General features: G+C 40.1%; 3 protein-coding genes across 3 annotated transcripts; 2 read left to right on the top strand and 1 right to left on the bottom strand.

Annotated features, from left to right (window-relative positions):
- The first annotated feature begins 16,318 nt into the window (after positions 1–16,318).
- Positions 16,319–22,785, top strand: LOC109983646 (proteasome subunit alpha type-6). The gene is made up of 7 exons (XM_020633441.2): positions 16,319–16,498; positions 17,138–17,232; positions 19,959–20,040; positions 20,667–20,822; positions 20,931–21,109; positions 21,292–21,386; positions 22,578–22,785. The coding sequence occupies exons 1-7, from the start codon at positions 16,423–16,425 to the stop codon at positions 22,633–22,635; spliced, it is 741 nt and encodes a 246-aa protein (XP_020489097.1). The 5' UTR covers positions 16,319–16,422; the 3' UTR covers positions 22,636–22,785.
- Positions 22,786–25,272: 2,487 nt separating this feature from the next.
- On the bottom strand, positions 25,273–27,684 carry LOC109983659 (NF-kappa-B inhibitor alpha). Its single transcript, XM_020633464.3, has 6 exons — positions 27,378–27,684; positions 26,739–26,844; positions 26,416–26,623; positions 26,213–26,301; positions 25,832–26,092; positions 25,273–25,716 (listed from the first exon to the last, which is right to left on the bottom strand). The coding sequence occupies exons 1-6, from the start codon at positions 27,608–27,610 to the stop codon at positions 25,687–25,689; spliced, it is 927 nt and encodes a 308-aa protein (XP_020489120.1). The 5' UTR covers positions 27,611–27,684; the 3' UTR covers positions 25,273–25,686.
- A 12,351-nt stretch (positions 27,685–40,035) lies between these two features.
- On the top strand, positions 40,036–47,719 carry brms1lb (BRMS1 like transcriptional repressor b). Its single transcript, XM_020633477.3, has 10 exons — positions 40,036–40,309; positions 40,535–40,625; positions 41,693–41,820; positions 41,993–42,072; positions 42,770–42,866; positions 43,228–43,317; positions 43,465–43,529; positions 43,615–43,654; positions 43,855–43,984; positions 45,821–47,719. The coding sequence occupies exons 1-10, from the start codon at positions 40,174–40,176 to the stop codon at positions 45,936–45,938; spliced, it is 975 nt and encodes a 324-aa protein (XP_020489133.1). The 5' UTR covers positions 40,036–40,173; the 3' UTR covers positions 45,939–47,719.
- The last annotated feature ends 24,370 nt before the right edge of the window (positions 47,720–72,089 follow it).

The raw sequence follows: 72,089 nt of genomic DNA, 5'->3' as shown, positions 1-72,089 counted from the left end.
CAGGGTTTTGCTTTTTAGTGATAAGACTGTTCTATTACCACATTGTAATTGGGGGTAAAGTGGGGTAGAGTACGGCCATGATGCTGGTGTGAGTGCTGCATCGCTGTGAGGCATGAAGTTCCTTTTTCCTTGAAGTTAACATACTAAATGATGCTGGCATTATGTTGCATTGCATCAAAAGTGTATATGGTTTGCATGCAAAGAACTTTCAATTTTAGGGATCAAAATGATTTTATTTTCCTTTTTACAAACAAAGATTCATTTATTAATTTTATTAATTTTATTTCTATGCATAAAAGCCTTCTTTATACATGCTCATAATTTCTACTACGATGCAGCAAAAGCTCCTCTGCATGTCTTCCAACGCTTAATGCAATTCACACACACACAGTGTCCTACACACACCCAAACACACATGCACACATCCAAATGAAATGTGCACTTGACTGTCAAAAAGAACTTGATACACACACACGCTCGCCTGCGTGCGTGCGAGCACACACTCGGTTGTGGAAAGTCCCTGGCACTTGCTGCGCGTATCTCAGCTACAAGTCTGCTGGTACAGGTGGCTAATACAATGACAACAATGCTATAACCACATAACCTTTCAACCTGCTGTTTCTACAGCGTACCAGCTGCTCATGCGTCGGTTGATCTGCTGTTGTTTGAAAAAGAACGGAGAAAATAAAAAGATGAATTGTATGTGTTGAAAACAGGGCTTTCAGAGCTTAGCTAGCTCTGGCTGTTAAGGGTTGGGTTCTATAATATATTTTGCAAGGTTTTTCCCAAGAGTACAAAGCAAAAGAAAAACGTCTTTGCATCAATAATCTGACCTTAGTCTTGATGCACTTGTAAAACGTTTCTATTTTTGCATCTAACCTCATTGCAGAGCCTCACTGTGGTGAAGAATTATAAAATATCTTTAGTAGAAATCCCCTTTTTACAAAAAAAGATATTCTTCTGAATGATATTTCTGAATTAACACGGACAGGTTTCCTGTCAAAAATTGTCGTTTCAATTACTTCATTGAAGATTTTTTCTTCTGTTTTTTATTTCTTTGTTGTAGTTAATTTTTTCTCTCACTGAGGGTCGAGATGAAACCTGTCGCCCTGAATACCTCAGTTTCAAAGCAAGGATGAATAAATAACTGCATCAAATATTACACCGTCTCTAAAAAAGACACATTGCATTTGGACTTGGTTTGTTACCGTCATTCAATTTAAGCATTTTATACTTTCTGCTGAAGTTGTGCCTTTTATTTGCAACTTAAGGGATAAATATCTTTCAGAAAAAAAAGCATGCCTGGAATGTGAGTGCAGGTATGAGTAAGTTCAGTCCCTTGACCTGTATAAGCATCTGTATCTGACAGAATCTGTGCCTTATCAGATTTCTTTTTTTACATGTTATGACTCAGGCTCCCATCATCTATCAGTCACTGGATGCTACTACATGTGTCCGTGATCATAATCTCCATCTTTGTCCTCATCTCTCCACACAATGATGGATATCGTAAAAATGTCCCCCAGCAGAGTGAAAAGTTACTTGGTCATTTTTTGAAGTATCAAAGCTGGATAATACAACAGTAACAACAATTCATGATAATTAAAATGTCTGACAACCTCAGAAAAAGATGGAGTGACTACAACATGAAGAATCAAAACGATCAAAGGCATAAAAAGACGCAAAACAAATCAGAAGAAGCATTGATCGACTGAGACCATTTGTGTCTCTCCCAGTACGTTTTGAAACAACGATCTGACAACACTCACTCTCGTTGCTCTGCTGATTGTTGCATGCATTATCGCATGCGAGAAAAGGGAGAGAAAAAATAAACAGGAAAAAGAGGACGAGCAGTAAGCGTCGGGACATTGGCAGACACAATGGTGATGAACGCTGGTTGGAGGGCCCCCCAACTGATTTTTGCCCAGGGCCCCAACAGAATCGCCGCTGGACGTATTCGTTCTAAATATGTGCTACCTCCATACATACACTGCTGTGCATTTGCAGATATTTCTGTGCTGCTGCATGACATACTGAAGGGCTCCTTTAATGTTGAATGGGTCCATTTTAAGTTGTGTGTTAATTTGTGAATGGCATTTATACTGGTTTATACTGGTTTTACTTCACATTTTATTATAGGTCTTCTTTTAATTTGTGTAAGGGTTGCCATATTCATTGCATGTCCTTTCTATTTTCAAGCTGCTACTGGATGCCTGAATTCCCCTCAGATCAATATAGTATTTACTTTTTTAGATTGCTTTTTGGTCTTTTGCCCTTATTTGATCAGATTGCTTTTGAGAGAGAGGAAATGATGTTGAGAGAGAGTGGGGGGTGACATACACCACACAGCACCAGGACTGGGAAGCGGACCTATTACCAGAGCAATGAAGGCTGTACCTGCTCTACCACATGAGCTAAACCAGCACTCCAACCTAAACCTACTTTTTATGCTGTTTGGTGGTTTTATCTGAAACATTACTTAACATTATAAGATCATCATATTTTGTATCATACCTGTCACAGACCTGGTAACCACATATCAGATCACAAATTTAAAAACTCGTAAATATGAAGTAAGTTCCATATTGCTTCTAAGATGTAGTTGAGTAAAAGTATAAAGTTGCATAACAGACTCAAGTGAAAGACAAGCGATTCAAATTTCTACTTATGTACAATATATTTGGAAAAATGTACTTGTGTTTTTCCAAACTGTCATAATGCAGTTCAAGCTTAAAAAAGACTATAAAATGGTCATAATTTTTTTTTTATTCAATAAGGCAATAGCTAAATGTTTGCTGACATAAAGGATCCACCTTTGACATTCTGAATTACTACTTTAATTTGATTTCCTCTTGGAACAAGTAGCAGTCAGCCTCATTATCTTGGCCTTTAGACTTGACTGGTCAGTGGGTGTTTTCGTTTTGCAGGGTGGAGGCCTGCTCCCTTCTTATGTAACTACTGGTCAGAGCAATCTGGTAGTGAAACATCCTCTGCAGAATAATGAGCCTGAATGGGTGGAGAGTGTTGTTTCACACTGAGGTCCACATGTACACTTCGGGTACTTTCCTCTCTAAAGAGCAGGACCCCCCCCCCCCCCCCCCGCTGTCTGTCACTTATGTTTTAGATGTGCAGTTCAGTGAGTGGTGTGAACAGAGGCCTGAAACATGGAAGCAGTAAACATGTCGATAAGCTCGGCTTGTGGTTTTCTCATGTTGTTCATATAAATAACAGAGTAAAAGCTTCTGGAAAAAGATGATCATTCACAGCAGAACAAATAGCTTTTTCTTATATACAGGGGAAACCTTTGAGCTGGTTATGTTGACAGCTTTTGCATTGCATTTATGTATCCATTGAAGCATTCATTTACTTGCACGAAACAGTTTAGAGAATATCACAAATGCATGTAAATCAAAAAGCTGCATCTTTGCTAATAAAAGAGCGCACACAAAACTGTTTTCTCTTCTCCTTTATTGGTTTGAATGGCGCTTCAATATAATTCATCCACTTAAAATCGAAATTTTCAAATAAGTTTACAAGATCTTTTGAAGTCATAAACAGACCTTTGTTGAGCTAAAAAAAAAGTTTGTTAAAGGGTGAGGGTAAAAACCTTATCTGATCAAATTTTATTAAGTTAATTACCTATCCAATTGCCTCTTAGTATACAACTGTCTTTTCATTTACACTACAGTGTGGTCACTTAAAGCAACAATAAGTAGGAATTTCGGTTTGGTGCCCACTGCAGGTCTTTGAGTGCAACTTCACCTTTGTAAGACGCATAGTGCTGTTATGCCTACCCCTCTTAGAGAATGCACATGAATTTACAAGCAGAGGGTGTGAAGCCCACAAAGATGTTCTGAGAAACTAAACAACCATGTCGACTGACGAGGTTCAGTAATATTACCAGATTATGTGCAAACATGAATCTGCAAGCATCCTCAGCCCGTTGTTTGCAATGTGTTTGCATGTGGATCATTCATAACATGCCCTTTGAGATAAGTTTGCAAGTTTCCAACCTCATAAAGCTCAGATCAACAAGGAAAGAGATGTCATAATCTGTTATTCCAAGAGGAATAACCCATTCTCCCTGTAAAAAGAAGTGCTTTTAAATTAACCATTGAAACTTCTTGTTTAAGATGGAAACGTCACATATTGTTGCTTTAAAGCATCATTTATGCATTTTGTTTTGGCCAATTTTGCACAGCCAGACAAGCTAAAACTTGACATTTAGCCTGTGGCAGAAATGATAGTGAACAGTTGCCTTTTCACACAACCATCAAACATGCAACAATTGTGTCCATTTCAAATATCAAATATTCACTCTTATTTCTGATTTCTAGGAACTGAAAAAGTTATATCTGCCTTCTTTTTTTTACTGCTAGCTTAATGATTATATATATGTTTAGCTAGGTGCTATATGTATCTTTGCTGTTTGTTGCTATTCAGGAAGTGTGCCAATTTTTTGTTGCCGAAAATTGCTACAGTATATCTGCTGATAGGAGTGCCATGGCTGAACTAAGAGTCTAGGGTTAAAGGCTTAAAAAAAGAATATTGTACTAAAAGATGCTAACCACCATGGAGCTATAGTAGACTGAAAGGTTTGTAGGCCTATGTAATTCTCTGTTGCTTCATATAGCCACCACGGTATTCTGGACTTTTATTAGTAGACTATAACATATTGATTTACAACACTTTGAACACATTGCAGACATAATGCTGAAACCAGGAGTTAAACATTAAGCAACAGGCCATAGATCCTGTCCAATCTGTCCCTAATGTATACACCTTCAGTTATTTGACTCAAGCTAAATACACAGAACAAAAATCCCGGAGCTTTTACATTAGTTAGAGTTACACCAAATGTGGAAAGGAGAACTTGGATCCTCATCTGTATAAACCGTTCTCTGTCTGTTATCAACATGCCAAAGGCCCCAGTTGTCCCGCTGCTTAAAAGACTGCATTAATGTGTTAAAGCCCCCAACAGACCCCTGGGTATGTTCAGTCACCTACAACCTGCAAAAATGAGTGTCTAAAGTTCAGCTCGGGTAAAATTTGAATGTGTGAATCTTCAGGGAGTGTTTGAGTTATGAGGAAACAACACCCACATTAACACATAACCCACAGCCTAAACAGAACTTGATTTGACAAAAAGAATAATGCAGGCAGAGTAATGAGAGACTTTGTCCCCGGAGTAGGTCATAGATTGATTTGATGAATGTCAATCAGTACATCATGTCCTGAATCTTAAAATGCAAACACGCGGAAATCTCCCGACATCCTGGTACAGAGGAAACTCCCTGCTTTTGTTGTTCCCTGGCAAACCCACATAGCGGCAAAACAATAGATATATTTAGCCTTTTGTTATATATAATCCAATTACAGCACTTAAACTTAAATTGCTATTTACATTTTTGGAGGCTCTTTATGTAAGCCGAAGTCTATCTTGTACTTGTTGTTTTGATAAAGCACCTGTGGCTGAAATCTTTGTCATGGGTATGTGTGGTGACATGTATTCAAAGACCACGGTACCAGCCTCATGCCGAAGTGCTTGTTTTGTCTGTTCGTATATTTACAGAAAGACCTGGCTCTTTTTATCAGTCTTCAAACGTCCCATAAATAAAAGATCCCACGCCTTCTCAAGTGGCTACCAGACCGACCTGTTAGTCTGTCTGTGGGGGAAACAGTTCAGACACTCAGAGGGAAATACGAGAGGAAGAACAGAAGGAGTTAGTCAGGCAACTTATTGTCCTGAGATGAGGATTCAGCACGACAAAAAAAAAAAAAAAACACAGTGTAGAGAGGAATTCCCCAAGTAGGTTCAAACGGTTGCAGATGTGCGCCTGGTTGACTGCTACTGCACACATCTGGGCCAGAAAGCTTCCCCACACACCTCCTCCAGCCTGCCGTGTCCCGTCTATATAACAATGCCCTCTGCTCTTCCCTGGAAAAGCCATTAGGTAGAACACATGGCCGATGTAAGCTGCTCCTTGCCAGGAAGGCAGCCGGTTTACCAGCTGCGGCGGATCCACAGCAGAGTGTGGATCATGGGAGGCCTGAAAAGACCATTATCTTGGCAGCCTGGAGAAAGGATTTGGCGGAGGGGAAAGTTTGGGGGATTTCAGAAGGGAGAGAAGCAGAATCTAACTGTGAAAGTGCTACTGGAGGTCAGCAGTAGTCCGCCACTTCTGCAAAAGTGCACTTTTAACTTAAAGCACAACTGCAGGTTTTGCTCACAGCTTCTTCCTTTCATTTCTTGAAATTGCATCTAGAAGTGAAGCAGCTTTTAACCATGCATGTGCAGGTTTATACTGAAATGCACAAAGCCTGTTGTAGTAACTAACCCAGTTAAAAGAGAATTAGAAAAGAGGTTGGAATGAGTTGACATGTTTGACAGCATGTTGTTAAATTCAGAGGACAGTATGTTCTTTTAAACTCGGATCATTTTCAATTTAAATAATTGATCTCAAAATAGCTCTGGCACGAAGAAGAGCCATCCTTGGCACTTGTGTCTTGGCACAGACATGTTTTTTTGCATCTTTAAAAAGAGACATGCACCTGAGTCCTTGTGACTTGTTTAGACGCACTCAGAGACAAAAGGCGCTCCTCCTTGGCCGCATACACACTCTGTACGCATGTGCAAACACACAGCAGTGGGAAATTCCCAGCAAAAATTCCACTCTAACAATCCTCTGTGAGCACATTCCTGCGTTTTTCAAAACATCTCGCTGCTGAAATGAAAGTGGAGTTCGCAGTTATGGGGCGGTTTGAAGATCCAACGTACCCTCAAGCGAGCAATAAATCTTACTAGACTGAGGATATTGCGTGGAAGCTCATATGCCGGCTAGATTTCCTGGATGCTGTTCACTTTGGGAATGTTGGGAGCATGAAAGCACAGGCAGAAGACGGGAGGAGGACATCAAATGCATTCTGAAGCTCCTCAAAATGTTTAGATTATATGGCAGATAAATCAGTCTGGGTCCATCTCTACATTGAGTCTGTGCTGTAGTATCATAAATAACCTTATTTTATGGCAGGGTCATATCAGCTCCTAACTTCTTTGGGAAACATTTTCTTACACCAAATTCCCCTAACGTTCCCCAAAGTGACTTCATCCTTGAGTGTTCATATTTATAATCTTCTTTGACTATCTAAAATAACCAAATAAGATCGATGAGAGCATGTTATTCCATTTATGGACAATGGGGATACTCACTTCATGAATACATATGTGTGTGAAAGGGGGGGATTTTTATAGGCGTACAGTAGTGTGCAGACATGAGTCACGCTTTTTTTTTGTAACTTGGACCTTTCACAGTCTATGCCACAAGCCTGTCCATCAAGTGTCTTGCTCAAACATCAGCCAATCTTAAGTATTACAACAGTATTATTGTTCGTGTTGGTATTTCACAGTCTGGTTTCATGTGTTTTTGATGTATCTCTTTCAGGATCAAGTTTGTCATGGCCCAGTGAACACATGGTTTGGCCACTAGTTTCTGTAGTGCAGTAGTTGGCATTTCTGCAGTGCAGCAGGGTGTTTTCTCTTTTCTTAAGCCATCAGGAGATTACTGACTTCACTCTGTTATTACTGAAGCCACCAGGAACTACTAGCTTCCAAAATGACTCTTTACATTGGTTTTCCAGGTTTTGCATCAGCCAAATCTGTACCTGGAAATCTCTTTAGTTTCCACTTGTAGGATTTTACTTCATTTTGGAGAGGAAGAAGTGCCACGTTGATGTAGCGTCTGCCCTTTTTACACAACAGTTCTGTCTTTACAGTGCTGTAAAGAAGCTTTGCTGTCTCTATGCCTTTGTTATTTTTACCCTTAGCCATACAGCAGCTTAATTCTGATCCCAAAGAGTATTTTTACCCCCCATTGCAGCTTGTAAAAATACTCATGAGTTCCCCACATTCAGACAGATCCACTCAAACACATAACGCGAAAGGTCTTTGCGCTACCAATCCACATTTGTGTGTTTTACATTAAAGATGAGGCTTATGCACAACAGTCACGCTTTGAACAGGTAACGTCTGTGCTGTTGTTAATATTATAAAGTTAGCATTTGCAATGAAGACAGTCTTAAAAAATGGACAAGGGGGCAGCTAACCTTGCTGTATATAAGTGTCAATCACATCTATGAAGATCAACAGGCTACATACCTATAAGATAAGGCTGGATGCTTATGTAATGCTCATTCTAATTAATTACATAACTGAAAGTTAGCCCACCTTCATTATATGAATTATTACACAGAAAATGTATTTCAGAGTTTTCTTTCCTTGCTATTAAATGTTGGCTAACAATAGCTTGTGTTAGCTGTTTTATAGTTACCGTATAACATTACAGTTCTTCAAGTTAGCAAGTGTGAGCAAGCCACCACGATGGCCGTCCATAAGAAGGAAAGGCACAAAAAAGTCAAGGTTAGCATGTTTCTTTTTTCAGTTAAGTTACATTTAGGGCTCACTATGTAAGCAACTATATCAAAATAAGTGAAGAATTTAGAAGCTTCAATGTTGTATTTTAGCCTTAAAATACCAGAGCTAAAAGGAAAGTGAAAACAGGCCTTTATGAATAATTAGAAACAATAGCAACTGCAACTTATTGGTGTTTAAAAAGGCAACAGTTAGCATGTTTGTCATGTCAACTTGACCTACAGATGATAATATGTCAGTGTTGTTATCCAGAAACAAAATGACCAATAATCAGTCAGTGCTGTAATAATTGATGTACTTAGTAAATGTGTAGTGTAACTGAAATGTATTATAGTTATGAGGATTTTATTAAATTAATCCACAGAATAAAATCATAGCTAATAAATTGGCTGATTTCTGGGTGTGTTAATCCTAAACTGTTGCACTAACTTTTGTGTTTTCTGGTTTAATTTCAACAAAATGAAGTAGAGGGTTTCAAAGCCTGAGGGCGAGGAGTACGGTTGCACTTTCTGTCAGTGCGTGAGTAAAACCCTGCATGTCTGGTTTGCACTCCGCTATCATATGATGGGCATTAAAGGGACACATAATGAGATAGCCCGGCATGAGGCATAATTGACTGTAGAGGCTGATACAGTGAGCTGGGTATGAGACACGGCTCACCAGTAGAACCTGATAGTTAAGGCCTGTCTGAATACGCCTGCGGAGAGACACTGTGCAGGTTTCTTTGCCTCAAAACACTGAGAGACTTTGAAAAAGGAGAAGAAGAGGTTTTGGGTTTCCTGCTGCCCTGTGGCACAGTGTGAGACATGTTTACTTCCTCAAACAGATGGCTTACACAACGTTAAGGTTGTTGTTGTCTGAAGGCGCTATTATGGTTTTTCTTCAGGTCTAGTTTGGTCAGTCTGTTTAGCATGCCTCCATTTACTTCTATGCACTTGTTTTTTAATGTGCATAGCAGGCCCTCTCCTTTAGAGCTTAAATGAATCTACTCCTCCTGCAGAACAGATTTGTGGTTATATTCAGGAACAAGAGACGTATGTGGGAGTACGCTGGCTCTATTATTAATCTCTCCCACCACTCTGACATTCCGCCATGTGGCTTTCTTTTCATATTTATATCCCATTTATATTTCTTTATTACTTCTCAGATTGTGTGCATACAGTGAATACATTTTAATTTGAATTACAGTCCCTACTACAGTGTCTGTGAATACATTTAGTGTAGTGCCTATCTGGGATGCCATGTGTCGGTTATTTTAGGCTTTATTTTGTATGTGTGACATTTAAAGAATGATATGTGGGTTAAAACCACAGATATCCCCCCTTCCATATGGGCCTATTGTTACCACAGACACATGTTCTTATATTGTTCACTCAGATCCTAAACAGCTCTTACTCACTCCTCTCACTTGTAGACACGTTTTTTTTTTGTGATTAAAGGTATGGTAATGGCACAGGAGGGGTGAAACTGGTTTCAAACAACATTCTGAGAGAACAAGACGATGGCCCCAATTTTTAGCAGCCCGTTGTAGGTTCAATTGAAAACTGTTCGAGGTCATTGAACTTTCATGTTTTTGATCCTCATATTATTAACTTGAATGTAAGACTTGGCTGTGTGAATAAAACAATAGAGAGAAGAAACCTTTTGGAGGATTTATTTGACTAATTTAGAATCTCTGGACAATAGTCATGTGACAACTTTCCATAAAACTCTGTATCTGTCCATGACAAATTTGTCAAAGAGCAAAAAATACATGTCAAAGCATGTGTTGTAATTGTGCAATCAGTATAACTTATGCAACTGGCAAGCTGCTTGCAGCCAGCTGTAGGCTTAAACTGAAGTAAACTGCAGAGTAAATCACCGCATGCAAAGTTTTCTAAAAATGCTGCATTGTGTACATGTTAACCTTTTGTACAATAGTTGTACTTAAGAAACCATTTTCAAAACTCCAGCAAGGTACTGAATATCCCTCTAAAATATTAAATTCCTAAAATCTATTTTACCCCAGATTGAGCTCCGCCTGGGGAATGTTATCCAACCCACAGCTCTTTGCATGAATAACCTAATATTAACAGATGGCCAAACTGATGGACCTGTCAACAAACATGATTTCAAATTAAGAAAATAAATAAAAAAATTAGCGTCACATACAGCTTTTGAAAGAGAAGATTTGCTAGCTCCAGCTACTATTTGTACTATTTGTCAGGCATCTTGCACTGTGGCAGGATGTTTTTTTGTTTGTTTGTATAGATTCCAACTTTATAGACAAGTTTCTGTTTTTATTCTAAGTCCTTAGAGCAGCAAGCGATTCCAGACTGCGCCCTTCATTGCAGGTCATCCCCTATCTCTGCCTCTCCCTTCTCTTTCCCCACGTCATTAAAGCTGCACTGTGGGACATACTTTTGGCAGATTTTGGTCCCCAATGTAAACAAAGAAACACATTATTATCTCTATGCCAAGGTTGTCTTGTTCATGCGGAAGTTGATAAAAAATGTCATCCTGCTGTCTTTAACACTCAAGCATAAAACTCACCCTGAATCTTTGCTGTGGAAAACGTAAACAGAGGCTGTTTCTGCAGCTGATCACGTATTCTGACACTGACATTACAATACATAGAAACAGTCTTGTGAACAATCTTATTTCAGGTGCTCTTATAAGCTCTTGTCGGTCATATACTCTAGAGGCCTCAGCATTCATTTCATAACCAGCTTAAAACTCCTCACTGTAGCTTCAAATACAACAAGGCCCTAATGCTGAATCAACACTTAAAAGAAAGAATACGGCCACACTGCAGTTTGCACTTACACCGCATTAAGAACTGATCAGAATACAAAGCTATTCCCCTCCAGATGTAGTCAGGACAATCTGATCTCACTGCATCTGGATGCATTCATATCTTAATTTGCTATTGATGGCAAGTAATTAAATGTGACCCTGCCAACTGCAGGCAGATGTAAGGTAAGTTAATAACTTAGGAAGTAACTGGTAACACACTTTTCAATGTTACGAAACAATAAAATATTAAAAAGTTAAAACAGAGAGACTGGAGACTTATTTTTTAGATAACGTAGTTTATCATTGAAGTCGAGCTTTGCTTTGGCATTTGTTATATGTTATGTTATCAAGTGATTGCAATTGAGATGTGTTTTCCTTTCTGTTAAAAGTAAATGAAAGTAAGTTTTGTTTTCTCTTCTCTCCCATCTCGGAGCACATCCAATCTTTAGCTGTGGAAAAAAAATCACATCAGTGCTGATTGGATTTTGGGTCATAAAAACCACAATATTTCCTAAATAGAACATGAATTGAGGTTGGTCAAGATATGCCAAAAGAAATACAAGCCAACAGCAACATTTCCTGGCAAGAAGCTCAAAGAGATTTATTCAATTAGAGTGGAATTGGTTGGTATCACTAACTGATTGCAGCCTTCGGTCAGGAGGAGCTGACACAACACACATTTAGAGGAGTGGAGGACAAGCATGTTCCTACATAGTTTGTGTGTCTGGATTATTTTTAAACAGGTAGAGGGGGAGAGTCACTAACCAGTCATTTTGGACATAGTATCAGGGTTATGGGTTGCGTAACAATAAAATAAACAGGTGTGATTTCATTGTACAAGTCTGTCATCTGTTCTGCAGAGTAAAGCTGTCTACTACAGCAACAACAACAACAACAACAACAACACTCATTGAATATGAAATACAAAGAACCTGGGTGGTTCACTGTTAAACCCCAATGTTGCTACACCCTAAAGATGGAGAAGTCTGCTGTCTCAATGTTATGCAGCCAATCCTGAATGACAAGATTCTTTGGTGGGTTTTCCAACTCATACCTTAAGTAATCCCTTAAGCGTAATTTGAGGGCGCCACTAAATGCAGCTCACCTCCAGGCTAATGTGCAACCACTGATGTATGTCCGTGTGTGACAAACCACGAGACAAGGTCCAGCATGCAAATTCTGAAGAGGGTGTGTGTTGTAAAAGGAAGAAAGCACGCAACATTGTTATCACACACATGCACTGTAGACTTGTATCACTTTAGCATCTTTCTGCATTCCACCTCACTAGCGATAAGCTGTTCCAAGAAGCTGCTCAGAGCATGCACGTTCTAAGAAACTGTCGGCTTTGTGATGCAATAAATGTTTTGTGTTTGCTTTATATTTTCATGCTTTCTTATGAGAATAAAATAGTGGTTTAGTTTGCATGTTCAACAGACAGTCAAAGAGGAATGTATTTGGAAAATTGTCATAGTCATAAAAATGTCTCTTGTTACGGGAAAATATGATGTTAAAATGTTTACTACAGAATGAGTCCAAACTGCTCATGTTTCATTTCAAGTTATGAGGGGGTTTAATGTTTCCTATATTGCCTAACATCTAAACTTCTGTGCTTGGAAAACATTAACCAGATTGGGGCTTTGCGAAGTAAAAAAAAAAGAAGAAAAGAACAGCATTTTCATAGATGGTGGAGATCCCCCTGCACTCCACAATTTAGTCCCACGCCTCTTCTCTGAGACATGAAGGTGGGGGTCTTTTTTTGGTTTCAGATGTGAATACAGTGTGCAAATGCAGCTCTGGGACTGTATGAATGAGCTGTGCTTTTGTAGCGTAAGAACAGAACCAGGGGGCGTGAAAGAGATAGAGAGAGAGAGAGCGGAGGTGGGGAAGAGGACAGGAAAGGGGGAGGTAAGTAAGAGGTATCAGGGTAGAGGGGTATTAGTATGGGTGGGGAGGTTTGCTGTCTAGGTGCAGATGCACCAACCTAACCTAGAAGCATTGTATTACCTTTGAATAATTTAGATAGATAGATAGATAGAGAGATAGATAGATAGATAGATAGATAGATAGATAGATAGATAGATAGATAGATAGACTTTATTGTCTGTCCCAACAGAGACACAAATTCTCCTTTGACAAAGCTCGAACAATAAACACAACTTACATTAAAAACAGAAAGTGCAGTACATTAAAAGAGGACTTAAAAAAACATTTTCTAAAAAGGGGGATCTATTTGATTTGGTTCAGAATAGTTATTGCAGAGGGAATGAAGAATTTTTTGTAGATGTTTTTCCGGGCCAGGGGGACTTTGTAGGAAGGAGTGGTGGAGGGGGTGAGAGGGGTCCTCTGTGATCAGAGTGGCTCTCCTGATCTCAGAGCGATTGTACAGTTCGGCAACAATTTCAAGGCCCTGAGAATATATCTCCAAAAAATATATGGTATAATATGAATGTCATCTAAATTCCTCAACTTTTATAATGATTTTTTTTTTTTTTTTTTTTTTTGATAGATGCATGTTTAGGAGTTGCAAAATCTACTTTGGAAACTCTTGTCTTCATCATTCTGCTGCTTTATTTACTAAGAATAAATACTGCTTGAGCAGGAGTGGAAACGTTTTGCAATACTGGAGTTTGCATTAATATTTATATGATGATGATGATGATGATGATGATGACAAGGAAGGGGGTGATGATGATCTTTTGTTATAAAAAAAACACATTATTGCGTAAATCTTGTGTGATTGAGTCATATCTGAGCAAAGTGGTTTAGCACTTGAATAAAAATACTCCCACGTAGGTCATCAGTAGTCGTATCACAATCTGTGTAGTTTTAAAATAGGCCAATGACAAGGATTGGAATTTTTCACAATAACCATATTGCAAGGTACTACAAGGTAACTCCTGATGGCATTGCCAATCCTCAAACTAAGTTCCTGCTTATCAACAATCATGATACCGCACTGAGTGTACAATGTATGAGTCACTATCTAAAGGTGCAGGTGACCCACAAAGAGGAAGGAAACATTCTGTATGCAGCTGTGTTAGATTTGGCGATCAAGGGAAAATCCATGATGACACATGCACACTTGCAGTTCTTTTTTTTCAGGAAAAAGGATGTAATCTGTTGGTGATTTTGTTAAACGATTAATAAGACCGCTTACTCAGGTTACATTCTCAAGTTCACTCTGCTTGTTATATGATAACAAAATTAAACATGTGGTGTCACAAGAGAGTCTGTTTTTATGTCTCAGTACTAGACATATATAGTTACCATTGTAGCCTCTCTGTGCAGGTTATTCCAAGATCATGTTGTTGCTGAAGCAGGCAAACACACTCCACACACTCACTCATTTAACAGCTAATGTAGAAATATGAAGAGTCATATAACAAAGTGCAAGCAGAAGCTGACAATAACAAGGAGATACTTCATGCTCAAATTTACAAATGTACATTAACAACAGTTTTGCTTAACTTGGGTATCAATTCATGTGTGTAACAGCAGGCGGATTGTGTGATGGTTCTGTATTCAATTGCATTATTGTGAGATGCATGACATGGTTAAAGACACAAGTTAAATACTTTACCCACAAGGAAATATAGACATTTCTACCTGGCAAACATTTGACTTAGCAGAAAAGGCCCCGGTGTTACTGATAACACTGATAATAGCATACAAGTTCCAGTATGCAATGACAATCGTTTTTTCCTGGAAGGAATTTTAGAATTGTAATTGTAGGTAACACGTGGGTGCCAATAATTCCTGGTACTGCGCAAGCGGGCTTCAAGTCACAATGGCAAAGTGGAACAATGACAGAGCCATTGTTTTGGTCATAATGGAACACCTTTGCTTTCTCCTACGTGATTGAGACAAGTAGTTTAATACAGTATAGCCTATTTCCATAAATGTGAATGTTAATTGTAGGCTATATATAAAAACTACAGGCCACAATGTATTATTAGCTTTGATTTGCAGTTTATGAAACACTAACACTCTCACTTGTACACTAATGGGAACTGACACATCCTCTTTGTTTTGGTTTTTACCCCACTGCTGTAGTTATGTGTCAAATCCCAATGATTTTCAGAAAAGGTTTTTTTATTCTCCTATTCGAAATGATTACAGGGTGCACTCATAACGTTTTATTTTCTCCAAAGACATCATTATTATTAGAACCAAACCTGTAGGCCGACATATGATATTGAAAGTGCTTGAGTACAGTGAAGAGATGTCCATTTCAGTGTAATTTATCAACAATAGCATTGGATCACTTTCAACAGGGGTTCCAACACTTTCAAGCTTGCAATCCCGAAAATAAGGGTGCCATAGACTGGGGACCCCCACTGCCCCACTGTTAAGGCATATAATGTAAAGCACACAGCCACTCACTCGTCCTAATAGGTCTATCCAAACACTGACGACAAAACGCAAAAAAAATACAACAGCCTAAAACCAATAAAAGTATTTTATAAAGTAATTTACTGTTAAAGACAATCCTAAGCAGAATACATTTTTCATGTAGGCCTATAGACTTTGAACTGAGTGGACATATAAAACTTGTTTAAAAAAAACACAGAGGTGTGTTCATTATCTTACCTTATCTGTAAACATCAGCAGACACATAGGCTACATTGTTGTTGTCATGTGAAAACTTACATGTTAGTTATTTTTTACATGTTGATTAGGCCTATATTTTCATTTTGGCTACAATCCGATACATTAGGCTACAACATAATGGGCCTATGGCTATCTCGCATTAGGAATTTGTAGTCACATCAAAATGACTTAATAATGTGGGTTTTATTGCAAATTTTACCAGTTTTTTGAGTCTTGTGTATTTCTTTTTTTTTTTTTTTTTTTTTTTTACAATATCTGGTTAAAAATATAATTTCATTTAATTGACATTATTATTAGTTTTTGGGAAGTGTTCTTCCGACCCCCCCCCCCCCCCCCCCCCACCCCCTTTTTTTTGTGTCTTGTGTATTTATTTTTTTACAATATCTGGTTAGAAATATAATTTTAATTTAATTGACATTATTATTAGCTTTTGGCTTCTTGCTCCAACATTTGAATGTCTTATCACCATGGAAACGCGGCAGGTCTTTGACACCGGAAGTAGTTGGGAGGCCGTGAGTTACACTACCGGATGGAAATATTGTGCATGAAGTAAATTCAGATTGCAAATTCATTTGGTAGGAACTTCTCGGCCAACATAACCTTGTACAATGTCCCGAGGCTCGAGTGCAGGGTTTGATCGACACATCACCATCTTTTCTCCAGAAGGAAGACTCTATCAAGTCGGTCAGTGTTCACAACAGATCAAACAAAAGCCGGCTCGGAGGCTAACTTGTTTGCTATCTAGCTAAATGCTCTGTCATGGTTTGCGTAGCTGGGCTTCTATGTGATAAATTACACTCACCTAAAACGAAAGAAGAATCATAAGTAAAAATGCAAGTTGTGAGTGTGCTGTCCTGGTGTTAATTTTCCTGTTTATACTTTACTGAAGCTTCAATTCATCCAAATATAGCGACTCAAAGTGGCTAGCTAGTTAGCACAGTTAGCTTCGCAGATAAGCAAGCTGATTCATTGATTATGTAAACTTGTTATTCGGTCAAATATGACAGTGTTGTGAAGTTAGTTTACTGTTTCTTTAGCTGAAATTATCTTTACCATCCTAGTAAGTCACCTCGTTACAGGAATATGTGTTTATTTCACCTGGTTAGACTTAAAGGGACAATTCACGGTGAATAACAATGTAAACATGTCTGTGTTAAAGTTGAACTGAACATGGACAGACCAATTTGTTATCTGATAAACAAAATGCAAGAAACGACCCCAGAAGTTAAACACGTCTAGTTAAATGTATTATTTAAATAAACCCCTACAAGTGGCTTTGATTTGGGATCAACATTTCTTGTCCTTGTCTTTCTTGTTTTGCAGAATATGCTTTCAAGGCCATTAACCAAGGTGGACTAACATCTGTAGCAGTCAGGGGGAAGGACTGTGCTGTTGTTGTCACACAGAAAAAAGTACCGGTGAGTTGGCATCATGAGCCCTTTTTTTACACATAGATTCCTCTACTGTATGATAACAAATCTCCACTTTTACACTGAACCACACAGTGTCTTAATATTGGTGTACCCTTGGGTTATTTCACAGTGCAGCAAAGGAAAAGGGCCGTTACTTGTTAACATAAACCCTTTTCACACATACGGAAATCTCCTGAAAAACTCCGGAGGTTTCCAGGAGGAGCTCCATGTGTGAACGCAACAGCCAAATTTTTTACTCCGATATTACCCGGAGTTTATCCGGCCAGACCCCTAGTATTTTTTCCGCAGATAATCCGGAGGAGCTGATGTCTGAACGCGGCCGAATGCACTCCGGAGATTTTTAATTTAAGCCAATGAAAAGAGAATGACGTTTATATACAGTGACCGGCTAAAGTGTCTGCACGCGACTTCTACGATCTCTGTGCACGTAATTAAACTGCTGCTTTATGTTTTCTGTTCGTCAGTCTGTTGTTCTCCTCTCTTTTGTGGATGTTGTCATTCCATTGGATTACACATAACATTGATATAAAGGCAAATATTCTCTTTATAACGTCGTGTAGCGGACTCTGTTGCTTCGGCCGCTACTTCCGTGTTGTTTATTTACGTCACGTCTTACCTTGGGAAATCCCCCGCGTGCCAGTTTACAGTGCAAGCTTCACTTACAAACATCCGATGTTCTTCCATCCTGTTGGCATCATTGTTAAAAATGTCCTTTTCATTTAGCCAGTTTAATGTGATGTATTTAGACCCCTGTAATGTCTACCCTTCAATATTTAATGTCCGGAGGCGTGATGGTGGGATCAAGTCATTCCACCTCTGTGCCAGCATTAGATGTAGGAACAGAGGCATTACAGGGACGAGATATGAGCCATCAGGGAAGAACAGTGCTGTGTGTGTGCGCATATCTGAGTGTGGTTATGTGGAGTCCCCACTGTGTCTTTTCGAGATGCATCAATTTTTGGCAACCGGAATCATCCAATTTTCCGCCTGTTTGTCCGTGATCAGTGACTGCCTGGTCCTCACAAATATATAAATGACTCTACGCTGATTTCAGATTAACACACATGAGCCGCACATTTCATGCACACAGTGATAAAGACACGTATGCAACAACTACCCACACACACTAGCTAACCTTTTGGGCAGTGTGGATGTGAGGTGTCCATCAGCAGAGGAGAAAAGTATTGATCTCCCTCTTTATATGCATAACACGTGCTGTTTGTAGGCCATCCTCATCATCTACGTTTTTGTTTCTGCAGAGAGAGGATCCGTGATCAATCAATCAATAAGCGCACAGTGTCGGCTGTATGTTCCCTCCATCTCCTGTTTACTGTTACAGACATACACACACTGGGCTGAAAAGCACTCTTAATACATCCCTTTTGTAAATGCACAAGTTATTTTCTAGACCTCTTCTGTCAAATGTAAGCTTTTGACATTGTTTAGGAAATGGAGCTTTTTGTACCCGATGTAATTTAGTAACTTTACATTAGATTTGATCATTTTGATACGCCATATTATGAACATCAAGCTTGTTTTTAACGCAATTCAGTTTCTGTACAAAACAAGTTATGTTTTAAGGTGATTTAATGAACATACTGCTGATAAATTAAGTCAGCAGTTCAAAAGAAACAGAATAAGGGAGGGGCAGGCTGGTCTGTGTATGAAGAGAGGGAGAGATGTGTTTGTGAGCACAAAGTCAGCTGGTCATGTAACCTGGTGCAAAGATTTTTTTAAATAAATCGTTTATTAACAGTCAGTGTTTTATCATGAACTTGAAATTGTATTTTTATATTTTTTAACTGTCAATTAAAGTCCTTTAAAGAAAGAAAATGTGAATCGGCAGGTCAGACTTTAAAAGAAATAAAAGAATCAGAATCGTCCAAAAATGTGCAATGGGTGCATCTCCAGTTTGTTTACACGTTTTGCTTCTGCAGCAGCGTAATGTGACGTCACACACTCGGACATCAATAATGTTGTGGAATCAATATGAAAATACAAAGGCCTTGGGATGGTGGAGAATTGTTACACAGCTGTTACAGAATCATAATCTGGAAAGGGCTACAGACACTGTTCACCTCTGTTAGCTCTCTAATACTACATACACTGCTGGCTCAGAGGTGGAATGACTTTGTCCCACCATTCCGGCCTTGTGACTTACACAGACGGTGAGGCGTAACAGAGGCCTCACAGTCTTGACTTGAACAGGCTGTGTAAGGGAGCTACTGTGATCTTCATCCTGCACTTATAAGACTTGTTCCTGGCAGCAGCCATGCTGACTGTCAGATATATTTAAATTATTTACATGAGTAATACGTCTGTATTTATTTTAACTTTACTTGGCTCATTCACAATTTGGAATTGACTTTCTCAGAAAAAGGTATCAAACTCACCATAGTGTCTTTCTACTTCTCTATATAATGGGAAATTTGTCACAGTTGAGAGGTTTACTTGTGTTTTAAAAAAAGTAATGTTCTTTAAGAGTCACAAGTAATGTTTTAGTTTGGAGTTGTTAACTTGAACTATCCAGCAGTGAAAAGACAAAAAAGAGAAACTGTTCAAGGAGCGAAGGGGTTGAATATTTGTGTGAACGTTGGATTTGATTTGATTCGATCCATATGGAACGTGTAAATGAGAATTGTCAGGTTTATCTTTTGCTACATTGATTCATCCCTTAGTTTTCTATTAAACCTTCTCCTCTCTCGAAACAGGACAAGCTTTTGGATTCCGCCACAGTGACCCACCTTTTCAGAATAACAGATAATATTGGATGCGTAATGTCTGGGATGACAGGTAAGGGGAAGACTTTTCAATATGAATGATAACTAGTATACTGTTTGATAAGAGCAATGAATTAAGCACATACTGTTAGCATAGTCTTTTATTGTCATTGTCTGATTTGATAAAAAATAGTCCAGGGATTTTTCTGTTTATTATTTAAGAAAATACAATTTCCAGGTTGCAGTTTTTCCATTTGTTTATTTTATTTTTCGTCTTTGTGCATTCAACAAAATGTCCCTTCCTTCTGTCCCTTTCCCGAGGATTGCTTTTTTATAAACGTTCCACTTTCCTCTAAACTATGTTGGCCTCTGTTAGCAGGACCCTCAGTGGTTTTTCAGTACTTGGAAACAAAAATAAGGGGAAAAAAAGGTTCTTGAATAGAAAAATACCAAGTATTTTCTGTGAATATTTAGAAAAAGTTGAAAGGGTTGGGTGTTAATGATCACCTCTGTTCTCTGTAGCTTACTGTTCCTCTACCCTAACAACTGTTAATTTTACCAAGCGAGCCGCTTTCTGTCTTTTCTTTCAAACATTTCACTTCATCTTATCAATATGGCTGCTTTACAGTTAAATTGATGCTTTGGATAAAATCTGTCACTTTTCCCTCCTTCTCACTGTCTGTGTCTGATGTCTTCCAGCTGACAGCCGGTCCCAAGTCCAGCGAGCTCGCTACGAGGCAGCCAACTGGCAGTACAAGTACGGTTATGAGATCCCAGTGGATATGCTGTGTAAGAGAATGGCTGACATCTCGCAAGTGTACACGCAGAACGCTGAGATGAGACCACTGGGCTGCTGTGAGTGTATTTCTTCATTTACTGTCGAGTTTGATGGTTAAATCATGTCTGTACAGTTTAAAGCACTGTTTCCAAATGTGTCTCTCATTGCTACTCTGTTGCTTGCAGGTATGATCGTGATCGGCGTAGACGAGGAGTTGGGACCCCAGGTGTACAAATGCGACCCAGCAGGCTACTACTGTGGCTTTAAGGCCACTGCTGCTGGAGTGAAACAGACAGAAGCCACCAGCTTCCTGGAGAAGAAAGTAAAAAAGAAACTGGACTGGACTTTTGAACAAACTATTGAGGTACAAATGAAATCTCTTTACAGGCAGGGAACTCAGGTGGAGGAACATGAAAGTAAAAGTAACCATACAGGTGGTTTCCAGCTGTATGGTTTATTATTTTATTACCATAATTATGATGTCCCGTAAATTATCCGTGTAATAGAGAAACAAATACGATAAACACCCTCTAAACTTCCTTTCAGACGGCGATCTCTTGTCTGTCAACTGTTCTCTCCATTGACTTCAAGCCCTCTGAACTGGAGGTGGGCGTGGTCACAACACAGGAGCCCAAGTTCAGGTAAGAGAACATCTGCAGTCCTAAATGTGACTCTGATCTTCGATTCTTAGGCATAACACGATTCATCAATAGGGCATTTCTGCTTGCAACCAGTGTCATGTTTTAATAGATTTTAAGAGAGACTGTTCTGTCAAATACAAATAGGCCTCTATATATGTTTACCTTGAAGACATAACATGTCAGTTCATGGAACTGAAGCTGATTTTTCTCTCATAAACTGGGGTTAGGCTGCAACAGCAAATACATTTCATCATCATTTGATCTGCATATTTTCTTGCTTTATCACTGAAGCATTTTGTCTATAAATGTCTCAAACTGTCCAAATACCTGTCAGTTTCCCAAGAAATATATTGAAATATATTCAATGTTCTTCAGCTTCTTTTATTGAACCAACAGTCTGAATGTTCAGTTCCTTTCCTTTGAATGATGATGAATTTTTTTTGAATTAATCAATACAAACTATATTTTATATTAAACACAGGTTACTGTGGGCCATTGACAAAACAAGAAAGTTGCAGAGTCTCTGTCCGTCTGTCATTCATTGTGCAGAAATGTCATCCCGTCTTTCTTATTCTGTCCACATTGATATTCCAAAAAATCCAGTAAAAGACTGAATGAAAAACACATTACATCCATAAAGATCCATCGATTGATTCAAAAATTCAGCTGTTCATGCACTATGACCTTTTAGCAGACACCTCATTTGACCAATCAGGACCTTCTGTTCACTAGAGCTTGAGTAGATACGGGACTTTCTTTCTCTACCCTCCGTCGCTGCAGCACACATGATGTAGATGTGCGGGTTGAAGAAATAGATAGCAAAAACGTCTGTAGTCTAAATTCAAGTAACAAATATAACGTTAACGGAAACCAAATTTAATGGAAGTTAAATGTTTCGTTAATCACTATTCTAAGAAACATCCAGGTTAGAAATGAATGAAGTAATGAATGTTGATAATTAATGTTTAACATATTAACGGACTTGTGCCCAGCTCTCAAAGTATGAAATAATCCAATTTGAGAAGCTGGAAGCAGCTCATGCGGAGGATTTTTTTTACTTGTAAAAAAACCTAATTTATTATTTTCAGTCAGTATGAAAAAATGTACGTCGATGACTCTTTATTTAGGGTTCCCTTGTATTTGATGTATCTTTTGGATACAGTACTCATGAGCCCTGTCTGCTTTCTCCAGGATTCTGGCAGAGACTGAAGTGGACACCCACCTGATGGCCCTGGCAGAGCGAGACTGAGCGAGCAGAGCCCTGTCACCTGATGGATGGTTAGAGCATGATGGGATATGCAGTTCCCAGAAGGAGACTGATGTTATCTTTGTTTGCTGTACATTTACCCCCACTGTTTCATTCAACAATAAAAAAAAAAAAGTTTTTGGAGTAAAATAACCCCTTGTGTTTATATCTGTTTTCTTTTTATTGTGAAGTTTGTTTTTGTGAAGCGGTTCGAACATATTTAAATGACATGAAGATGCATAGAAGCCTTTGCATGCGAGCCCTGTTCTGTCAGCTGTGTTTTCATTTGTTGGTTGAATTTAGCAGCAGAAAGAAACGTTTCTGGGAACACAAGCGAGTGCAGAGTTCTTCCTCTGAGCTTCCTGTTGTGGCTCAGAGTACTCTACAATCACACGACACAGAGGTGCTGTGGAGAGGTAGTTTTTACTACACAGTGATGTAGACCAGATTTGACCTCGTTCTCTTAACATTTTGGCACATTGAGAATGTCAGAAATAGACGACTTCAACCCACCGGAAACATCCTACTACATGATGAGTTTCTCTTAGCAAAAGGGGAAACTTGACCCCCTGTGTGTGTGTGTGTGTGTGTGTGTGTGTGTGTGTGTGTGTGTGTGTGTGTGTGTGTGTGTGTGTGTGTGTGTGTGTGTGTGTGTGTGTGTGTGTGTGTGTGTGTGTGTGTGTGTGTGTGTGTGTGTGTGTGTGTGTGTGTGTGTGTGTGTGTGTGTGTGTGTGTGTGTGTGTGTGTGTGTGTGTGTGTGTGTGTGTGTGTGTGTGTGTGTGTTGACAATTCTCTTCAATGACCCTGTTTAGTTCCACCATAACAAAGACTTCATCATCACCACATGATCTGAAATAATGTGCCGTCATCAGCTACTCACTCTTCAGTTTATTTAAGACCATTTCCCATCCGTCCTGTTGAATCACTCATATTCCTTTCCTTCTCTTTTGCGTCTTTTTGCAGATGTTACAGACTCAGAAATCCAGCTATAATATTCTTCTTCATCTTAAATGCAGAAATGGTCTTCTGAGGACTATCTGCTCGGATGAATGTTTAAAACCTCGGCCTCTGTAACCTCCACTATCATTAAGAAGTAACAGCTTTGTCCTTAGAAAATTCCCCCTGCAGTCCTGTACAGGTAAACAACCCTGTTAATGTTTACCGCCCCATGGAGGATTATAGGGAGACACAGTGATACAATCTGTTATTAAAGCTTATCGTGCAGGGACATTTTCCTGATTACAGATTGGTAATCAGAGCATGGTGTGTTGAGTATTTCAGGGGATTCCTTCTCACCAGTGCTGGAGTTACAATCTGATCCGTGCAAAATGTATTTATGAAGCACATTGAAAAAAAAAAAACAAATGACCAAAGAGCTGTACAATCATAATGCGGATAAAATTAACTAAGTTAAAGGAACTAATATAAAGGAAGGGCTGTAAAAGAATTCTGTTTGAAGATGGTTCAGGTGTGCAGGCCAGATCCAAAAGCAGATTATATGAAGTACACATTTAAGTATAATTTTTTGTTAATTTCATTTTCTTATCCTCAAATACATTCATCGTGACGCCTTGCGTCACTTGTTACTATGACTTGATATGTTTTGTTTAAAATGAAACGGCAAACTATGTGTACATCACACTATCGACCGCAGAAAAACCTTTATGGATACATGAATGTTTTTGGGTTTGATAAAACATAACAATGAATTTCTGTATTTGTGATATAATATATCATACAAGAATGCCCCGTGTCTTAGGTTTCCATCTTCTAAATTTTTTTATATTTGTTGCTTTCTCTTAATGATTCAATTTAAATATTTGTTTTATTTTGAAACTCTGCTCAAGTTTGGACTCTTACTTTGAAAAAGTCATCATTGTGAATGTGTGACTTTGGTATTTCTCATTATTTCACAGTTTTTTTTAAAGCTAAATGAGTTGATTTAATGGAGTGAACAATAAGTCACATAACCAGATTGTGAAAATAATCATTACTGTCCAATTATGAAGAAGTTAACAATTAGCTCACACTCAACCAAAATGTTTTAAATGCATGAGTAATACTCTTCTATTCTATTATTAAGTTAAAAGACACATGTTGATGTATAACAGCATTTAAAGACATTTTCTGCTTTAACTTCAGTGCATCATACTACATGATTCAGAGTATTACACAGTGCATTATGATCAATAGTTCTTCCAGCACCACAGCTGGAGTGCTGCTCAGTTTCCTTGTCACTGTGACACAGACTAATCTCTTTCTGCTTCAGTTTCCCGTATTAAGACATTTCCTCCCTCCACTTCTTTGGTGTTTCCAGTGAATACTACTTCCTTGTTGCTTTTGAGCATTCGGACCAGAGCAGGGTGGAATATTTAAGTACAATATGTTCCTCTTAAGTTAAGGGACTTTCAGCACGGTGACTCAGAGACCCTGTGACCTCGCCCCAACAAGGAAATCCCAGACTGTTCCAAGAGGCAGAGTGTCATTTCTTTTTTGTCTGCGTTTCTTTCACAAGTCTGACTGATGACTCAGTCTCGTCACTCTGTTAGCGAGAGATGATCTACAACGTGGAAAGGCCGTGAAACAGTCATCAAGTAGAAGAAACATGGCCCTCTGGCTGAATAAAGAAACAGTCAAGTGTTTATATTCAATAAACTTATTTTTTATTCTCAAACATTGTGTGTTAATAGTGTTTAAAATTCACACATTTGTACAGGTAAAAAAAAATAATATCTCTGTATTTACAATATTTTACAACAGTCACATATATTTACACATCTTTATCAATTTGTCAGCACTTTACAGAACATGGAGGTCGTTGTCTCGCTGTATTATGGTTTCAGATCGTCTCATGATCTGGACTGGACTTGACCATGGTTTACGCCGTCTTCATTCATGTCTGTGAGATCCCAGGACCAGCTCTTTGGACCTGGACCTGGACCTGGGCCTGGACGGGGGACGTGGACTGATGTGTCCCTCGTTGCGGGGCTGATTCTGGGCAACCCTGTAGCAGCTTGAGTGTGGTTCACACCACCAGACGGGGGACAGTTCGGTTTATTTTCCAAACTTTATGTCGTCGTACAGCTGTGGGAAATAACATAAACAAGGTTAGGGACCAAAACTAGAAAGTTGTTTTTAAAAAAAAAAAAAAAAAACCTTAAGATGATATCACTATAACATGTTTATCTGAAATACTGACCTCATCTTCCGACCCGTCCACGTCCTCCATATCACTCTCGTCTGAATCACTCTCAGGCAGCGCCCTCAGTTCTTGGGCCGTCCTCTCGTACAGCTGGCAGCGGATCTCTTCGTTATGGCGCCCGTAGGTGAGGTGGTATGGCGTGAAGCCGCCATAGTTAAAGCAGTTTACATCAGCACCGAGTTCAAGGAGGCGACGGACAAGTGTGGGGTTCTGGAGATCCACGGCTAGATGGAGTGACGTCCGTCCACTGCACTGTTCCTACAGGAAAACACCCACAGGAATAATGTTAGATTCCTCCTGCACTTTTCATCTCCAAGGATCCTCTTTCAAATCATTGAGTTTATAACAGGTTTCATTTGGAGTTCATTTGACACCTACCTGTGCATTGATGTCTGCACCAAGCTGAACAAGAGTTTCAACCAATGAGATGTAGCCGTTAATGGACGCCAAGTGGAGACAGTTCTGTCCTGTAGAGAGAAATCAGGAGAGGCTCAGTTAAAAAACCACATCAAAGAACAGCTTCAGTGAAACAGGATTTTGTGGGAGTCTTTTTAGAGAAGCTATTTTATACAAATGCTTACCATTATAGTTGGGGAAGGACAGGATGGAGGAAAGGTGGCGTTGGCAGTTCTGGGTGATGACGCCAAAGCAGGAGAGAGAGCCCTTCTTGCAGGCGATGTGGAGAGCTGTGTTCCCACTGTCGTCTGACAACCGCGGGTCACAGCCGGCCTTCAGGAGCTTCTCCACCAGCTGAGGCTGCTCTGTGATTACTGCCAGGTGGAGCGCAGTCTGAGGAGGAACAAATGTACAAAATGTTTAATTATAATTTGGACTTTACAGTTAAATTGGATGAATAATGAGCTTTAAATTGAATAATGAGCTTTAAATTGTGTTTGAGTTTTACCTGTCTCTGGTGGTTCTGCACATTGAGGAAGGAGTGATTCTGGGACAGTTTGATCATCTGAAAGGTATGGTCTGTGGCTTCATGAATGATGGCCAAGTGTAGAAGTCTGTGGGATGGAAAAAAAAAAAGAGAGAGAGATTTGTTAAAATTGTGTTTAAAAAAAAAAAAACTACGCAGAGGAAATGGTTCCAACCAAATAAAAAAGAACAAAGCCTCAGCAGTCGAGCGTTTCGCAAGAATGGAGTTTTGTCGGGTTATTTCCACCAGTTGTGGCTTGACACATCTGATGCTTTATCAGTTCCTGGCAGTGGGCCAGGGACTTTCCTGAACTCGCAGAGCGGACTTTAGCACCGCCCAGACTGCGCGCTCAGCCAAAGTACACACACACGCACGCATTTGGTGCGCGCTGTGCTGCACACACACTCAAACAAACTTTAAAAGGCCTTTTGTTTTCATGCTACTTTCGACAATCTCATGTTTTTTTTGGTGGTTTTTTTTGCATTTCAAAATATAAATATTTTCAATGTGTTGATTTGTCGTTTAGTTGCTGCGCTCTGGTGCAAAACCTTTCTGCATTTTTCGCCGACGCATTAAATCTGCAAACGCCAAATTGCATAAATGTACAAAAATCGAACTTACGTGTCACCATCTTCAGTCACTGCAGTCCTCCAAGGCTCGTATTCCTGTGTGAGCTCCTCGCTCGGTTTCACGCTCATGTCCTCAAACTCGTTCACCAACTCGTCCTCCTTCAAGGATTCCAGGCCGGAATCAAAACGGTCATCGTGGCAAGGCAACATTTTCCCGTGTTTGGGCTCCATGTTGTCGAAGTTATAATCCATTTGGTTGTGGTGAGAAACTCTTTGCACGTCCATGTTGACTTTGCGACTGTCACAAGACACAGTTCTGTCTCTATCCAAGGGTCAGGGCTGTCTAGTGCAGTGAAGGGAGGCGCGCTGGGTTTTGTGCGCTCGGCTGGGCGGGGCCTTAGTGGGGAATTCCACTTGACTTGAATAAGCATAGGGAAATCACACAGGGCTGTGCTTTTGTTAGAAACCCCCCATCCTCAACACAGTCAGAAAGAAAACTGGTAGTTTCCTATTAGACACCTATTTTCACCTGTGATGTATTACAGGGGTCATGACTTTATTTCTTTCAATGAATGAGACTGTATGGGCATGAATGAGAGGGAGACAGTCCCTACCAGGCTCTTCAAGAATTCCCTTCTGCAGGGGGAAATTATGTCTCTCAAGTCGCTAACCAAAGACACTTTACATATTTTCCATTTATTTCCCACTTTAAGTCTGACAGGGGCCCAAACCTCAACTCACTCAAAAAGAGAAATCCAGTTTATAAACTGATGTCCAGAATTTAAACTGAACTATGGAGCATATAGCTCACACCTACACTATGACAACCACATTGTCTAATCTTATAACAGTTTTTTTATTTGTGTCATAACCACAAAATAGATCCAAAATAATTTTATATGTCTGCCTCAACTGAATATCAGATACATTCACCTACACATGTAAACGTTACACACATTATGATATACATTTTATTTCACTAAAATGTTGTGTTGGTCTGGTTTATTCGGTTTATTAAGGGTTTTTAAAAAAGCATTATTTTACTGACTAACGACAAGAGGCTTGGGTAAAAACATATAGACATGAATGCACACTCTGCTAGTGTGAGTGTTTTTTAAAATTTTATAGTCACATGTTTTTCATTGGTTTTTCATGTAGGCCTGCGTATGAGTTTGCCACATCTGTTCCTTTATTATGGCAAATAAATTCAAGGAAAAGATCTTGCTGTTGTAGGCTGATGATTAAAAATAGTGAATGAATGATGCATGCTTGAAAACAGTGATGTATTGTGAAAACACATCAAATTAACGTGCAACATATCAGGGGTTTATGCAGAAAGGAAAATATCAGCATTGCTACACTACAAAAGTGAACGCCTGCAGTGCACAGCGTGCTGAAGAGGGGAAACATTCTAAAGTTTCCTGCTGGAGACTCCCTTGTGAAACCAACATGCTCCACAGTATGATCTGTGCTTACCTGTCCAGTATTGCACATGCTGTGAACACCCCAGGAGGTTACATTTTTTTTATTTCATTCCAGAAAGTTGTACAGAAAATGCAAACTGTCAGCATGACTTCCTGTAGGGATGTTTTCCTTGTCTGTGTTGTGACTTTGCTTGTGATATTTTTCCTTCTTCTTTTTTTTCTTTTTAAGTATTTCTGTCTTTTTTTTTTTTCAGGAAATTCCTCTCTGTTACACAACATGGTGGTTTATGTGCGTGATACAGCTACCTGTCTCTGCTTCTCTGACATCTGAGATAAAATTCCCAGGATGACTTTGTTTACATTGTGAAAGGTAGGCTTGGCCAAAACATAGCAACAGTATCCAAGTGCAGTGATGCCTTCATACCTCTACGGGGCGATACTCCGTGGACATTACACTATTCAAACTGAACACACACTGGGAAGGGCTGTGATATCACAAAAATGCAGTGTCTTGTATCACTGGTTGTCTGTGAGTGTGCGTCATATCAAACAAATGTCCCCACTGAAGGCACATGGCATGCCCTCTTGAGTTCCACACGTTTTAATCTCTGCTTACAAATGAGCCATCTGAGGACAAACTGTTCTTGCAGCCATGTGTTTTTTCTGCTGTTGCTTAGATTGCATGTTTTTGTGTTTATAGTCAGCTATTCAGCCATATGGGAAATACTGGAACTTCCACTTAACGTCAAGATTTTTTTTAAGCTGTGCTCTTGCTCTTGTCTTGTCTCTACTTGCCTTTCATTTACCACTGGTTGCTATTGACAACAACCGCTGAGAAAGCATTGACGCCAGTTTATTGTCAAGTGCATCACATTGCCCTCTGGCTGTGCTTCTGGTAAGGCACCTATTATCTGAGTCAGCAGAGCACCTAAGGGGGCATCACACCCTTTCACTGTGAAGTCATGAAACTCTCTCATTTTCTCGATTGACCAAATTACATCAGACACACTAAGCATTCAAAAAAAAAGTAGGCCTATGTCACACTGGGAAGATGGTTGATAGTTAATACCCAAGTTGGGACTAATGCAGTCTGATGCAGCAGCTCTGCAGATTATCGTTGATTCAACTCAACATCTTCCATCACTGTCGAGACTGCAGTTTAGCTGCCGTTAAAATGGGTGTTAAGTGAAAATATAAACAGCACTGAATGCTATTAATAACACAAACAAAATGTCTTTAGCACCTCACCTTTTTAAAATTGGAATTGTTTTATATAGGAGGCACTGTGGATCAGAGTGGGGTAGTTTACCAATCTGAATGTTGCATGTTCGATTCCTGGCTCCTGCAGCCAACATATTAAATTGTCCTTGGGTCTTAAGGGCACCATTTTAGTGTATGGTGAATGGACTCGACCTTGTATAGAACTTTTCTTGTCTCATGACTTAAAGTGCTTTTTACAATGCAAGTCACAATTACCCATTCACATTGCCAGGGACACATCAACCAGCAGGAAGTGGGGATTGAACCTCTGACCTTTAGGTTGGGGGACGACCAGCTCTACCACTGAGCCGGTAGAAAAGTAAAGTAACTTTACGTGTATGCCTATAAGTCATGACTGAATAACACCTGGTTAAAGAAAACAAAACAAACCAGAACTACCATTAGCCTACCAAATGTATTGTAGATAAAAATTATATTGTGTAAATCAGAATGCAAAATCATAATGCTTAATTAAAGGAAAGTATTTAACAGTAATATAGTCATGTCAGCACAGGGTTAAACTGTCAGTTTACTAGTAGCCTACTGAAATCACAGCAAGGCTAATTATATGAAACCAAAAGGTGTCATTGGCAGAAATCCATTACTATTTGCAATTAAGGGAGCAGTTTGATCTTTTTGGACCTATTTGTGTGGCTTTCCTTCAGAGAGTTAGATAAAAAGATAAAAACTGCCTTTCATATAGTCATTGGAGAGCTAGAACTGGTAGCTTAGCTTAGCATAAGAACAGAAAACACAGTGACAGCACTGTCAAAATAAAGTTTGAATGCGTGGACTAAAATAACATTTCATTCATTAGTTTTATTTAATTTTTACACATAAAAATTTGATAATTAGGGGTGCCGGTAGTGTAGTGGTCAGTGTGCGCGCCCCATAGATAGTGGGGTAGTCTTCAATGCAGGCAGCCTGAGCTTGAATATTGTCTATAGCTCCTTTCCCACTCATTCCCGATTCTCTCTCTCCCCAAATGTCTGTCTCTATCCCTCTGACTCTGTCCTATTTTTACAATGAAGGCACAAAAAGCCCCAGAATAAACCTTAAAAAAGGAATGAGATTACTTAATAGCTAACATTAGGGGTGTAGGCAGGCATGTAGCTTGAAGAGAGATAGTTTAGTCTGCCTGCTTCCAGTAAACCTAGCTAAGATAATTACATCCTGGATCTCCATAATAAGCTTTTAGACAAGCCTGTATAGGCCTATACTTGTATCAGTGAGTGTCAATCAAAATAGCAGTTTTAGGGAAAACATGTGCTTGGCTTTATGTATTTTTTTATTTGCAGAGGGCTATAGCTAGCTGTTTTTGCCTGCTTCCAGTCTCTAAGCTAACAGCCTTCTAGCTCTGGCTACATAGTTAGCTTACAGAGATGTGCACAGCTAGGCTACTTTAATCATTGTCTTAAAAGTAATTTAATATGCACTTGATTTTTTCCATATCAAATAGAAACAGCCTTGAAGGTAATTTATAAAAAGGAGTAGTGCTAAAGCTAATGTTTTACAGTGTATTAATAAACAGAGCTTTACTGGAAAATGATGTCACGTTTATGTCAGTAGCTTAGTCACTGATATGCTCCTAGCTGGCTTTAATGCATAGCATGTCATTCATGAAAACTTTCCTTCTTTTCAGAAGGAAACCATCAATGTTACAGTCATCCTCGTCACAGTCATCCTGAACCAGTCCATTCTTGTGTGGGCTTGATGACAAAGCATTTCTACACCCAAAGGTTTAAACAAACTGCGCCCACTTTTTGTTTTAACAATGGGTGGTTGGTTTAAAAAAAAAAAAGGGGGTAGGCTTAGGTGGTGGACATAATGCTTAGTGTTTAATGAAGGAGTCAGTCAAGTTATTTTTGTATTAGTAGCTTGTGACTCATTTTATGACATAATTGACATACCCGTCGTATTACATTTTTTGTGATTTTTACAGAAACACCAATGGTAAAACAAGAATGAAGATAATCGTGTGTTTGACCATTTTTCTCATGACATAATCCAATGATGTAATATTACGAGTAACGAGAGAAAAGTACATGGAAAGCCATTCATTGTGTGTGTTTCCAATGACTAATGAATGAACTGTTCAACTAGAACACAGTTTTCTCCTTCAGAGCCATCATGAGACTTAAGGCATGAAAAGATGTTCTCAAAAATTGTGATTTTTTTTTTGCTTCTGAAAGTGACTGAAGACATCTGAGACACAAAAGGAAACTTTCAAACAGAGGTGAAAATCTGAGATCCTCCTGTTGGTTGCCTCAGTTTCGTGCTGAATGTGCAAATGCGTATCATGTCTGGGAAGCGTGGGAGTTTTATTGGCAAGGGGTAATACCTTTTTCTTTCTCTGCAGGCATTCCCACGGTGTTATACAAAAAAAGAAAAACACATGCACATACATTACCACACAGGGATTAATTGTATGTGACAAGATCTGCTGTCCTACTGCCCTACTGCCACAAGGCATCTCACAGAAATACAATAATATCACTAACAGGTTCAGAGGTGATGGTCTCTTGTGTCATGATTTGGTATTATTTAGTTTTGTATTTTCAGTGTTTAGTGTTTCTTTATGTTCTAGTGTGTTTTTTTCATTCTTGAGTTCTGTGTGTCTTCAGTGTTTCATGTATTTATTTTGTAGTTGTCCTCAGTGTTTCTTGTGTCCATTCCTTCCTCTGTGTGTTTCCCTCCATTGTGATTGCCCTCATTGGCTTCACCTGTGTTGTTAGTCTCACCTGTGTTTGATTACCCCATGTCTATTTAGTCTCTGTGTTTCTTCCCTTCTGTGTCAGTTCATTGTTGTTTGTATGTTGTTCGTTGGTATGTCTGTTCTTGCTCGTACGCCCCTGTGTTTTTTGTTGAGCTTTTGAAAGTAAGTTTTTGTTGCCTTTGGCCTTTTTGTTTAATTAAATAATTTTGGTTATTCTGCATTTGGGTCCACCTCCCTTGTTTTCCAACTGTTCGTGATACTCTCGTAGCTTACAGCAGCATGAAAACACTTTAAAGGGTTGAAAGTTGTTAACTTTCTTTTTAGATTTGCTTAGCATAATAACACTAAAAAGACTCAAATAATGTTGAGAGAGAAGAAATAATTTGTTGTTTGATCTACATTCAGTGGCCAGTTTATCAGTTGAGTCTCTGCCTCAGAAAGGAATAGTTTGGGCTTATCATGTAACGTAAATAACTTTGTTTTACACTTACATCTCCAACAAACTCGACACATTTTAAGTATAGCAAGCTTTAAAGGTGCTATACTATAAAAAATAATTTAACGCTGTTCTTAACACTTGGCTTTTTGGAGTCTTCAGCAAAGCTAGCTGCTTCATTTTCAACCTGTGTTAAATGTTCCACAGTACCAGAGCACATGACCTGGTAAAACATATGGGCTTGTAAGGCCTGCAGCCAATTGAAATCAACTATTAACCAGCCCCTTGCCCTTGTTTTCCATGCGTCAAAGAGTCTACGGCGACAAAGTAAGGAAATGGTCCTCTCCATTGTTTGGTTTGTTAACCTGTGTTGATGTTGAAACATGGCGGTGCAGCATGCAGACTTCTTGCTTTCTCTGCAAGTATAAAATGTTCATACTCAGTGAATAATAATAACACAAGGATTATTATTTTCAGGCAATGATTCACTAAAGAAAACATACTTTTAAATATTTTATTCAATTTCTGCCACTCTTAAAGGCAGTTTTTTTACAACTAAATATTATTTTATGGTTCTGATCATCTACTAATGATTCAGTTGTGAATTAAGATCTCAATGTGAACACGTTGTAGTGCTCTGCTCCAATGAAAACATTCAAAATAACCACATTAATCAAATTGAACTGAAGATAACAATGAAGTGTGCCACAAGGGTGGGAGGATCTGTGTAAAAACCAATGCAATTTAAGAATTATACAGGTTTAAACATGAGCATTTCATTGTTAATATAGTTAAAATAATAACTACAGAGGAATGGTTGTTCTTGGGGATTTACCAAAAGTGTTGCTTGGCCTTAATTCAAATAATTGCTGCATATTGAACAGGCTTGAGATGTAAGAGTGATTTCTGCAGCATGAATGAAGGGAGCTGCAGTTCAAAGGAGATCAGATAAAAGCATCGGAGAACTATTTTGAACTTCTTTTATGATTGTTAATTTTCAATCGCAGGGAAGTTGTGTCTGTAATCTGACCATTGGTTTTGTTGTGAAAGGACGATAAGATCCCAGATTCTTAGATTCAAGAGTCTTTCAATTGAAGTCAGAAGGTGAAAGTGTTTCTGAAACTATGAGCCTTTAATCATATCAGATGTAGACCTTAGTGCATGCAGCTTGTGTGAGCAAGTTTGGTTTGAGGACGGATATTTACACTGATTCCATCATGTGAAAGCACATGCAAAGCAGTCACAGCCATGCAAATAAAAGTGTTCTATGAACTTCTTCCTGGCTTCAGAGACACCATTTTCCAACAGCTTGAAGTCATACAACTGGAAGAGAATTGCTAGTTGACCTTAAACTGTGTTTCAATGTTTGGTTTACTTCTGCAGTTTTGAATTGATCCTTAATTCCAAAACTGTATTCATAGTTCATTGTGTCAGCATCTTCCACTCTGGTCTATTAGCCTCAGAGGAAAAAAAACTATTAAAAGAGTATTATGAAACTCACCAAGAAGACTACTCAGACTTTCTGATTTCGTACCGCACTGCCCTAAATACAAAACGAGAGCAGCAAAGTTTCCTGACATACTTTCAGCAGTGTGTAAAAGGATCTGACTGGCACTGTGAGATACACCACAGAAACACTGAGACTATACACAATCAAACTGTAAACCAAATAAGAAAACTCTGCCACTGTTTAACATTTGCATGTGCTTTTATTTGTATTTTTTAAGGTTTGAACCAGTTTGAACCAGCTCTCTGTCTGCTGTTTTATCTTATGTGTCACATAAAAACTTCAAGCTTTGTAGTAGGCTATTACTTAAAGGGATACTCCACCCATTTGCATTTAGCTTTGTATGATTAGAAACCTGGTAGTATTTTTGAATTGTCATGCATCCCGCCCTCATTTTCCCCTGAGATGGGAAATCTTCGTATTTCTAAGTCTGAAAAGGAGCTTCAAGTGATGCAAAATGGTCGATTTTTGCGTCACTGGAACGTTAACTGCTGTTGCAGTTAACGGTGTGAAACTACAATGCTAGTTCCTCATATTTTCAACCACTGAAACTACAGATCAATCACAGATCAGTGGGTGGGAACTCGCTCCCAGAATGGAAACTTAACGTCCGCCATATTGCTTGGAAGTTATGCTAACAGGCTCTATGGAGAAAGCTGATAATGGAGAAAAAATATACATATAGCGGCCTGTCGGCAGCAACTGTCTCAGGGCTATATTGCTGGCCGCCTGCCTGTCTGCGGCTGTGAGGACGAGGAGCCGGGGCCGGCTCGAGCTGGGGCGGACTGGTAGTGTCGATGCTCTCACTGTTTGGCTATGGACACAGACATAGAGTCTAGTGATGTGTCGGTCATGAACGATTCGTTCAAAATGAACGAATCATCTGGGTGAACGAACTGAACTGAATCACTTACTGAAAAGAGTCGTTCATTTCTCAACTTCAGTTGCGCTCTCCTCTCTCCCGTCTCGTGTCTCTCTCACCAGACCGTAAGAGTCGCTCAAATCCCGCCCTCCCTCTCTCTTTCATGTCAGTGATACGTACTGACTGAACCAACAGGACGGAGTCGGTCGGGAGCTCTGTGTCGCTAAAGCTCGCCCCTACTTCTCCCTCTCATGTCTCCAAAATTGAGGAAGTAGAAAATATATTATTTAACATTTAGGTGTCGCGAAAATGTTTCTGCTTTTTATAGCTGCTGTCAGTTTGCAAACGGCTTTTATATCCAACTTAATTTCACTCAGCTGACTGTTTTAACATCTACTAACAATCATGTTTCAGTCAGTACAGTGTGTGTGTGACTGAGGCTGGTGACTCGCAGTCTCGCTCCTTCACGTTCACTGAACGAACTGAACGAGTGCTCCGACGTGAATCACTGAACGAACTAAGAGGAGGAGCGGAGCTCTCGTTCAGTGAACGAACTGAACGAGAGCTCCGCTTCCAAGTCTCTCTCTTCCTCTCAGTCAGACAGTTAGTGAGTGATTTGTGTACTGAACGTATTGAACAGAACGGTCGGGGAAAATAAATGTAATTGTTTTAGCAGCTTTCAGTTTACAAACTGTAGCTTTATCCAACTAAATTCTCAGCTCATAGGTTTATTATTCACCACCGGCTGTTCTCAGTACGATCGCGAGCAGAAATAAACGTTCGGCCGTTTTTCAGCTTACTAAATTCCGATTCCGTGAACGAATCTTTTGAACGAATCACTTTACTGAACTGATTCTACTGATTCAGTACACTGAAAAGAATTGCTTTTCACATCATAGAGTCTGTTTTCTGCCAGGAATTTCCAGGATGATAATTCCTTCTGGAAGAAATCTCTGAATCAGTTGAGGAAATGGCCTTATGTGTTAAAGTAAACATGTCTGTAAACCTGACCTTAGTGGGAGTGGCCTGCCGTGCTGTGCATTCTGGGATTTGGTGTCTCTCATCCACACGAGCCAAAAAGACACTTTCTGCCTTTTCTCGGTCAAGAAGGCACCAACTTCAAAATGTATTTCACATTTATACTACATATATGACCCAATGTCAACACAGATTCATGTTTCAACTGGTGAAGTATCCCTTTAATGACCCATACTGGTATGAGTTAAAGTTTCATAATATTCAATACACATCCAGTCATCCACTCTTAAATCATGCCCTTTACATAAAATAGTTTCTGTTCTTTGAATTATATTGAATTATTTTTTTCCTTGTAGGAAAATGAATCCTATGTATTGAGAATTTAACTAAAATGTTAGAAGAGGAATTATTGTTGCACCACTTTGTAATGGTATTTGTCGCTCTCTTGTGGTTAAAATGTGGACTATCTTTAAAAAAAAATACACACAGGAGAGCCCAATATCGAGAAAGCCCTCTATTCATATAAATGTAATATTACTTTTCAATGTAGCACAGATTCTGGAGGATTCCTTGAGAAACTATTATCATCAATAAATACATGAGACACAAACCCTTACTGATATTATATTGATCCTTTATTATATCTGGGGCGGCAGTAGCTCAGTCTCAAAGGATTTGGGCACTTCCTGAGTACTGCCAATGTGCCCTTGAGTAAGGCACTGAACCCTCAACAGCTCAGGAGGGCTTCCTAGTATTCCCACTCTGACATCTCTCCATTAATGCATGTACACAGTTTCTGTGCGTGTGTGTATTTTGGACCTGTGTGTGTGAGTAGCATGTCTCTCAATAACAGAGTGTGATCTAGAATTTCCCCTTGGGATTGATAAAGTATATAAAATGACTAAATGAAATAACATGTTTTTATGGTAGTTATTACATTTATGGCATGACTTAATACAGCCAGAGATATGTCATGTTATAATAATATATATCTGACAGTATAAAAGGTGTATATATCTTCATAGTGCCTATGTATTCCCTGCTTAACTACCACTTTGGTGATGCCTTTTGAGTGTTTATCTTAACACACAGTATGTACTGGTACAACAGTCTATAACAATGATGAACTGAAAATCTAGGAAAGTTCACAAGCTTTATGAGTAAGTGAAATCTTTAAATACATGTGCAAGTAAAACTACTGAAGGAGGCTTGTTCCAAATTTCTATTCATAAAAATGTTCGGCCTCCAAGTCCCACCAGGCTTTTCCTTATATAATACCAGAGTATCATGTCTGCAGTAGAGGGGTTGCAATGTATTTTCCAGAACAGCTTTTGTTGATAAATGGACAAATGATGCAGCTGTTTTTCGGTTCTTACTTAACAACATTTGGCTGCACTGAAGTTAGAATTCGACTTTAAAGGAAGGGTAACTTTATTGGTTTGGAATGTTACGTCTCCACCTTTCATCATTTCTGATTCAAACATGGAAAACTTATAAATTCGGCTTAACAGCCTACTCTGAAACGTTATCCTGCAAATAAGAAATAATATAAATTGCCTACATGTAAAAGCCTGCTGTATTTGTCTCTTTTGCATTTGGTTGCATACTTTGAGCCTGAACACAAATATTTATACATTAGACAACACAGCTCTCCTTCACCCACTCCTCAGTCTGTCCATCATGGCCACCAGATGATCGAGAAGAGACTGAAGCAGCAAGCAGTGACACATTTAGCCCCAGGCTGGTTAACTCATCTGCCAGTCAGCTAGCACAGGCTTTATAAAACTTCTTCAACATATTTCTTCACTTTGAAAAACCAGAAACAGTGTACTCAAGTCTCCTGACCAACTGTGTAATAAAGTCTAGACTTGCAGGACTGACACATACTTGGTCGTGAATCATCAGGCAGCACATTTGCTACATCCTCTGAGGTATGCTGCCTTCCCACCTCATCAACTTCAATGGGATTTAATGTCCCCTGCAGATTTACGAGTATCAATACAATTCAATGTCTCATGTACTTACTAACAGACTGTCTGTCTCTGTCTAAATACAAAATGAGACTCAAAATTGTTTAGAAGATTTCGTAGTGAATTGTCCTGATTTTGTTATGTTTTTATGTACCTTTAACGAGGTAAAATATATTTATGAGAAACCAAACCTAACCAAACCAAACCAATCTAAACCTAACCCAACCCAACCCAACCCAACCCTAATATAAATCAATCCAAACCAAACCAAACCAAACTCAACCAAATCAAATCAAACTAAACTAAACTAAAATAAACTAAACTAAACTAAACTAAACCAAACCCCAAACTAAACTTTTGGGATATACTGTCCCACAATTTTCAATGCAGGGGAAGTTCTTGATGATTTGCATATTCAAGCTAACCATTTCCCACAAAAGCCAACTTCCACAACTGTAACTTAAGAATTAGCTAGAGAGTGTCAATTCAAGTAGCCTACAAAAGGTAAAAGGGGATCAATACAATGAACTCTGAACCTGCAGTAGCTTACTAAAGTTGAATTAATAGGTTTGTGATTGGGAACCAAAGGCAAATGGTCTAGACACAACCAAGCAAAGAAAAGTGTTTCTTCATTACTGATGTAAAGCATGTGTAAATAATGTAACTAGCCTATTATTATAGAGGTAAGTTACAGTTTATAAATCATTTATTGTAGAGAAAGGAGTAGGTCATACCCATAACTACGGAGCCCCTGTAGTCCAAAAAGTAAATAATAATTGTGGTGGAATTTCTGTAGTTATTTATGTAGTTATTATAATGTACAGATGTCACTAGATTTATTCACTGTTCTCTGATGTCAGTCAGACCGGACAGAGTTCAGTTGTTATTAGAACATCAAGTACAGCTTGGAGAGTGTCAACTGTTCTTCCTGATATCTGCAAGGATGTTTGGTAGACTTGTTGTCTGCTCCAGTGTTATAGACGTCACAGTTTAGTCTAGCTGGGTCAATGTGACATGACCCTGATGTCTTTTTGGATATATGCGATGCCTTTCGAAAAGTTCTGCAGATGTGACTGATGCGAGACACGAGTACAGAAGTGTGATGTTGAATCATGTCTCCTCGAGTATTCATCTGATGTATAAACTTTCATCAACGTAGGCCGTCTGAGTCAACTGAGTCTTATTGTATGGAGTCAAGTCTTAGTAATTTCTTCAACAATAATTAAAGAAATAAAACAAATATAGTGTGCACAAGGTCCATGATTTCTTCTGCACACAATATTTGTATATTTTGTCTTACTTTTTGTGACTTCAGGGGCTCTGTACATAATACTTTAGTGGATTTTTGTTTTTTTTAATCAAATTTTAAAGGCGCCTGATAATATCACGACCTCTCTCTCTTACATGGCATACTGGGAAAAATCTCAATGTTTGAGCTGTATTAAAAAAGTGAAATGAACTACAACTCCCTTAAACCTCCCCAAAGAAACGTGTTGGTCACCGCATCATTTGATTGGACGGACTCAGTAAAGCTGTCTGTGATTGGCTGACGGGGGCCATGTCTGCATTGCCAGCTGTCTAGATGCAAAGCAGCTAACCGGTTAGCTGCCTGAGCTACATTTGCCTCTACATTTCGGGGTATAATCAACGAAACACCCCTCCACCCCGTTAACAACGGCGTATCGGGAGGTCGCAATGCCGGTTCACTCCCGGGAGAAGAAAGAAAGCAACCACGAAGAAATGGAGGTGGATTATCCCGAGCAGGACGGCAGCAGCACAGACGAGGAGGACACCGTCAGCTCGTCCGTGTCTGAAGATGGGGACAGCTCCGGTAGGGAAAAAAATGGGCCTCAAATATCAACCAGCAACTAAATTAATTGAATATGTCGTGCTGTCTGACCTAGTCTCATCATAGTTTGTGGGTGCTGTTGTAAAATAGGTGACATTTTGAGAAGGAAAGTTAGATCCAGCGGGGTGGAGATACTCTGATGTTGTGACGGGGGTAAGCAGTGGATACAGATGTGATGTCAAAGCTGTCATGTGTTCATGTGAACAGAGATGGATGATGAGGACTGTGAGAGGAGGAGGATGGAGTGTCTGGATGAGATGACCACCCTGGAGAAGCAGTTCACGGACTTGAAGGAGCAGTAAGTTCCTTCCCCCCCCCCCCCATGTTGTGCACAACAAAGTAATGGCTTCACCTGCTGCTGTTTACTTCATCTCACTGCTTGTGATTGTGTTGCTCCAGGAGACAAAGCATCGCACTACACTTACACTGAGAGGAGCAGAGGTTCACCTGTCGGGGTCTTTTATTTGCAAGGATTTCATACCATTTTAATTAGACATTTTAGTCTGTTAGAATCAAACAAATCTGTCATTTATAAAACCCTTACTGTTTCAATTAGAGGGAAGAAGACCACAGATTTGGTTGACAATAAGTGCGGGAATGAAACTTGTTTTTTTTCCTTAGTGGATTATGCATCAACATTCTTATCAAAATGGTCTAAAGTCTTGCTCCTCATTTTAGTTTGTGAGGACCATCATATCAAACTTAAGTATCCAAAAAGTCTCTTGTTGGAGTAATTTTTTTGAGACTGTTACCACCTCGTATATTATTATGAAAATGTTCTTTACAGGCTGCTTATTTGAAGAATTCTTGTCCCTCTCTGCTGCCTGTGCTGCAAAGTAGGGTAAACAATAGGTAAACATACGCTGACACGCTATAGGTGAAGTGTTCACGTGTCCGCTGGATAACAACCTCCACTGTACTACTCAGACTCCAGCCTCTTCACCACACAAAGTAACAATACAAAGTGATAAATGTCCTTCAGCCACCAGCACATTGCTTCTAAATATTGGATTTGGTGGTGGGATACATTGTTTCCTAACAGTAGTTTTGACATGAGACAGATTTTAATTAGAGGTACGTTTTTGAGTGGGGTTGGTTTGTAAAAAGACATCTGCTACCCTCGCAGGTGTGTCAATAGACAGCCTCTTCCTGTGACATCACAGCATCTAGTTTTCAATAGTGACAATGTTCCTATTCTGCAGACAACAGCCCTTTGGAAAATCTGAAAGTGTACTTGTTAGTGTATCCTAACAATACACTTTCTAAAGATGCTTGATTTTGTATTTACGTTTCATTTAGTAGAAATGTTTTGAATTTTCTCATAAGATATTGTCAAAAGTCAATGTAACTGTTTTTCCGCTACAGATTGTATAAAGAGCGTCTGAGCCAGGTGGACATCAAGCTGCAGGAGGTGATGGCCGGCTGTGCCCAAGAGTACCTGGAGCCTTTAGCCAACCTGCAGGAGAACATGCAGATCAGGACCAAAGTTGCTGGTTGGTCAATTACTACAAGCTTTGCTATAAGATACCTAAATCTTAAAAAAAATATGTTACTAAACTAAATGCACTTCTTTGGAATCTGAAGGCTTACAGTTCAATATTCACAATCTCATCTCCCCTCTGATGGCTGCAGCAGACTGATTTCATGTTGAAATGTTTGTGACAGGAATCTACAGGGAGCTGTGTTTGGAGTCGGTGAAGAACAAGTATGAGTGTGAGATCCAGGCTGCCTGTCAACACTGGGAGGTGAGGGGTTAACATTTCAATTGGTTTACTGTGAGGGTGACGTTAGCATTTTACACATCATAATACATGTTTGATATTGAATGTTGGGAGGATGTTTTGGTTTGTGCCCTGGTATCCACTAGTGTTGTAGTACTCCAGATCAATCTTGGTCTCAAGTCCACTTTTTGAAGGTCTCAGTCTCGTCTCGAAATCAAACGCATCCTGACCCGGTCTTGTATTTGTATTTTAAATCAAGATTGGTCAAGACCACCACTGATTGGCTATTTTTTCCACACCATTACTGTGGTAAGAAGGAAAACTCCCCTTTCTAAAACAACAAATAACTTCAATTCATTTGTAGTTAGGATGTTTTGGTTACAGCTACAACATTTCCTGTGTCATGGTCTAAGTGAGTGACATGCCTGCTGCACACAAAATGATGATTTTTCATTGATATTAATGGTCTTGTCTCGGTCTCGTCCTGCCTCGGTCTTGGTCTTGACTCTGTCTCCATCCCTAAATGCCTCGGTCTTGTCTTGGTCTCGCATCAATCTGGTCTCTGGTATGTCTTGGTCTCAGTTACTGTGGTCTTCATTACAACACTAGAATCCACGACCTACATAGACTGAACTGAACCCCTGCTACAACTTCTGTGAAGTTTTTCTTACCTGTGTGTTTTCTTACCTGTGTGTCTCCCACCCCCCCTCCTGTGTCCCAGAGTGAGAAGTTGCTGCTGTTTGACACCGTGCAGAGTGAACTGGAGGAGAAAATAAGAAGACTGGAGGAAGACAGACACAGTATTGACATCACCTCAGGTAGCTACTTGTGCTGCAGCCAACAGTTATGTAATATGATATTGTTCTCATCCATTTATCCATCATAACACTTGTCCATCACCCCCCAGATACCATAGTATTCAGTTTATATTGATGGGAAACATAAAATCTCTAAGAACTGTCAATTGGTTAGAGCTTTGCGTTTCATTGAAGGTGCACTCACACTAGCAAAGTTGTCCCATACTGTGCTTAAGCACCATTTATTTGATCAAGAATATATATTGACTTACATATTACAGAGTTGGCACTTGCAATTGTTAAAAAATAAAGGATACAAATTTTTGACAAAAATCCCACAGAAATGACTTTCATGTTCAAATCTCTCCTCTTTGTTTTCCAGAGTTGTGGAATGACGGGTTGCACTCGCGGAAAAACAAAAAGAAAGACCCGTTCTGCCCCGTCAAGAAGAAGAAGCCGGTTGTCGTTTCTGATATCCTTTTCCTTTTATCCTGTCCTTGTTTTTATTCATCATTCATCCACACACCACATCTTTTACTTTTTTCGCTCTTCAGTGGCAAATGAAGACAGATGTTTCCTGACACCTCCCTTTATACTTTTCCTTAACCCGCTTTATCACGGCCTTATATCGTTTACATGCTGCAAGATCTTGATATTCTTGAAGACTGGACTGCAATAAGAAAGGTATTTTGTAAACTCTGAGAGAAGTCACTTGAGGAATGTAACTGTGATTTGACCTTCTGAAGTTGAGTCTCTTTCCCCCTCACAGGCGATGGCGTCTCTTGGGCCACACAGGGTGAAGGTGGATGGTAAGCACCCTGTCCTCTGTTAAAAGTCAATATCTGGCTAAGTGGAGCCATCGACCCACAGCTGCACAGGAGGGCTCCATTCAATCCCTTCTGCTCATATTTGAAAAAGGAGACAGTTGCGTTCTCTGTAAACGTACACAGTCCCTGCCTCACTTGTCTTCCCTCACTCCTGCTTTCCCCCCCTCTGATGTCTCCCTCAGCTCCCGCAGTCAAACCTGACAGACATCACCATGTGGCTCGCTCTGAGGACGGTCGACTTTTCTATGACAACCAGTGGTACTGCAGAGGACAGGCCATCTGCATCAACAGGAAAGATGAGTACCCAACTAGGTCTGTACTGCCTGCGTGCGTGTGCGCATGTGTGCGTGCGTGTGTGTGTTAGGATTGCAAGTGCGTGTGTGACAGAGGAGGGTTTATTGTCTTTGTAATAATGAGAGGAAGTGATGGTGAAAACTCTAAATCAGGTGAGCACACGTGTTCTGACAACATTTTGAGTTCCTGTTATGTTAGTCTGACATGCAGTTGTCTCATCTTTTTTTTTTTTAAACAGAGGAGATCTTCTGGTGACTTGTGGTTATGAGACACCTTTTTAAACTTAAAGTTAGTTTATCATTTTATATGTGACCTAGTAACTTTGTATGTGTCACAAAGCCTGAAGACAAAGGGATCAGCTGCATTCAAGTCTTCAATTAAACACACAGTATTTCTCAGGGTGGTGGTTAAAGTGGTTCTCACTAAGAGGGACAACATGAAGTATGAATAAAATGCACAAAGGTTTTAAGAAAAATCTTACAGCTGTGCAAAGTGTCTCAATCTTAAGGAAGAACTTTAGTTCTACTCATGAAGTTTCATTTTCCTTGACCCTCAACAGTTTCAGTTTGATGGACAACAGATCTCTCTTGTTCCATTATTAAATGTGTGTGTGTTGATCAAGGCTGGCCCATGGGGAGCAAAAATCAAACCTCGATATGTTTAAGCTGAATGTTGATACACAATAAATATACAAAAGATATTTTTCCTGTAAAGAAACAACAAAGACAAAGTCAGTTCGAAGTCAAATCCACATGAGCCAAATGTCACCCAAGCTTTGATTTACAGCCAACTGCATAAGGTCAACATGCACATGAAAAATGACATAAAACAACAATAAATATAAAATATCTGTTTCCTGCATAAGAAAATACAAGAACTGTGTACTTTGTAATGCAGCTGGTATTTAAGTTCTGTTCAGGGAGGGAGAGAGGCGGAGCAGAGTGAAGAGGAAGTGAGATGAGAAACGGGCGAACTGGCGGCTCTACGGAAGAAACATACACGTGTTTTTTCATGCGACATAAACTGTATCCATATATATATATATATATATATATATATATATATATATATATATATCCTCCTCTCCTTTGAAAAAATATCAATAGATCTTAAAAACTCAACATCCCCCCAACCCCAGAAGTGCATTTTTCTTTATTAACTATTACTTACTAAAAGTTGTCGTCTCCCACGTCTGACATCCACTCCCTCAGTTAGCTAAACATGGTGGCAGACATCAACACTTTTTAATTTCCCTGATTCCTATGACCTGAAAAATACAGCATAGACATGGTGAAACTTGATCTTTTTTTGTCACCTCGACAATGTTTAACAACACTGCCAGAGCAGTCAACATGATGCTGGTAATGGCTTTTCACACACAAAATATGTATTTAATCAAATCTAGTAAATCAAATCTCATCAGAAAGGAACAAAATGCTGCACTTCTTCAAATAGAATTAGAAAGTCCCTAAACCAAGGTTATAGTTGATCACACACCTGATCATATTCATAAGATGTAAATAAGTTCTTCCAGACAGTTGTGAACATTACAGGTTAAAAACTAAATGTATTAGGATTAACAATGCCCTCCTCTCCATGCCTTTAGGCTATTAAAGACAAACATTTGAATTTGATGTGGTTTGAGTTGTTCCAATGTGTATGTTTACCTTGTATGTTATGATTCATGCTAACTTCACCCTGTTAAGAGTAGAGGCTTACTGTCTTTACTGCACTCATGGTGGAGGAACCTCGGTCTTCAGCATTCAGGGATGTCTCATGTAAATGACTACTCTATGTCTGTGAGCACCAGGGGTTGATTCTGTGGTAACTTTGTTGCACGTCTGTGTCATGCAGTGCCATCATCACCACCGTGAACAACGATGAGGTGTGGTTCAAACGTCTGGACGGCACCAAGTCAAAGCTGTACATCTCCCAGCTGCAGAAAGGCAAATACACAATCAAGCACTCGTAAAAAAAAAAAAACTTCACGCAGACACAAACAGAAAAACAACCCTCATCTCTGCTGTGTTTCAATTTGTCTACTGTCATTGTGATATCCTTCAACCTACTTGCCATATGTACAGCCACACACACACAGAGAGAGGGGAATTGAGGAGTGTTTATAGTTACTAAAACAAACTATCGACTGACCCTTGTAGTCTAAGGGAATGATCATCTGTAAATATGTATGTATGTTGATATTCTTGACAAGGTCACAAAGTGTCATTTTCTCTGGACCGGAGATCAATGCAAAGTGCTGCTAAAGAAATCAAGGGGCGAAGAAATGGAGCCGTATCGAACTTTGAACAGTGGAGATGAGTTGCGTGCCTTTTTGAGATAAGATGAAGCCTCTGCTGATGGAGAAGAGCGAGAGAGAAAAAAGAATGATAACGGTAAACTATTATTATCAATGCAGTGAAGCCTTACTCTGTACTGTGTTAGCTCTAAGAGGACTGAAGCGGGTCATTGAACAAGTGAGCGAGAGACCCTGATCCAGGTGAGGATGCTGTCAGCTGTGTGTTTGATTTTGCTCTCCAGCCGCATCAGTGAGATTTGAATTTCATGCTCCATAGAGCCTATTTAATCCGTATCAGGATCCCCAGCGACCCCAGTTAGAGGAAAAAACGTTTGATTTAGTTGAAACAAATTGCACAAGTGTCGATACAGGGATGCTGAATGATTAATCAATTTAGCAAACGTGGTTATGTTGTGAACATAGAAAGATAGAAATAGTCTTCCCTTTTCTTGAAGCCCAACTCGAGGTGCCACTTGACTAAATGAGCTCTTCATTTTTAAATGTAATTTTCACAGCTTTATGTTTGAAGTTCAAACTAAGGCCAGCTTTGGGCACTAAGCATTAGAAACTTGGAGACTGTGTTTAAGGAATACAGTGAAAGGAGGTGCCCTGTATATAGAATTTGTGTTTCGTCACTGTGATTCTTTCTCTTCCTCCGATCATGTTGCCATGTTTCTGCGAGTGCCTGAATGTAAAAATGTACAGGCGGATCCAGACATAACTTACTCTACTCCACAGTTGTGTTGGCTGCATCATTGCCTGTGGTGAGGGTCCTATAACAGCCTAAGAGTTGTTATTCATGGTGCCATTTTTATTTGTATTTCTGTCTAAATTAAGCCTATTTTGAGTGTTGACGTCCAGTGTTAATGTTACCAAGTATCTTTTGTCACTTTTCCTTTTTGTTTGTTTGTGTCCTCCCCCCTCATAGCTGTCTCTTCTGTTCCCTATTCTCCTTTCGCTGCCTCTTAAGTGTTCCTCAACAATGACATACAAACAGTAAATTTAAGGATTTTTTTGTTGTGTGTACAATCCATCCAATCGAACTCTCCGTCTCTCTATTTTGTACTCGTTTCAATGCAGAGATTTTGTTTTGTGTTGTATTTACGGTGCTGAATATTTTTTTTATCATTGCATACATACTTGAGATATTACCTGCCAATAGTATTGTAAAATAAGAAAAAGAGGGCGGGGGGTGCAACACAAAAATCATAAACATGAAGTGTGTGTTAAGCCTGATGTGGCGCTCACTGAGTATAACGTCGTAGTTTGTTGCAAGTTTAGTTTTTTTTGTTTCTGCTACATTTCTACCTTTTTATGCACTATGGTACCTTTTTCCATATTACAGGTAAAAGGAAAATCATGTGACATTGTGCCAATGCATGCAGAGCTGATGATATATATTGTTTGTATCATTTGAAGGGATTCAAACCTGCACATAAACAATTCTTTATCCTTTATATGCAAAAGAGAGTCCTTACTTGATTGAAATGGTGATACCACTGTATTTAAAAAAGGCTTTCTGTCTGCATTTCTTGCAGCAAAAAAAAAGAAGAAGACTGTCAGTGCATTGATATGATTACAGTATCAATCTGCACAGCCCTGCTTAAGTCAAGCTAATTTTCTTTTCTTGGACCTTACAGCATTGGATGAAAAATATCAGGGCTTTGCACAGAACTTAAATTTACTTTAATTTTGGCAAAGCATGCACAAAAAGTCCAGATACAATCTTATATAATACTCCAGTGTACAATAGGAGAAAGACCCTGACAGTGCTTAACCCAAAGTCACCCCTGAGGTTTGCTGAACCCTAGCAGGATGTCTCCATGACAAAAAAGAAGTGGCTTATTTTGGGGAAAACATGCTGAGTTTGTCCTATTTGATAATGGCTCTTTGGCCTGCTGTGCTGTTCAACCTTTCATGCACTTATTTCTGCCAAAGGGACACTCACTAGATTAACGCCACATACTGGTATTGATTTAAGATCTATGCTGATGTACCATTTTCTTGCCCCCCTCTCGGCCCAAACTACCTCTGATCGGGCCTGTGCACACGCCTCATGCAGAACTGCTGCAACCTTTGATTGATCTATTGGAAATATTGATTGGATGCGGCAATGTAGCCAGGAATTTAAAGGAATCAATTGAAAGGCTAATTGGTTGAATTCCATCTTCAGATAAAGCCCTTTTCCCAAAATTAATATTTAAAGGAATAGTATTTTTCTTCTATTTAGCACTATATCAAAAATAGGAAGAATATGAAAGACAACGAATTTCTAAATGTCAAATTTCAATCAACCAGATAGAAGCTTCCCTGTTGCACTACCACTGTCTAGGCCACAAGGTGTCAGTGGTGCTCCACTGAGGAGAGGAAGCAGCCTCTGCACTGGATGGGAGGTGGGAGGTGGTCTGTGTATCTGGGGCACCCTGCTGCTGAAGCCCTCCAGCTGATGAGAGAGAGGGAGAGAGGAGGGATGAAGGCACAGTTTGATCACAGCTCACTGGCCACGTCTGCTACTGCAACAGAGAGAGGGAAAGAGGAAAATCCCCATCACCGCGTCAAAGGCAGCAGCAGCAGCAGCAGCAGCAGCAGCAACAATCTGGATCTGTGTCCAAAGGATGTGGCCATCTTCAGCTCCATGTATACTTAATGAGTAACCAGAACTGGAGGGTCATTGGGACGTGTTTACTGCAACACTGGGGCTAATTAGACCGTGAAAGTGTCACACTGTACTAAATTACTTATAGCCCTGCCCATCCATGTGATGCATGTATGTACAATTTGCATAGCTATGCATTTTCAAGAGTAAAACCGTGTATGCGTTGCCCCTTTGTGCATACATGCATGTTGCTGTTGCCGAGCCGATGCGTGGGCGGGAACCTTTGATGTTGATTGTATAAGAGTATGTTGGATGCATAGATCTGTAAGTTAACATCAAAGGGATGAACCAAGCAGCCTGTCATCAGCAGAGACCAAAACAAGGTGGATTCAGTTGGACTGTGCTGCAGCATGCGACCTGTGTTCTGATTGAGCCTGGTATCACCTCTGTTGCTGTGTCATTGCCAGTGGCCTATAATTCACCTAGAGCACTCAGGGTATAGCAGTTACAGTTACTGCATCAAATTGCTGATTCTTTTATGATTGTCTTCCTTTACAAAAAAACTTTGGGGGGAAAAAAATAATTCAGATCAGTCCTTTAGTGTAAGTAACAATTTATATTGTTGAGAACCTAGGTGCCAAATATAAGACCATTATTACCATTCGGCCTGTCTGACTGAAAAGCTTTTTACAAGTTTCACAAGGTAGTGTTGTAGTACATGAAATTGTTCTTGGTCTCAAGACCAATTTTTGAAGGTTTCGTCTAGGAATATAACACATTTTTACTTGGTCTTGTCTCGGTCTTGGACTGGGAGGACTCCGGATTTTAAAACAAGACTGGTCAAGACCCCCACTGGTAAGCTATTTTCCCTCATCATTACCATGATGAGAAGGAAAAGGCCCTATCTAAAAACAAGTAATGACTTTAATTCATTCATAATTAGATGTTTGTCCTCCGATCACAGTTCAAACCTTCCCTGTATTACGGTCTAAGTGAGTAACATGCACACAAGATGTTGATTTTTCTGTGATTTTTAAGGTCTTTATCTTGTCTCGTTCTTGTCCTGCCTTGGCCTTGTCTGGGTCTCGCCCTAGGAGCACTCTGGTCTCGGTTTCTGTGGTCTTGACTACAACAAAGGGGAACCAAGTAGGGGGAAGAGAACCACACCTTATTTAAATGCTTTCACAATTTGTATTCTTGTAAATCTATTTAATTTGCATGTCACTTTCCAGCACAACAGTTTGTACTTTCCACACAATTGTTCCATTTGTCAATCAAAGATGATAAGTAGTGAGTTTTGGAAAACATAAATAAAGAAACTTTTCTCCCACAAGGTGACAATGTCTGAAAAAGAAAATGTCAAATTCAAGTTGACTAAAACAATGCAATCACTTAATAATGCATCCTAAAGGACAACATTTCAAATGTCTGGCAAATAGGTGCATTAGTCAACTTAAGCTGTACTTATGATTGAGAGTTACCAGGAGATGAGAACTCTAAATCCCACTCAAGGTTACCAAAGGTCTATCTTATATGGCATTGCAAGTTGCACAACACTTCACACGCTGTCCGTTACCATTACAACTTACGCAGAGATTTCTTCCTACTCATGAGTAGGCTTTTGCCAGCATCACATGTCTGCAGAGCCATCATTTCAATGACCTCCCAGCAGTTGTTCTTTATCCAGGGTCTTCACATGATGGAGCTCCATATTTGGTAAGGACCTTGAGCTGTTTGTAGCAGTTGACAGGACTTCCTTTGAAGCGCTGCATGCAACACATGCTCCTGCTTTGCTTCAGTACATGACCATAATGGCCCCCATCACTAGTTGTCCCAGGACTACCTTCTGTAAGGAGAACCATATGGAATAATACTGTGATCAAATCAGCAGTTTTAGTTTCCAACTTGGTCAGTTAAATGCGTATCAAACAAAAGGAAACATTCTTTTTCCACCTGTTTGACCCATTCAGAAACTGATTATGTGACTAAAAGACTGCCCAGAATAGCAGCTGTATCACTCCATACGCCAATGTGAGTATCTCAGGTTGGCAGGGCATAATTCCTTACAGCAGTTAGAAAGCAAGGTCTTGCTGGGGACCTCTGTGGTGATGGACTTTGACCAAGAGACCCTCAGAGCCAGGAAGAGGACTATTGGGAGTCAGTTTAAAGAATGCAGCACAACAGAGCGACGACAGCCTCGACTGTGATGCCTCAAAGCAAGATAATACACCCTTGAGGATGGATATGATTGCTCATGATACATAGTCAAAAGCCAATGTTTTGGATCCCCTCCATCTAATTCTTTGGCTGTCAGAGACTTAGACTGTAGGAAATAACTGTCAACCTCTTGGATTGAGCAACACGCATTTGATGTGATGAGCTATCCCTGCTAATGTACATTAGAAGTGTCATCCCTGGCAAATGGCATGTATGACACAGTACTCAGCTTTGGGAAGCTTCTTAAGTCTTGAATCCTAGTATGGATGGACACGACCAGCTAGGATGGATTCCACCACTGAAAGCGGAAAACCCTTTAACACATTTAGAAATTTTTGCGTCCAAAGCAAAATGGCTGCTCCATAGAATTGATGTGAGCTTAGCTAGAACACATACTAGTCATTTTTCCCCCTTTTTTTCCCCGTCACATTCAACCATTTTTGGTTGGTTTCAAGAGTATTTCTTTCAGACTCCCAACTTCTGAGTCAGCGACTGCATCTGCATCTCAAATAGAAGTTTCAAGCTTAGACCCATTAGGCAAGATCCTCTAGAGCTGCTATCTATCAAGATAACATTGCTGTGTGTGCTTTAAACAGGAAAGAGAATGCATTAGCTGTGTGCCCATTTGGTACCACCCAAACTGCATGTTTTGTCAAAGGGGCTTGAGAGAGAGAGTACCTTCAGACAGAACCTTCCCTTTCAGTTATCTAGTTTGACAATTTGCTTGGATACAGAGTGACTCAGTTTCTTCTGTGAACTCTGTCAGGTTTTGCATTATATAAATGTAGTTCTTTTCTTGTGGGATATTGTGGTTGGCAAGTAGCACACGGCTCACCAATTGCTGTAATGGGCTTTCTCAGAAAGACCCCTTTGGCTATTTTTGTACGCTCAACAAGGAGCTCTACAGCAGCCTTTCTCATAGGAACATCATTTGTATGTCAGCATCAAGGTGTAGGCCCCTCACTTTTTTAATTCCTTCAGATGTTTGAGCTGGTTTAAATGACCCACAAATGAAAACATGAGAAGCTGTCTGTCAAATTTTCATCTGCCCTTAAGTTTACCTTTGTTTTGTATGATATCCAGCAAATCCTGCAGCAAAGGCAGATAAGGTGCACCACTCAAGATTCCTAAATTACAGCTCAGTTGGTGAAATGTATCTTTTAGAAGGACACTTTGCCCTCTTGCACTTTCCCAAAGGAGCTAGGCTTTCACCAGGTGAGTGCAGAAGAGAGCAAAATAAAAATGTTCCCCTGCAAAGATCCATTCCAACAAATGTCCAGGCTGTGTTTGAGGACTACTTTGCATAGAACGTGGTTAATAATGCTTATCAATCATTATGGCAATGAAACAAAAAAATTGGCAAAATGAGAAAAAAAGCAATCTCTTGGACAACAGATATTGTTGACATCTGTACAGATGTTTGAGCCTGGCCAATGATGAGACATTAAAGCTCTTGGAGTTCATTCTTTACGTATATCAGTTGTAAAAATTGGTATTCTGAATTTCTTCTTCAAGTCATTTTGATTTGATAGCTTGAAACTCTCAAACTCCAACCATCTGGCAGGCCTGTATGTGTCAGTTTTATTTATCTGACCAGACGAGGTGGCAGTATCACCTTCCACCTCCACACCCACTGTCCTCAGACACCATACAGTATCTCCTCATTATGTCATGTCAGATATGCAAAGTAGCAACGAGAACCACTGTAGCATGGCAGAGGTAGACAAGGGCAGTGTTTTTTATGTGTGTTTGTCCTTTTCTACGTTTCTGTGTGTGTCTGGATGAGCTCCACAGCCAGTGGCAGCACTGTTGCTAGGATCTTAAATAGTGAGGCTATATCAAGTTCAGCATCATCTCCCCAAACACAACCACACACAACTTATCCACCTCTTGCAGGCTCAGCCTCAAGTGCTCAGTGCAGGCTCAATATGGAAATGTAGTCAAATAGCCAACTGGCATCAGCAACAGGATAAGAGGCTACAGAGACTTAGAAGTCAGGGAGATTCTCATGCATCAAAATGTAGATAGAAGCTTCCTTCCTTTTGGGTTGCAGGTTGTTTGTTTATTCTACATTACCATGTTCATGTATGTGAGCGTAAACACAGGCTGATTTATAGGTTTCAACTGAATGCTTAGTTAAAAGTGCACTGGCATTATTTACTGCATGTATGTATGTGTATATTTCAGGGTGAGTATTTTGGACGCAAAATCAGTGGAGTGAGAAACAGAAAACTCACCCAGCCAGTTGGCTGCGGTCCTAATTGGCTGTGTGCTGTTGACAGGATGCTGACAGAGCACATCGCACAGACAGGTACTCTGTTTCTTCCCATTTCATCTTCAGGCTTGGTGAAATGAATTTCCTTCTCTCCTATTTTTCAAGCATGAAAAACCTTAAGTGGCGCCCTTCGACATGTTATGAGGCCTGTTGTTTTTTTAGTGCTTGAATACAGGAAAGGGGAAGAGGGAGGGTGAAGATAGACCAGCCTTAATGAGACTTGTCTGCTTCTTATCAGACCTGGGTAGCTTACTGTACAGAGGTCTGCTTGGCTTTTTTGTTTTGTTTGTGTGTGTGTGTGTGTGTGTGTGTGTGTGTGTGTGTGTGTGTGTGTGTGTGTGTGTGTGTGTGTGTGTGTGTGTGTGTGTGTGTGTGTGTGTGTGTGTGTGTGTGTGTGTGTGTGTGTGTGTGTGTGTGTGTGCGCATGTGTGGACGAACGAGCATGATCACAAATGAACACATAAAGGAGCTTTCACACATATGTATTTGGATTCCTGTTATGTAAGCAGGTGAATGTGTTTGCACTTCTATAGACACTTCTGCAAAGTACTAATTAGCCTTGCATCTAAATCATAGAAAAACAAACGACCTGGGTTCAGAAAATCGAGAGTACTATTCATCATAATGGCATACTTGACTCTGTGAGGAACCAGAACGCACTCTCTCCCATGGGGCCTTTGACTGACAGCAAAGCCCAATGTGAGGCAAGCAGGGGGAAGGGAATGTAACCAGCATCTAAAACGAACCATAGTTAACGCCAGGAGAGGTTTCCCGCCTTAGGGTGCTTTTACCCGACACTTTGCTTCTCTGTGACACAATGATATCCCTTAATGCACTCCTTTCCCTCACTGCAACTCATTCATAAATACATTTATAAAATGTAAAATCCCTTAGGTGCCTTTTCTTATTGTATACACTTTATGTATAGTTATTTCATACACTGTATGCCTAGGATAACACTGAATCATCATCATATTTGTCAAACTAGACTTAAGGAAAAAAGATATGTTGTGATTTTACATACAGGCCTTTTAGGCTGTGGAACAGTATTTTATATACTCTTTAAAACTGGGATTTTACGTGAAGCAATAATCATACAATTTGGAAAACACACCCATAGGTGACTTAGAGGAGAAGATCGTTCTACTCACATACGTGATCATGTAAAGTTGGCCAGCAAACTGTTTGTTCAATTGGCTCAGCAAAAAGATTGGCATTAAGGTGAAAAAGCTAGCCTGGCTATCTTTGAAGATAACAAAATCTGTCTATCAGCACCACGGAAGCGCACTTATTAACAACATAAATTTAGTTTGTTTTGCTATCGACGCCACTGGTTGCCTGACAGTTACAGTTCCCAGTCCAGAGATAGTCTGGCACTTAGAAGAATGGGAAGAACAGGAAAAAGTGTTGTATTACTGGCTTGGGAGGATTTAATCACTATTCTGGTTACGCCACCGCTAACTGTCAAATCATTTAAAAATGTACTTGTATGATTTTTACTGTATTTCAAATAAAATCTTAAAAATAAATAAAACCGTGAAAATCAACATATATACAGGCATATATATCAGAGAGAGCATATCAGAGAGAGCAGAAAGAGTACAGAGCAGCTACACTATACACACCAATGTTTTCAGCACACATTGATAATTAATGCTTGGAATGATATCTTGCTCCACTCACACATTAGGTAAATTGGTGACAACATGGACTTCAGGAAAAACCTCTTTGCAGTTGTAACTTGCCTGACATTTGACTTTTCACATGCAACTCCTTTTGTTTGTGTCCGGCTAATTTCAGAAGTGCAGTGTGTAACTGAGAGGTGCTTGTTGCTGTTTATTGACTACAATTCAGCTTTTAACTCCACTGTTACCACTAGGCTTGTGACAAAGCTTAATAATCTTGGACCTATCACGTCAACATGCATGTGAATTTTCCACCTCATGATGGGAATATTCTAGAAAGTGAAATTGGTAAACATGTGTTCATTGGTGCACACCAAGGCTATGTTTTGAGCCCCCTGCTGTAGTCCCTGTTCAAACATGACTGTGTACTAAACTTGGACTCCCAACACTATTATCCAGTTTGTCCACAACACAGCTCTAGGCCTGATCACAGGCAACAGTAGAAACGCCTGCCTGAAGGACCAAACCTCGTGGTCAACCTACTCCTGAACATTAGAAAGACAAAGGAGATGAAAGAGAAATTGCAAAAAGGCAAGGACAGGCAAGCTCTAACCCAAATAAAGCTCTAACCCAAATAAAGGATACCAGGCGCTGCAAGAGTAAGGCTCAGAAAATCAAATAAGGCACAAAACTGGCCCTCACATACCACAACCACAATATGTCTTACCTACTAAACAAAAATGTGGTCAAACCAAAATTACAAGTTATTAATAACTAAAAATAGAGAGAATCTCATGCGCTTCAGCCCCATCACAGATGGAAGTCGGTGCTTTCAGAGAAGGACCTTAAACGTGATAGATGTTTCAATGGACTCCTTCACACAGGCAGAATCTAAAGAAAACACTGGAACACACAAATGACTTCAGGTCGTTTATTAAGGTGCAAAGGACTAGGACACGCACTGCTTCTTGCTCAGACTCCAAATGGACAAAAAGGTTCTAACACATTATGAATTACTCGTTTCTATAATTATTCTATAATAGAAATTATCTGGATAGAGATACATTTCAGTATGACTTTACCTGACATGAATAAAAGAATTTAAGTTAAACTTCAACTGGAAGCCATTTACAGAGAATGAAGCCAATTTAGCTTAAGTGGATTTTCTTTCAGTAACAACCGATAATGATGGCCTAGCAGCCATTTTCCAGTGGGTTTTTTTTGCCAACAAGGAAATCTTTATGCTAAAAATGATTTTCTGATATCTTATATTGTGAATTATAGCTAAGATGTTGCCTTGAACTATTTCTTGCAATCACAGCCAGAGAGATATGACATAACTTTTTAAACGGTGAGAAGAAAATGAGAACATATGTAGGCTCCATCAACACAAAAACATTATCATAACACCATGATGTCATGTATCTTTAAGGCTTTGGTTAGACTGCAGCAAATAAAGATTTGTTTTTCAAATCAGATTTTAAAACAGGAAGTCTGCTGTGTTTCTTTTTTGCAAATCAATTAGATCAGATTTGTTTGTTCTATCATCATCAACTTACCTGCATTGGTTGCCGTGGTAATGGTAGGCGTTGGCAGCTACATATGCTGCTCACCCAAATTTTCCAACATTGAATTGTGAGAAATGGAGAAAAGGAGATATCACCTCCAAATAAAGGAGTTGTGAAGTTATGATATTGATCTCCCTAATTGTACCAGACAGATCCAGCAACACAGAAATCCATAGATGACTGCAGCACTTTTAAAACCACCTCCAACACTTTTATGCTGTTTTTATTGTCAAGATTTACAACAATCTAGCTGGATTTGAAAAGCAGTTTTGAATTGTCCATATGTACAAGGCCTACTCATATTTCATCATTTTGGTTTTCAGTCTGGAGCCTTACCAATTGCTAACTGCTATCATGCTATCAAGGAGAAATGGGATGTCAGAGTTGCCTTCAAACCTAGAAAAACCTAATCTGAATGTTTGTGGTGGCAGCACATTCACAAAAGTCAACAATCTGAATGTTTGTGGTGGCAGCACATTCACAAAAATCAACAAAAGAGAGAAGAACATATTGAAGCAGTTTCATCAGTGCACAGAGATGCCGGTTGTATGCATACAGTCCATGGTCGTGCACCAGTCGCAGGATTTAAACGTCACCACTCACATTTGCTCCCTAGCTCTGATATTTTCTGAATATTTCCTGCTGTGTTCTCAAATCAGCTTCATGAGTAAAATAAACTGAGGCTCTGGCAGGAACATTTTCAGGTAAAGTTGGAGTGAAACATTTGTCTGTTAGCATTCACACATCCAGCAGGTTTTGTGAAAGCACCATTACACAACCACCAGCGTTTGCGGTAACAGCAGTCCATGTTTGTAACATCACATTTCAAACTAGCATGAAATATTTAGCTATCAGGAAAGAAAATCTTGCAATTCGTACATTTCATCTAAAAATGCCTAATTGAGTTTATTACGGTTAAATTTGACTCGTTATGTTATGAAACCAGCACATGTTGTTCTCTGAGTACTTCTTTCAAGGAATGTTCCCGAAAAAGCTAGAGACTGATGTTTAAGGCTCGGCATTGAGAGGAGCTGAAGCATCCTTAATTCACTTAAACTAGATGGGACAGTTTAAAAGGTGAAACTGCTGGGGGCTGAGTGAGGGAAGCTTTGACCAATCAGGGGATGACCCTACATTTCAAGTACAGTCTCCTTTGTCTGTGTCTTACCCCCTACACTCACAATACATCTGTAATGTTATATCAAATACTGGCAGCCTCTCTAAGACTCTCTTTCCCCTCTGTATAAATGTGCTGTTTATGAAGCCTCATGACATGGCAAACAGTCCTGATAATACACAGCAGCTCACGGATCACATTTATAATTGGTATGTCTTCCTATTTTTACCTTATCTGAAGTCAGGATTTTAAAATATTCACACTATCTTCCAAATTTAATAAAGCTCTACCAGGACTGTTAATACCAAATGAGCAAAAAGCATTATATGACGTGTGGTTATCCCTTGGTTTTCCATTGGCCTTGTTGTAAAGTTCAATGTTACCGCTCCCCTTAAAAGAACAACCTATTTTGTGTGTAAATTAATTAAACAAAATGTAAGAAAGATAATATCAAGACACTTAATACTTAATGTGTGTTTGTGTGTATCCTTTCAGTGCATTTCTTTGCTAAAATAACTTCGGCCTCAGCACTTTTCCCATTGGACTACAGTGCAATTAATGTAATGAGTTGGTTATACAGTATATGGATAACAGTTACTGGGAATCATTCCAGTGGCTCATACCCATCACCCTTGCATGTTTTCAATTACCATCAGAATCGGTTGGCCTTAGAGCTTCAGGAAAGACAACTAGTCGTTTTATAGATTAACATGCATGACTTTATTTTTCTCATGTACTACACATGACCAGCATCATAAGAATACCCAGCAAATTCTCCAACATTAGAAATGGTACTTGGGTTACTTGGCATTTTCCCTTTAAAAAACAATCAGTGTTATCAATTGAATATCAATGGAGGGGAATGTTTTTAGAAGTCAACAACTTTGACCATTGGCCTGACATTTATGTTTTTTGAGTTGGCTTGTTTTTGAATATTTGTACAGTCAATTAATTCAATAACATGAAATACTGTATGACATCGTTTTTCCCTACTGTTGCAATACTCTTGGTTTTCAAATAACTGCAAAGTAAGTGGTGTTTCTACTATCTTCAGTTTTTTGTTGTGTTTTGCACTCATTAGCTAATGTTAGCTAGCATACTGACATATATTGTCAACATACTGCTTGTTAAAAAGAAGCATATTAGCATGCATATTAGTTGCCATGATGACAAAGCAATTCTGAGAAAGTGCAGCCTCACAGAGTTGCCAGCTTATGTGTAGTCTTGTAGTATTGTTGGGTAATGGTTGCAGGTGAATCAGCTAGGAAATGTTTCAGACTCTCTTACATGATTTCTTGTTTCATTCAATACACTTCAGTTTACTTTCATATTAAAACAAACCAGTTTTTCTAAGCAAAAGCTAATTTCCAAAATTCCCTTCCGCTTGTGCCTGTGTCACTTACATCTCAGTCATAATACAACATCAAACGACAGCTGTGAGCTGAGCGACGCTGCCAGGGACCCACAGAGTATAGCACTCACATGAGGGTACTTGTCAATGTCTGGGCCCATAGGCCTGGCCTCTTGGCACAATCCAAAGCGGACATCAGATTGGCTGTCATCTTCGTTTATTTTCAAGAGTCTGCCTCTGTACTGTCAAAGCTACTGTAGCAACTTGGAACTGCAAAGTTGAAAGGCAGGTGTTGGTCACGTGGTACAGAGCCATCCGAGGACAGGATGAGAAGCACTGACTCATAAGCACAAGAGAGAACACAGCGTAAAATTGTCCAAGTGCTGTGATGCCTCTCCAAATCAATTCATTAGGTTATGCAGGGGTCAGCCTCATTACAATCCTAGTGTGTGTGAGGCTGATAATCCAATAATGTGAATGAGAAACCACTGTTCAGATACGGATACATAACAAACAACACAAACTCACTAATACATTTGCATATTAAGCATTTCCTCTGCTGGATGGTACCAAATTATTGCATCCAGATTGTCCTTATTGTTGATGCTGTGGACTACAAAGTCCATCAGCCAGACTGTGCAAACATGAAATTATGTAGGTGGTTTGTAGTCAGAGCTTGTGCATGTGCATGTGTTTCGACATTCTGATGTGCGTGGGTGGGCGGGATGTCAGAGAAAGACAGAAAAATAGAGAGAGAGAGAGCGAATGCATACTGTACAGCACGAGGGTACTTGTGCGTTTTCACACAATGGGGATTTCTCGGCGCTGATCTCAGCAAATTCTGTTGCGTCTCCAGCAGTGTTGGCAACATGAATATGTATGAAGTCTTCTTGTCTGTGGTAAAAGCCTTATGTTGTTCCGGGGAGACTGCTGGAGGGGCAGTCAGAGGGGGTGCAGCTTTTGTGTGCACTGCTGAGGTGAATCAATGTTTAATCGCAGGTTCACCTTTTGGCGCCGGGGAGAGCCAGGGGAGGTCGTGTCAATCAAGACTGTGTTTGTGCTCTGCATGTTGCATACAGAGGTGTGTATTTGTTCCTGTCTCTGTCAAATGCACTTTGTGACACAGAGAGGACATGGATATGCAAATTACGGGAACTACATCTTACCTGTAGGCATATTTATTGCTCATGTTCATGTATGCGTGAAAATTATCACTATTTTATACTTTAAGAAGCACACACACACACACACACACACACACACACACACACAAAATGTGAATGTGTAGAAAACCAGCCCTTGGGCTTTCTATTTATGAATAAGTAAATAGAATTTCCTGTCCAGCAGTGGCTCCATTTGCACCAGCCCAGCCCACCGCTTCTAGCTGTTTTTTTTTCCCCTCACATGGTCCTCTCACACACACACATCCACATATCCACGTTTGGCGTAACAAGCCTACTTTCACCTCCAGCTTCAGCAACATCGGTATGCCTGCAGCTCCCATTCTTATGTAACCCTCAGAAGGAGGGCAAGCAGTGAAGCAGGCTTGCTCTGTCTTTATGTGCTGGCTTCATTGAGCCTCAGTGATGCCCAGGGGTGCGTGCAAAGCGCCGCAGACTGCCGCTGGAACCTTCATGAAGTCAAAGCACACTAAGAGCAAAGCACAGGCCCTTCTACCTGACCCATCCATCCACATACATGTTTAAAATGAAAATGAATAGGCTGATGTGTCTGCTTTACAAGGAAATGTTCTGTTCCCTTTATCTGCCAACAAGTTAATGCAGGGGGCTGGGGAAGCCTAGAAAAATAGGGCTTTTATTCTGAAATGATGCATGCATTTTAATGGGTATTGAGAGGGAGAGAGACGACATCAACGAGAACATATAGAAAAAGAGAGAGGACACTAATGTAATCCACCATCCATCCAATCATTGAAGTCAAAATAATTTCAATAAGCTTTTAACCGCAACACATTTGCTTTGCTCCTTAGTCGATCTGTACACATACTGACGCCATTGTTCTTTGTTTTGGCACAATATTGTTATTAAAGAGCACTTCCAAAAAAGAGCCCAGTTTCGCTGTAATATTAATAAGAGTACACTATAAATGTTTCTGAGGGGTAGGATTTTCAAGTGAATATCGCCTAGTATTAAATACTTCTGTGTTGGGGCGGCTGTGACTCAGTTGGTAGAGTCGGTCGTCTCTCAACTGGAGGGTTAGGGTCCAAGCTCCTGCAGCCACATGTCCAACGTGTCCTTGGACACTGAGCCCTAAATTAACTTAACCCACTCAAAGTGTGAATGTGTATGAATAGGATTAGTTAGTTACTTACTTACTTACTCTGATAGTCACTTTACATAGCAGCCTGTGTGTGAATGGGTAGATGTGAGCTGCGGTGTAAACGTGCTTTGAGTAGTCAGAAGACTAGAAAAGCGCTATACAAGCTCAAGTCCATTTAACAAGACCATTTAAATGAAAACCCACTATCAGTGCTGCTCATGAACGGTTTGCCTTACAGGTTTTACCTCATTGCAAGACTGTCCTTGGATCAAACTTGTTTCCTGTCTGAGGAGAACATTACTTTGAATGTCCTTCCCATTGCCAACAAGGGTGTGCTCCAGGTGTCAGGTTTTTTACGCAAATATAAAAAGCAAATGAGCTGAAATGGAAAAATGTAATTTCAAATTGGTGTGAATGTGAGTGTGAAGGTGTTTGTGAACTATTATTCTTGATTTTGGCAGGACATTTATATAGTTATTTAAAAGCCAAAATTATTGTGATAATAATTTCTTCAGCGAAAAAACATTTGGTTTTCTCAATTCTGTCTGATTATAAAATAGAAAACTTTTAAGACTTATGGTCAAAAAATGCTAATGAAACAGGTCCTCATGTCTATGGAAATAATATGTTTATTAATGGGCCTTTACAACAGTCACATTGCTTGGAGAATGTATGACGTGTGGTCATACATTCGTCATACAACAGACATTTGACCTTTGACCTTTGACCTCTGAAGGGTGTAAACGATCTCCGGATGTTCACTGAAGGATAAAGTGTGTTTACTTTGAACCCTTGTGACTTGTTTGACTTTTTTTGTAATTGGATGACTAAAATCCCATTTGACTTATTCAAAAGGTGCATTAAAACAATAAGTGCTGATTAGGGCTCCTCCTGGGGGCTTCCTTTTGGATGAAGTTCATTGTTGTCAAATAGGGAGGGTTGACCAACAGCTTGCTGGATGGATGGATGAATTCATTAATAAATGGAAGACTGGATGTATGGATGGATGGATAAAAGGAAAATGGATGGATGGATAAACAGATGGATGGACAAATAAACAGATGATTGGTGGATGGATGGATGCATGGATGGACCACAAAGTATTGAGAGTCAAACCAGGTTCTACAGTTGTCGTTTACTTGGGCTTGTTGCTCACTAAACTGTTGGGTCTCATTATCACAGTGACCTTGTTCCTGCTCAGTGCCTCGTTCTGGCCTGGGCTCTGTGCCCACTGGCCTTTGTTTGCCTCTCTCACTTGTTGCCCCTCTGGTGAGGCTAAGCGTGAGCCTCTAGATGTTGGCTGGCAGCTGCTCCAGCCCAGAGCTGAGCTCTAACCACAGTCTGGTGAGTGCACCTGCTCACACCAGGCTACAGCCCTTCTATAATTCATTAGCCATCTCAGGTGACCTCTCATAAACACTCTGTTATCATTTAGGATCCAATGTCTCATTAGTGGTCCATTCAGCTTCCTCGAATATTGCTTTTGTGACTTCATCGGGCCACTGCCGGCTGCCCGAACCAAACTGGTTGATCCTTAGCTGTCCATCATTTGCCAGCTGCTGCTACTGAGCCATTGTGATTGGCCTTCATTGGAAAGGCTGACTGCAGGTGCCTCAGCAGTAACTGAAGAAGCCACGTTGGTGGCAAGTTTCAGCAGGCCACTTCTGTCGTCTCAGATTCAGGTTTTCATCTCAAAGTCTCCCGCAGGTGTCCTTGGCAACTAAGGATGAAGTAACCCCCATCTCCCCAAAATACCCTTGGCACCAAGCTAAGTGGCACAGTAAACAGTCATCAGAGATCAAGGAGGATGTGAGAGATAAGTGAGTTGTGTGCTTAGGATGTCATTTTTTATTAATCCACAGGAACGCAGGGTAAAAATACATTTCTAGTTCAACAAGCCTTGCCTCTATGTTTGAGCTTTGACCTTCCGTTAGTACTGAACTGAATTAATGTGGCCAGACCTTTGTGGGCAATTAGATCTGCCGCTCAACTCAAAAAACAGCATTTCCATAACCACTCAAGTTTCCCTTGAGCTCTTTTATCAAGCTCTTATGATGCTTTTGTATGGCCTCTCTGTGGAGAAGAGTCCAAACGTTAGTCTTTGACTGACATTGGTTAATAAAAATGACAAAATGGTTATTTGACTAACACAAGGAGACAGGAGCATCTCATAATAAAGCCAAATGTAAACAATATCATCCAATGAGAACACAGTTAATAATAAAATGAGTTTTATTAATTCATTGTGATTTCAATCTGTCCTGCTCTCTTTCTTTTTACCTTAACTCTAATGAGCCTTCAGTATTACTCACAATTCTTGGATTTCATCTTTTCTCTTAATTTCGGCCATTATGAGCATCAGATACATTGTCCCAAGTCACAAAGTTAACTGCTGAGATCTGTGAGTGAGGTGAAACCTCACAGTCAGTCAGCTGGGGCAGAGAAAAAATTCAACATGAGTGAGCAAGAAGGGATAGTGACTTTAATTCCTGCCACCAGCACTTGAACATTGTCTGTATGCACATAGTTATGCAAACAATTACTTTTTCTGTGCAAGGAGGGATATCAGCATGAGCATTTCTATTAGCTTGTTTTAAACCTGCCCAATTATATCTTTCCCTGTTGAGTTATTACTTTCAGGTTCCAGCTTATTTGTTTACCAGGAACTAACAGACACTCATCCTTTTCAGAAAACACTGATCACATATACAGGTATAGAGTAATAGGAGGTCCCATTTTTAGATATACACATAAACAGAAAATCACCAATACATATTCAATGATTTGACCAACCGCATAATGTTCTTGGCCTGGAATTGTCTCAGTGTCAACCAGAACTGGGCCTTTGTTAGATGCACTACTATCCCCCACAATGTTTTCAAAAAACAAGGCAGATAGGCTGCTAATTAAGGGCCAGTCTGCTGTTTGTATTTAACCAAGGATCCTCCTCATTAGTTTTCTAGGCAGTAATTAGAGAGAGAAAAGGGAAAGACAGAGAGCAAGAGAGCGAGGGAAAGGATAAAAAGTGACTGACTCTTCTCAGCACAAAGCTTGGTACTGTATATCAGTGAGGGTTTAATAAGATGGTTAATCATGTTTATGTCAATACATGTCTCCTTTTACTGGGAATGTAAGGAAATGTAATTCACTGAAAATTATAAAACAACATCAAAAGACATTTTGTGTGCTAACTAACTAAGTAGTGATAAAAAATAAAGAATCAAAAATGGTTGAAAGACCTGAAGTAATTGGAGAATTAATTTAAGAGCTTGGTTTTGGGGAGACTTCATTGACTTTTGTCTCGATAGTACAGCAGTCAGAATCACTTTGCCAAAGGACTCTCATAAAGCCGAGCATGATTGAAATGATTGAGGTAAACATTTGAAAAAGTTTATATTAAAGAAAATGCAAGACAGCTAATAACAAGATTTGTTACTAGAGCAAAAAAGGGAAGCTCTTTAAGGAAACAGATAGGTATTTGAGGGAAATGTATCATTTAGAGCCCTGTAGACAGAGGTTTTATAAGAATGCTTCTCTTATTTTCAGTTCTTCAATAATGCTTTTTTAGTTTCCAAGCCATTACTCAAGGTGGCAAAAAGTCTGAGTAATCACTTACATCCAAACTAGGCTCTTGCTTAGTATGATATGACCCACTTAGAGAGGTGTTTTAATGCCGCCTTGCGCGATTGTTTTTAACCCCATTGACTTCCACTTCCATGTAAGAATAAGCCAAAGGCTAACAGGTCTCCCAAGCTCATGGTGACTCACATACATTTATCATAATTCTTAAGCATCACTTTAAATTCCTGGTGAAGGCTCATCTTAGCAGGATGATGGCGTAGAACTATTTATATCGAGGTAATTCTCTGTTCTGAATCAGCTCCTGCTCATCACTGTGACAGGGGGTACGTTGGTGTGGGGAGTTGAGGAGATGGAAATGATCTTCATTTGGCTGGGAAAACCGTGCTCTCGCTGTTTCCAGTGGACAGGCGGCCTCAGCTGGCCAATGAGAGTGGACTGCCAGCCGCCCACCTGGTGACTAGGCCTCTGTGTGGGTGGACACGGCGGAGAGGACACTGCTGCTTTCCAGCCTTGTCTCTGTGGTTGCATGTACAGACACACTTTCATATGCATAAAGGCCTTGATACAGTTCAATGCCAATTGATGTAAATAGCTTGCTGATCTTCCCAAAATAATTTAATATATTTTCTCTCTACAAGCCATTTCATTTTGTCTTCAGTCTGGCTGACTTTTAATCAGTCTGTCCAATATCAGTGTCTCCTTTAGGTTTTATCTATGTTTTAACTCCTTGTGTAGGCTTGTACGTCAACTTGTCTTTGTTTGTGTTTCTTTCTCATGTGTACGAGCTGCTCCACACCAATTGCCCCAAGAGGGATTAATAAAGATGTTTGAATTTAATTTAATTTAATTCTGAAACTAGATAAGAGTTGATTTTGAAGATAGATTTAATTTTTGGTGTTTTTAAAAGGGATCTTTTTTCCAGAATCAGTTGTCAACCAGTCTTGTTCCATACTTTAAGAGAACACATTTCCCTCTGAATAACTGGAGTCACAGTCATTGTTTCTTTGTGCAATTGTGGTTAAAATAGATTTTTGAACAGTAAGCTTTCACTGCACTGATTTGAAACTATTTGAAGCTATTTTAATCAATCAGTGCAATAGAACATGATGTTCATTCATCATAATCATTACTTTGTTGGACTACAAGTAGTTGGAGCAAGCCGCAGCTTATAATAAACGACTGTATTAACTAGTGTTGTAGTCAAGACTACACTAACTGAGACCAAGAGATACCCGAGACCAGAGTGCTCTGAGACCGAGACATTTAGGGATGGAGACAGAGTCAAGAACCAAGACCAATGCATGGCAAGACCAAGACAAGACCAAGACCATAAATATCAATAAAAAACATAATTTTGTGTACAGGGGGCGTGTCACTCTCTTAGACCGTAGCACAGATTGTGCCTGTAAATGGAGGATAACAATCTAATTATGAATGAATTAAAGTTATTAGTATTTTTAGAAAGGGACATTTTATTTCTAATCACAGTAATGACGTAGAAAAATTGCCTGTCTGTGGTGACCTTGACCGGTCTTGATTGAAAATCCGGAGTCCACTCAGTCTGAAACCGAGACAAGACCAAGTGCAAAAGGTTTCCAAGACTGAGACCTTAAAAAAGTGGTCTTGAGACCAAGACCGATTTCAAGTACGACAAAACTAGTATTAAAACATTTAGAAAGCAAAACTTAATTTTAGCCAGCGAACCTTGTTTTCCAACATCTGGATCTCCTCCGCTTGTCATTGAGCTATTTAAAAACTGGCTGCTGTTAAGTCAGAAAGTTACTGGCGGCAATTTTCATCAACTTGGTTTCTAGCCAAGTTGATGAAAATTGTAAAACATCACAGGAAAGTTAAGTGCATTTTTTAAACATCTATTAAAGACTCTAAAAACCAAGCATTTCAAAAACAGGTCTGATCACATAAAGAGAATGGTAAATGTACTTGAGCTTGTATAGCACTTTACTAGTCTTCTGAGTACTCATAGCACTTTTTAAACCGCAGGTCCCACCCACTCACACACTGATGGCAGAGGCTTCTACGACCATCAGAAGTAACTAATCCCATTCACACACATTCATACACCACCAACAAAGCAGCAGGTGCAATTTGGGATTAAGTGTCTTGCCCAAGGACACACCGGACATGTGGCTGCAGTAGCTGGGGATCGAACACCCGACCTTTCGGTTGAGAGACGACCGATACCAACTGAGCCACCGCCACATAAGGATTTTACAGATGAATACATATTTAATTCAAAATTGCTGTGCCAAACATTTCCAATAATTATCCAGCTATCATATCCTTATATCTTGGGGCAGGTTATGAGAAACTTACTCAATATGATTTTAAAAATATAAACATGCCAATTAGCCATCAGCTATATTCTTAAGAGCCGTGGTCTGTAGTGCTTATTCACAAAGTTAGCAAGCTTACCGTGTTGAACATGGATAACGATGCCACGTAAACACCAGCATGTTGTCTCTATACAGCCTCTCAGTGAAGTTAGCATAACTTACAGACATATCATGGGTTCATAATAAACAAACTGAATGAAAAAAAGCTCTTAAAGATGGAATTTATTATCGGTCTATTTTGTCTGATGTGTTATTTAAGTGGATTCTACCGTTGTGAAGATGTTCTTATAACTTGTAACTGTTCAACTGTCATGTAATGCAAATAAATGTGCACTGACTACTTATATGAAATTTCATCTTTGGATTGAGACTTGAGAAGGGATTTTTGAACAGGGTCATTTGCAGTCGTGGCCACATTCTAACTGGCACGTACTCAGCCACCATCATTCTTCAGGCCCGAGGTTTCTTCTGTGACACGTGTTCATGTTGACTGATGTTGTTGTGCAGAAAGGCCTTAGTGAGGTGTTGAGAACAAGGCTTTTTTCACTTGCTGACAGTTGGCCCTCTGTCAGTCAACACAGCTCTGGATTAGTCTGCGCTGACGGTTGGTTGACCGACCCATCCTGGGAACGAATGCTCTGCCCTTCCCACACTGTCGCCTGTCAGCACCTTTCACATACAATATTTTACAAATGCAGAGCCTCTCCATTCCCATCACATTTCTCCCTGCTGTCTCCTTCAACTACCCCTTGACAACAGGGTTTTTTCTTTCTTTTTACCCCCACAGCACAAAATGTGGCCGGCGGCTCGTCACAGCAGGACAAAAAAAAAGTCTGAGTCGGCGAGTTGCCTCAGCTTTCTTGGCACCCTGATATACTGTCAATGCAGGAAGAAGTGACAGAACGAGATAGGGAGAGGAGGACAGGGAGGTGGTTGGTGCTGAGGGGTTACGCAAACACAAAGCACAAATAAAGGATCCAAGCACAAACCAGGCTGTCACAACACATAGTCGAGCTAATTAAATTGTTCCTGGCATCCCTGAGAGAACACAGACCATTTTAAGCTTAGCTTCATTGAATTATTAAATCAGAAAAGGAGGACGCTCACATTTAAGGAAACATTCTCCAGACTTGTACTCCGAGAGAAAAAGGGAATGGGCTTGTGGCTTTCTGACTGTACGCCGTCCAGCAAGACCTGAAACAAGATTACTTCTGAAAATTGTATTACTCCAAACTACGTCAGCATAGATTGCCATGTCTTCATCAACCTGTTTGCTGTAATGACTTCTTTTGTGTCAAGTCGCATTTCAGCCATTTGTGTTCTGCTCATATGGTACATAACATTGGAAATTAATAATTGAACAGTTGGGCACGAATGTGTATGAGGTTCTGAAAGTGTGTGCGCGAGCTGATGAATGTTTATGTGCTTGCTTGGCAGATGGAAGGGTTAGAAGGTTGACTTGATGCCAAAATCAAAAAAATCTGTCGTCTGGGAATGCAGGAAAAGCTCTGAAGAGTCTCATTTTCATTTGCAGCCTCTGTTTCACATTTCAATTTAGAACTTGTTTGTAATATACATTTATAGTATACATCCATCAAGGTTAAGGATGCATTTCAAACACCATCCCTCATGCCCAAAGGGTTTTGAGTAACAGCCTTCCCTTGGATGTCCTTGCCCCGTCTCATCTGCAATGCCTCCCCGAGCACCACTGCATTATGTTGCATTTGCATCGTATTGCCTCTGCATTGCCTCTGCAGGACTGGTCCCCATTTTACTCCCCCACCTCTTTCCCTTTCTACTTTTGCCCTTCTTTACCCCCCACCGCCTTGTCATCCCTCTCTCCAGTGTCAGGTTGGTGCCAATCAGCAGAGGCTTGGCAGAAAGCTGTTGTGCAGACAGGGCAGGACGTGGCTCACTAGGTCTGCAGCAGCAGTAGTAGTGTTTGAAGTAAAGGTAGTGGTTTGCAGCGTTTGGGTATTGGCAAGGAATATGCGATGAGCACGGGAAAGATTACGTTGCGGTAAAAATGGTGGGTGGGGGGTTGGGGGGTTGGGGGGACTACATCAGAGGGAGGAAATCCCTCGCTGGAGGATTCCAGCTCAGCGCTTTCTCTCTGACATCCACCTCCTTCCATCCCCTCGGCCTCGTTTTTCCCTCCCTCCCCCCTTTCCCTCCATTCCCTTTCCTGCATCTCTTTCCTGTCTCTTTAGATTGGTTCCTCTCATCATTGATCTTTCTCGCTTTTTCTCTTTTTTCCCTTGGTTGGTTGGGGAGGAAGGGGGTTATCCCCATTGGAAAAAGCTACTGATGCAATCCACTGCCACTATAGGTCCACCCCCTGCCCATGTGTGTATGTGATGTGTGTACATACTTGTAAGTGTTTTTTTTTTAAATGCATTTTAAATGTGGTGTGTATCAGAAGGCTAGGGATACCCTGAGCACACGCAGGAAATATATACTGTATATATAACTGTGCTGGTCCTCATCCCTGCCCTGCCTGTGCAATATACAAGGAAGTCTTGTGCTTCAGAGGTTCCCTTATGCTTTTATTTATACAAGACTGATGGTGCGAGTGGACCCCATGTTGCAAAAAGGTTCATGTGTGCAGGTGCCTTCACCCAAGGGATCCAGCATTGATGTACAAGGTCTCTAAGCCCCTGACAACAGCCAACTGGCAGCACTCTTGAATTGGGAGCAGGCTGTTCTTCCAGGGCCGTTATTAAAGCGCAGTTTGTATTGGCTGCTGTTTTTTTCATTAGCAGGAATCTTATATCATCGCCTCTGAATATTGCATGAGGTTCACGGAGGCTTGGCTGTCGTGACACGGCTGTAATATTTCACAATCAAAGATGGATGAGCCCATTCTTCTAGGTAAATAGAGGGAGGCCTGACGCCAATGAGGAAAAGCCCGAAGACGGTGACGGTGACAGTGATGGTGTCACTGACGCACCACAAAGAGGGCTGCAGGAAGGGGAAAAACTACAAGAGTGATTGGAGTCCATAAAAATGAAAATGCACTGTAAGACAAATAGAGCAGGCGGAGATGAGAGAAGAAGGTAAATGAGGGGGAAAGAGAGAGGGAGAGGACAAGAGGGGGAGGCCGAGCGAGAAATCAAGACAGAGGGAGTGACTGAGTGAGAAGGATAAAAAAGCGAGAGATGGGGCTATTAGAGGTTGAGAGAAAGAGTTAGTGAGAGACCCACGCTGCTCCTAGTAATTGAAAAGGCACCAGGACTGATTTAGAGAGAAGCTAAGCTGGGTTGTTGGTGTGGTGGTGGTGGGATGGTGGTGGTGGTGGGCCGAGGGGATGGGAGGGGAGTGGGGGGGAGGGACACGCTGCATTGCAGAGTATGAGGAGCAAGAACAGCCAAACCCCCTGCGGCGCTTTGCTCCAGCACCTCTACAGTCATCATTAGCGCAACACGGTAAAAACGACCCTCCAAGGCCCATAATAAGCAGTGAGGCTGCAAAAACATTATGGCTAAATCCATACAAGCTAATTACTTTAGGTGTCCCTTCTTTTTTGGCATGAATAAAACAGTGAAATAAAGAAAACGGGAAGAACAGCTTTTACGGGAAAAAGACAGAATACAGTAATTCAGTGAGAGGAAAGTTCTTGCTTTGGCCAAAATGAGGTCCACAACAGAGACATTTTGAAGTGCATCAGTGTGTATGTGCATGCTCTGGTGTGTGTGTGTGTGCGTGTGTAAATGCTCAGCGTGAGTGCAAGAGTGTAAAGATCAAGCCTTTCTCAAAGGTCGTCTCTGCTGTTCTTTATTGCACTGCTCCTGACACTGTACTTTAAACTTTGGTCCATGCCTTTTAAACGTTGGCACCTTTACAACCACCAGGAGGTGAAATATGCTTGTACAGCTCAATAGAACAACATTCAAACCACGTTAAAATGCTCCTAATGGACTTCGGCTTCTGTGTGTGTGTGTGCGTGCCAGAAGGTGCCAGAAGCTTCCCCATATTGATGTTGTGCCTGGTTTAGCTCACCTCGTCCACTTCCTCAACTTGCTAATATAGCTGGACACTACACCAACAAACAAGGCTCCATGTCACTGCTACCATCTCCTGTCTGCACCCAACCACCCACCCACACACACCCACACACACACACACACACACACACCACACACACACACACACACACACACACACACACACACACACACACACACACACACACACACACACACACACACACACACACACACACACACACACACACACACACACACACACACACACACCCCTGCTGCATGTCATGGGCCTGTCTCATAAGTGTGCCTGTTCTTTCCAGGGGCGCTGATATGTGATACCTCTGCCCAGTCAATCCTTCTCGCATTACTGCCTCTGCAGTGTGCTGCTTCATTTACACGTGAAATATTGATGTTCTTAATTTAACCCCCCAGGGTGCTCAAGTGTCCCTTCCTCCCCCGAGAGGAAAGGCAGGCCTTTTACAGGGATCCTGCAGCCGCATTAATGACACCACTCTCTTTCTGTCTTGGGATTGGTTGACAGGATGTGTTTAGTTCTACCTCATCGTTCTCTGGCGTGGTAGAATGGTAGAACTGCCCATACCGTCAAAGTGGCCCACCTGTTCTGAAAGAGTGTATGTGTGTGTTTTCTGCTTGAAAAGTTCATGTGTATTTTTAACTGTATACCTGTCAGAGTGTGCATAATGTACATAAGGTTTTGCTGTAGTTAAGGGCTGATGAGTGCAACAAATATTTGAAAAGCTACATTTGCAAGCTTGTGCTAACATCTCTGACATTCACTGGCTCAGGCAGCTCACGTGGAGAAGAAAAGTATTTTATAGAACATTTATAATGCTTAAATTCAAGCCAAATTGATCT

Source organism: Labrus bergylta, chromosome 15 (genome assembly GCF_963930695.1).
Source record: "Labrus bergylta chromosome 15, fLabBer1.1, whole genome shotgun sequence".
Taxonomy (NCBI): Eukaryota; Metazoa; Chordata; class Actinopteri; order Labriformes; family Labridae; genus Labrus; species Labrus bergylta.
This window is presented reverse-complemented; position numbering and strand designations above follow the sequence as displayed.

Coding starts and splice junctions, on each gene's coding strand:
- LOC109983646 (XM_020633441.2), top strand. CDS start 16,423: ATGTCCCGAGGCTCGAGTGCAGGGTTTGATCGACACATCACCATCTTT. Junction 16,499..17,137: donor AGGAAGACTCTATCAAGTCG/GTCAGTGTTCAC, acceptor CTTGTTTTGCAG/AATATGCTTTCAAGGCCATT. Junction 17,233..19,958: donor TCACACAGAAAAAAGTACCG/GTGAGTTGGCAT, acceptor CTCTCGAAACAG/GACAAGCTTTTGGATTCCGC.
- LOC109983659 (XM_020633464.3), bottom strand. CDS start 27,610: ATGGACGTGCAAAGAGTTTCTCACCACAACCAAATGGATTATAACTTC. Junction 26,624..26,738: donor TGCAGAACCACCAGAGACAG/GTAAAACTCAAA, acceptor GTTCCTCCTCAG/ACTGCGCTCCACCTGGCAGT. Junction 26,093..26,212: donor GTGCAGACATCAATGCACAG/GTAGGTGTCAAA, acceptor GTTTTCCTGTAG/GAACAGTGCAGTGGACGGAC.
- brms1lb (XM_020633477.3), top strand. CDS start 40,174: ATGCCGGTTCACTCCCGGGAGAAGAAAGAAAGCAACCACGAAGAAATG. Junction 41,821..41,992: donor GATCAGGACCAAAGTTGCTG/GTTGGTCAATTA, acceptor TGTTTGTGACAG/GAATCTACAGGGAGCTGTGT. Junction 43,985..45,820: donor AAAGATGAGTACCCAACTAG/GTCTGTACTGCC, acceptor TGTGTCATGCAG/TGCCATCATCACCACCGTGA.